General features: G+C 34.9%; 1 protein-coding gene across 1 annotated transcript; it reads right to left on the bottom strand.

Moving 5' to 3' along the window:
* Window positions 1-28,525: 28,525 nt before the first annotated feature.
* On the bottom strand, window positions 28,526-62,078 carry LOC129220722 (eukaryotic translation initiation factor 3 subunit E-like). The gene is given in 13 exon segments (XM_054855151.1): window positions 28,526-29,795; window positions 32,235-32,369; window positions 33,786-33,888; window positions 45,142-45,353; window positions 46,539-46,656; window positions 50,602-50,726; window positions 51,482-51,514; window positions 51,516-51,593; window positions 51,595-51,609; window positions 51,970-52,074; window positions 52,281-52,308; window positions 54,479-54,596; window positions 61,953-62,078. Coding segments are annotated over 13 exon segments (1,164 nt in total). The 5' UTR covers window positions 62,017-62,078; the 3' UTR covers window positions 28,526-29,765.
* Between the last annotated feature and the right edge of the window lie 10,011 nt (window positions 62,079-72,089).

The raw sequence follows: 72,089 nt of genomic DNA, 5'->3' as shown, positions 1-72,089 counted from the left end.
CTTGTTCTACAAATTAAGAATATTTAAGATTTCTTTACTTTTCTTGGAAATAGAGGATGGGTAATACTCTTAAAATTCTTTTCATGAAAGAACATGCGCATTTGTGTAGTCGATAACCAAATACCGGAATTCTCTGTCAAAGGCTTGCATTTAATAATAATAAAAAAAAATCTTATAGACAACACCCCGCGTACGAAAAGGCGTTTACCAAGATCAATCGGTGTCGGAAACGCTTCCATCGCATCATGTCACATGACACAGGCTCTTTTGTGAGCCAACGCCTTCGATTGTTCCTGCTGCTCTCCATAGGGATGTAGAGACACACGCATCGCTTGGGGCACGGCATCCTCGAGACGTGTCATGGCACGCCTCGTCCAGGATCACTCGAGGAGAAAAAGCGCTCTTTTGGAGGCGGAAGAGATGCCACAGGTCTGAATACGAATTGCGAATTTCGCGGATTATGTATTACGAAGTCTTGGCCGAAAGAGAAGTCTCCCCGTCGGAGATGAAGAATTAGACCCACATCGGGGCGTATGATCTTAAATTGTGGGTCATTCTCCATGTCAAATCATAACAGAAAAAGTCTATTTACCCCCCCCCCCCCTCAGCATCTTGCATTTTCATGAAATATCTTTGAATTAGTGAAACAGGTCAGGAAAGTGAAAAATCTGCAGTTGGTCACGCCTGAGTTCATAAGTTTTTTTTTTATTATTAAATTTTTGACATATTGGCTCGAATGAGATCAATTTATTTTCATATGAAATCATTCGAATCGTCATACTTTATCTTCTAATTGAGGTTGCATGCTTACCTCCCTGGGATGGTAAAATGCAATACCAGCAAACTCTTCGTTTTTCTTCTTTTTTCTTGTGCATTTTTGTCATCTACATTACTTTAGCTAGGGGAAGAATTACCTCGTGCGCCAGTTCAAATAACGTGTTTATGTGTGTGCCCTTAAAATTCCAAACAGTCAAGAACTTGAAAATCATAAAAACTTACTCTACATTTTAGTGCTTGCATTCAAAGATTTATTACATTTTCGTGATTGAAAATTAAACGTTTTCTTCTGAATACCGCAAGGTTTTGGCAGTTCAAGAATTTTTTGTTCAAAGAAAATTTCTAAACACAATAAAAACCTAACCGAATAATACTGATAACTTTCTGTAGTGTGCAAATCGTACTCTGCGCATTATTTTTTGTTCATTATGAAATCCCTATTGAATAGCTAGTAGAATAGTTGAGAGGAACCTAATACAAAGCAATGCGCAGAAACATACATGCACCTTTGCATGCGTAATGACTATGTGCCCAATGCTTCTCTTTAATATATATTTTTGCAGCAGCTTTGCTTCATTGAATATTTTCTGGAAAACTCCCAACACTCTTATACTGCACGATTAAATGGCAATTTATCTTTCTCCCTGATACAATGTTCCTTTCCTTATCTTATTTCGATAAGAAAAATAAGTTGGCGAAGTATAAAATGTTAGATAACTAGTAACATTTGAAGATAGTAGCTTCAAGAGGTTATTGGATCATAGTTCATTTGGCAAACTCTTAATATGAAATTTTAATTCCCTCTTTTCAAAAATTGGATCCAAAGAAGTCAAGAACCAAAAATTTTAACAGTAGCTTTAATTCTAAAAATGTTATGGAACTTATATTACAAATTCAGATGCAAAAGTAGAGGGGGGGGGGGAATTTGCAATAGTGGATTAGGATTAAAAATATTAAAACTGCTTAACCTTTTCTAAAAAGAATATTTATTTTGTATCTATACCTACTAGCTATACAAGAAGAAAAGAGCAAAAGGAGTCAAATACATAAGTGTTGAAAACTTCTATTTCAATTGGAAAACTATGATTAATACTATATTATATTTCACAGGAACATTGTGTCAATAACAGGCCCGTCCTTTAGGGGGCAAACCCCTTTCCCGTCTTTGTTGTTTTCGATAAAATTTGCACCTTTACCCCTCTCTCCCTTTAAAGAAAAAAAAAAAAAAAAAAACGAAATGACGAGCCTGATTCCCATCGCTTCTGATATTTTTGACCGACTTCAAAAAGGAGGCGGTTATCAGTTCATACCGTATTTATGTTTTTTTTTTTTGTTTGTCCACTCATAGCGTCTCACCTAGTGAACCGATTTTGATGATTCTTTTTTTAATGGATAGAGGATGGCTTAACTTAGGTCCCATTACTTTGTTTGACCATATTTGTTCTTTAGATAAAAAGTTATGGGCAAAAAACAGTAAATTTCCCTATTAAATGATTAAAATCATATTGTAGCGAAGTTCGCTCTTTTCATCCGTGGATAACGGTGGCTCAGTGGTAGAATTCTCGTCTCCCACACGAGCAACCCGGGTTCAAGTCCCGACTAGGACAAAGTGAATTTTACTAAAATTTCGTTTCTACTGTTTCCCTTACTTTCTCGAATGTTCTATTAATTTCTGTATCTTTTCAAGTCTGGAAAGTTCCAGCACTTTTTCAAGTTGTATATAAGGAGATGTAACGTTCATTCGTGGTTCTGAATAAAGATCTCGAGTTGAGACTAACGAGTATTCGCTTCATTTGGCTTTCACATTGTCTTCGCTATCTTCATCTACGCGACAATATGAAACTCATTGTTATAAAAGTTTGGTGCCATATAACTAACATTAATAGTAATTGTAATGATAATTTTGAATAAAGGCTTTTCTAAAGCAATACAGTGATATAGAGCCGCACTTCTTACTAGGTAACTTCTTACTTTTACTGAAATATCTACATTTACACTAAAAAGAATGAAATAAAAAAAATTTTGAAAAAAAAATAGAACCGACTTCAAAATTGCTCTAAAAAGTGAAAAATAATTTTATTCTTTAAACACCATCGATAATACTTTTAAACATAATTTTTGAAGTTGGCGCAAAAGCAAAAAGTAAAATCCATTGTAACCATGCTTCGTTCACATTTTTATCAAAAAATCATCCAAACTTAGGAACGAAACATTTAAATCGTTACTCAAATATGCTGTCATCAATGCGTAATGCATGTGGTAGTGAAGAAACTGGACGTGGTTAAATTTATACTTGTAGTTGAGTTATGGCTGTGAATGATTTTATCGATCGTTTTTGCGCCAACTTCAAAAATTATGTTTAAAAGTATTATCGATGGTGTTTAAAGAATAAAATTATTTTTCACTTTTTAGAGCAATTTTGAAGTCGGTTCTATTTTTTTTTTTTTTTCAAAATTTTTTTTATTACTAAGAACTAAGCCATAAAAACAAGTATCTTTACATTTTCACAGCTTTCCATTGAGTCGTCGTAAAGTAGTATGGCGCTATATGGCTAATGGCTATATGTATTCCTTGTGCGATTGGATTTAGTAGGATATTTTATTACAATTGCCATCCTGCAACCATCGTATGGCACAGAAGCCGTCGATCGTTGGAATAAAAGCGTCGGGGAAAGTCTAGCGCTGGGACGAAGAGAATCTCCTTTGAAAGAATCCTCCTTTGTTGTAGTCTTTTTGATTCAGATCAGGAGCCCAAGCAACATCTTTGCCCAGGTCCCACAGGTTGGAACCGTAGGCCATGGTGGCCTGAATCGTTGAACTTGTAAATGAAGAGTCACGGGTTCGATGCTTGCCGGTTAAAGATGCTTCGTGTACGCTAGTGGTGACTGGTGTACGTTGAAACTGTAGTGGGGAAAAACTCTTCCAAGCTCCCATTCCGAAATGAATACTTCTGGAAGTGCTGGATCAGGGTTTGCACGGCTCCTGGTCTGTATAAAAAGCTGTCTTCTGGGGGCTGCATCGAATTGGTTAAACCCAGGATCAAAAAGGGACGTCTTTACCTTCTTCGCTTTACCGACCAAATTTTGCCAAAAGCTGCATTTTATCCCTAAAATGCAGCTTTTATTTCGAACAATTGCCCCAGACTTGCGAAAATTGCACTTTGATTATGACCCCCCCCCCCCTTCCGATAATGACCCCTCCAAAACCAGAAGCTGTATCCAACCTTTATTAAGCCACGTGATAAGGTACGGAAAACTTTGGTACGGTGTGGTATACAAGGGCGTGCACAAGGAGGAGGGGGGGAGGGAAAGGACATCTATTGGCTCGAGCCTGAAGAGGGCCCCAGATTTTTAAAATGAGGGATGAACTTTATCTAGGGACGTAGTGATAAACAATACGAAGGGGACCCGTAAAAGTCATTTGTGACGAGCCCCAAAATTTCTGTGCACTCCCCTGGTTGTGTAGGTAGGATGGTAGGAACTGCATAAGACATGAATAAATATAGCGAAACGACGTAAATAACGTTTCCAAATAAATAATAAAATGAAACAGAATGCGCACATCAATCTTCAAAAACCCCATTAAAAAATAACGTTTGTTGCTTGAAATGTACACATGTACCTTAGAAGGTTAAACTAACCTAAACTGTAGCTCCAACTAAATGACCTTAAATAACGATGTGGGGGGAGGGGGTGGGGGCAGAAAAATTATTAATAAATCAACAGACAATAAAATGTGAGAAAAACGTAACAGAAAAGAAAGAAAAAAACTGGATGTGGAAAAAGGTCTTCTGAAGAAAAAAAATCATCCACGACGCTGAAAGACTTATTGTCTGCAATAAATGAAAAACGGAAACAAAAAGAATCCATCAGTAAGATGCGCCAAGATATATCGTCTTTGGAAAAATAAATAAATAAATAAATAAATAAAATAAAACATCCCGTAATTCGCTGTCTACCAACCACAGAGAAACGTTAAGCTTTGCCAAAGGAAAGCAACAAGCATTCTTGATTGTTCTTTAATGCGTGTGTTTGTCTGTACAACTAACTTATTGAAGTGAATAAATAGCCGAAGAAAAGGGGATGTGTGGAATAAAAAAATAATTTTGGTACTAGAAATTCGGAGAAAAGTTAGGTGTGTAGAAAATTTAAAAAGAAAGAAAAGCAATGTGTTTCATTTTGGGAAAACATTTTTATTATCGCTTTTCAAAAATGATTTGGTCCTAATCGAAACCCGTTTCATCTTTATTTGCTCTGTGCGGCGCATAGATGTAATGAAGGGAAGACGCGTTGTGTAATCTCGGGCAATCGGCATGTCATCCTGGGAATCATGAAATTTCCTCTGAAGGGAGAGAAGAAAAGAGAGAAAAACAGAAAAAAGAGCGCGCGGCTACCTTTTCTCGGAGAAAAGCAAACCGAAAACGGCGCCCCCGCGCGCTCCTGCGCCGCTACCTGGCCGTGAACCCCCTCCGAGACCTTGGGATCGGTCGCCTCCCAGCATTCGGCGCGAAAAAGGAATCGAAAGAGTGGAGGAGAGGGAGAATTAAAGCCCGCTGACGTTTGCTCTCGGCTGGAGATTCAGTGGCGCGTTTAATGGACAGCGCGCGCCAAAGACAGGGGCGTTTTCGGACAATAAATGTCCCGTTTGCAAAAACGGGGGTTTAAGTACTTCGCAGCGATTGTTCTCAATCGCTAAGTGGAAAGAAAAAACAGTGAAACCTACCCAGAGCGACCACTTGCTGTGTCACTCAAAAGGGATCGTCATGGTAGATGGTTTGGCCTACATGGGCCCCTCATTTAATACAGGACCCCTTGCTAGATCGGGTCCTTCCCACTCTTGTCGATAGGTAAGACAAATAATCCTCCCCCCCCTTTTTTGCATGTGGGGTCCCTTTACAGTCCGACCCCCATTACTGTGGTACCTCTAGCCGCCACCCATGTTAAGGGCCACGGAATCAGTCGTTTTGCCTCTGATGGATAAATCTGAACGATGCATGTGATTTCAAAACTAAAAAAGCATATAGGTATTCGACTTGTCTTTCTCCGATTGGTCTGGGTCACGATTGGGAATCTTTTCTTTTTTTCCTCGCTGAGATAAATTATTAGTTAAGGCTAAGAATATTGCTATAGTTTCCCTTAAGGCATGAAAATACTTTATGGCACTTTTTAGAGAAGTGAAATTTATTTTAGAGGCGTGAAAGATACGAAAACAGTAAAAACCCCAATAATGATCGAGTCCATTATAAAAATAACTTTTTAAAGGATGATGTGGAAGGGGTGGCGGGAAAGAAAAGATGTGTACTCTCTTATTTTTTTGAATTTCGGAATGTTTGGCATTTTTAATTCAAAACAAATAAATCATAATAAAACATTCAAATGTAATGCACTCGACGTTCGTTGTAGTGACCAGGGCTGCGGAGTCGGAAGGAAAATGGCCGACTCCGACTCCTGCATTTTGAAACGCCCGACTCCAACTCCGACTCCGACTCCGGATTTTTGAAAAAAAGAAATTTAATTGTATTTTTTCAACTCTCTCTCTCCCTTCAGGGGAAAGGGGGAAACCTCTAAACAGAGATTGAAATATTAATTCCTTTTCATGAAAATTTCGCATTTTGTTTTTTATTGTAAACCCAAGACGCATACAACGTTAGAAATTCAATTTAAAAATCAAATTTTTCAATAGTTACGATTAAAAAAGTGAGATGACTTAAAAATCACTTTTAAAAGATTTGAAAAGGATTATCTGTAATTTGCCCCCTTTTAATGTTTAACAAATAGATATTGATCAAATCGTGTGCTTTCAATTTTTGAAAGCTGTAACTTAAGAGAAAAGAAGCTTTTTTTCTAAATCCAAGTTCTTGAGAGGGGGTGGTTTGCCCCGGGTGACACCCATCTGGTAGATGACACCCAAAGTTAATTTCAGAGTTTATAAAAAATATAAATATTTTAATTCTGAAAATTTTCACGAATATATTTTAAATTATATTTCATCAATAAAATTTCAACGAAAATAGGGCACATATACGTCAGGAGCTAATTTTACACAAAATGCGGCGGCATACAAATTTATACGAATAGCATTTACTATATCTATATTTCCTCTTCGCTAAATTTTTAATTTAAATTTTATTGGCTGCTTTAGAATTAATCTTAATATGAAAATTTTAAGATTAACTGCAATTGGTAGTCAGTTTTTAAAAAATGCAAGGGGAGTCAGTGAAAAGGAAAGAAAAAAAGAAGGTCGGAGTCGGCATGTTTTCTAACGACTCCGACTCCTTAACCCCAAAATCAGTCCGACTCCGACTCTTCGACTCCGACTCCACAGTCCTGGTAGTGACTCCTGTTGTCCAAAAAAAAAAATCGGTCGCTATAACGCAAATGTACAAAGATATTATGTTTTTTTGTCACAGTCGGATATACTAAACTAACTTTTCCAAGCTGAGCATCATTTAAAAAAGAAAATCAAGAAATAAATGAAACAATAAATAACATTGTGATGCGTGAAAAAAAAATAATATTTGTTTGATAACATTGAGTCAAATAGCTGTTTCGTGTTAAATTTGGCTTACTTAACGCAAATAAATAAACTTAATTCTTATAACACGTACAATTTTAAAGTTATGATGAATGTCATTTCCATAAATGAATTAAGACTGAAAATTTCAAATTAAACCCAGACACGTTAATTTGCCTATTTTGAATTTCAATAATAATACCACAAACTTAAAATGTATATTGTGATCAAAAGTAACGCGCAGGTTTCTGTCAGTGGCGTAGCCAGAATTTCATTTTTGTGGGTGTCCGATTCAATTCAGGGGCGGACTAGATCCCCCAAGAGGGTGTCAACTTGACTCCCAAAAGACGCAAAAGTTCAAAGGAGCAAAAAAAAAAAAAAAAAAAAAAAAAAAAAAAAAAAAAACGAGTTCAAGGGCGAAGAAAAAAAAATTGAGGGCAAAATGAAGGCGCACAGGTGGTTTGAGGGGCCACTGGCCCGTGTGTCAGTGGGACACTCCGCCCCTGGTCCAATTGTATACGAAACGAAAGAAAAACCTATCCCTATTGTACATGCCTTCAAATCCAATTTTGCTTAAAATCATTTGAAAAACTAATAGGTCGTACATACACTCCTGTTTGTAAAAATTGCAACACCACGAATCACTTACGCGAGTGAACTGAAAATTGCAGGAAATGATAAGTAGGGCATGATATGCAAATGATTAGAATTTGCAGACCGGTAGCGCGTGCGTATGCTGAGCAGCGCCCTCTGAACGGCGGATCGAACCGAATATAAAGAGACGGCTGTAGCGAGGCGTGTATGATTATCGGTGGTTATATGCTAGAGTAAACGTTAACTGAATCTTTACTATGCCTCTTCGACGAAAGAAAGCGAAATTTGAGCAAATTTCGGAGTTTGAACGGGCCAGAATCGTCGGCCTTCGGGAAGCTGGATTGTCTTAGCGTGCAGTAGCCGCTCGTGTGCAGCGTAACAGCAGCACAATCATGCGTGTTTAGAAGCAGTGGACGGACGAGGGTGGGACAGCTCGGAAATCCGGGAGTAGACCCCGAAATGTGACGTCAGCTCGCGATGACAGACACCTGGTGCTATGGCGCTGACGAACCGCACAACTTCTTCTAGAAAATTGGCAGCACAGTGGTCAACAGCTACAGGTGTTTCATTGTGTGCTTCATCAGTTCGGAGACGTCTGCTGCAGCGTGGGCTGCGCGCAAGGATTCCTTTATATAGGATTCCTCTCACGCAAAACCATCGCCGCCTGCGGCTACAATGGACCAATGTGCATAGGAACTGGCGTGCTGATTGGCAGCAGGTCGTCTTTTCTGACGAATCCCGCTTCAATTTGTGGCACCATGATGGCCGAATTCGTGTCAAGCGCTAAGCTGGTGGACGGCACATTCCGGAGTGTATTATCGAACGCCGCAGTGGACGAACAACCGGAGTTATGGTCTGGGATGCCATAGCATATCATGGACGATCACAATTGCTACGAATTGTGGGCAATTTGAACAGTACCCGATACATAAACGAAGTTTTACAGCCAAAAGCTATTCCTTTCCTGGAAGGATTGCCAGGGGCTGTATTCCAGCAGGATAATGCCCGTCCACATGTCGCCAGGAGTGTCAAATCCTTCCTTGATTCGCAGCAGGTACAGCTTCTTCCTTGGCCTGCATATTCCCCGGATATGTCACCGATTGAACATGTGTGGGATTTCGTTGGGCGGCGTCTCGCTCGTGATCCTCGTCCTGTTGCTTCGACAGACGAACTTTGGTTGCGCATACAAACAATACGGAATACTCTTCCGCAGGCAGATATTCAAACTTTGTTTCACTCCATGCCGAGTCGTGTAACAGCTCTTATTGCGGCGCGTGGTGGCCACACAAAATACTAATTTCTATCTCTTTTTATTGTTTGTTTGGTTTGAAAATGTAATCATTCATTTGTACCATTACCACTCAACTGTGTATTAAATTTTATTCAACTATGATGCTTCCTTCATGGTGTTGCAATTTTCACAAACAGGAGTGTATTTCTGATTTGACTTTGAAATTGCTTCTTAACAAGAACTACATTGAAAGTGTATTTTATCGTAAGATCAATTATACGTTAACAAGAACTACATTGAAAGTGTATTTTATCGTAACATTACGTTTTTAATGAAAAAAGGAGGAGATTGCATGTTTTCAAATTATTTCAGCACTATTTGTTTCAAATATTACCAGTCTAATACTGATTGTGAGTGTGACACGTGATAGTGCAACAAAGGAAAAACACTTGGTGATTCTCACTCGGATGGGGCGCAAATTTTAAATACAATTAAAATTTGCGTCATATAATTTTGACTAGCTTTCTACTCAATTACATCTAATCCAATCCGCTAGGAAAACATATTCTTTCTTAAAGGGTCTGTGAGGGTCAATAACTTGGCAAGTGTTCTACATTTTGTAAGCACTGAAATTCTCAATAAATGACTGAATTCAGAAAAACAATCAACAAAACGAAACGATTTTACTTACACCTATTCAAGTATAATAGATATTTCCACCAACTTTTCGTCGCCAGAATTCTCACTAGGATGTTTAATAAAAGCAACAAAATTTGACCTATATACAAAGTAAATTGAACTCAATCTAAAATTTTTTGATTTGATTTCATGTTATAAGTTAAAGATTCCATTACGCCCTCTTGTGGAATGCTTTTAATTAAGAAAAAACGAAGCTAGGTTTAAAAACGAAGAAACAATAGCGAATGCGAAGCAATCCAATTTCCTTCCGTCATTCATTTGATATTTCTGATTTTTATATTGAAAAACTAATTTCTTAGTAATCAGTTGTTAATTTAACGAAATCCTACGAGAAACAATAGTTTGTTAAGGTGGTTGAGTTATTGTTAAAAGCGCTTTGTCATAATGAAACAGCAAACATAAAGCAAAATGACTGGATCGAGAACAGAACTCCCCGAGCGTTTTCAACTCTCTAGAACTCATGTCAAAAAAAAAAAAAAAAAAACTCTCGCGAGAGAATTTTTCTCACACCTCCAATTATTTTTCTCAAAAAATGTTTTTTAGTTCACATTTTTCATTTACTATTCATTCCAAGCACTAAGTGTTACGCAAAAGAATTTGATGAATTATAAAAAAAAAAAAAAAAAAGAAAAGGTTTCTCCTCTGCTTGGTATGTCTCGGGCGACAACTTATGTGTGTGTGTGGGGGGGGGGGGGGGGATTTACCCTATTTTTGTGATTTACAATTTTTGTGTGTGTGATACAAGCTGCTATTGTAATATATAACATTGTTCCAGTTTCATATTAGTAGTGATAATATGGTAGTAGCAGGGGTGCCCACCTGGGGGGGGGGGGGGGGGTCATAGCACAGTTTGCGCCATTGAAATTTTAAGGGTGGGGGTAATTTGAGGGGTAATTTTTATTGGGGGGGGCTCTTGCTTTTTTAGAGTCTGCGTGATATTTAGGGGGTGCGTCCTTGCTCTAAGTGGAGGAGGGGCACAATGGTAGTAGTGAAATTTCAAACTGGGGTAGACTGGTTGCCTGTTTATTACCGGCAAATGTGTTTGTGACGAGCCCTAAAACTTCTGTACGCAGCCTGACGTTAGGGCTCATTTATTATTTTTTTTCTTATTAAAATCTTAAAATGTTTGTGCCATCTTAGATGGCATGAAAAGTGTCTGTGTCTGGTGGTAGGGGGTGGGGAGGTACCCCATCGTGCCCCCCAAACAAATTCAGTGGCAGATTTACAGATTTGGGAGCTCGTCGCAATGCATTTTTGGGGGCCCTTTGCCATGTAGAGAAGCATGTAAAACATTTATGTGCATTTTTGAGTTCCCTTCGGTTATCATATCGCCACGTAGGCCACTGGCAATTACGCCAATTGCGGCACGAAGAATCCGCCATTGGACAACTTTGTAATTATATATATGCTTTCCCACACAGTACGCCGGTACCTGTCGGTCTCGGAGTCGACAAGGAGAACGTGGTGGCCTGATCAGTAAGGCGTCGGACACAGAACCGAAGGGTCTCGGGTTCGATGGCAGCCGATCGAAGATCCTCCGTGTTCGTTAATGGTGACTGGGACACGTTAAATATGTCGTGGTCACAATGTTCACTAAGTGAATCTATACTTCTAGGTGGACCAGGAGTTGACCGACTTGAGAGGTCTGGTTCAACAAATTAGAGCTGTCTTCACCACGGCCCCATCCAACCGATAAAACCACAAATAGTGAAAGATACGGAGACCCTGGAGTGTGATATGATACCTGTAGACAATTGCCTCATAACTTCTATTCCAATTCCGATGGTGTAGTTTTCAGTACATGTCAACCATGTCTAGATCCCCGATTGTTGGAAAAGAAAGTTTACTTGTATGTTTACTGACGAGTCTGTTTCTCGGTACTTATCAGAAATAGTGACCAGATGTGAAACTTCTGGCGCATACTGTGCTATTAAACGTTTTAGGGAATGGCTGTCTTAAGGAGTCTCAATCTTGCAGTGGAGTGTATGTGTGTGGGGGGGGGGGGCATGCTCCGTTGCGTAAAAGGGAGCGCCCCATTGCTTTTGTAGGCGAATAGGTCCTTGTGAAACAGTGGCGGCGATTCGGGGTGGCAACCGCCCCCTCCCACTTTTTAAGGTTTATTTATTTATTTTATTTTCCAATTTATAAACCAAAACTAAAAATTATAAAAAACCAGAAAAGGTCAGAATTTTCACAACATAATTTTTTCTTTTACTCTGTATATCTGTTTATGAAACATTATTTAACGCTTTTACTTTATAATAAATTTTTAGTTATTGTACAGTAACTAGAGGATCCGACAGACGTTGTTCTGATCAAACTTTGTTTATTAAAAAGTTAAAAAAAAATCAATAAACTATCAAGTGTTTAAACCGTTCTGTTAAAAAAAATAAGTAAAAAAAATGTTTTAAGCTGCTTTGGTGTCAGAATCCGTACATTTATTACAACTTGATTTATCTAATGCCCACTGAGCAGTTGTTTTATTAACTATTTTGTCCCTTGTACTTGATGGTTTGTTCCTTCAGCCATACTCAAAGGATAAAAAGCGTCCTCAGTTATTAAGTGTAAAAAACTAACTACCCATCTAGAACAAATGGGAAATCCCGCTGTAACATCCCCAAATGAAAAAGAATAAAACAATCGAAAGGCTATCGTTTAGAAAAATTATGAAGGTAAAAACAGTTCTATGAATAAGCGAAAATCACCCATCCCTCCCTCCCGATGTATAATAAACACATTCTTCAACTAAAATGACTAAACACTCTTTAAAAACGAAAAACAATTCTTTGCTATTTGAAATATTTCGCCGAACAAACAAAAAATACAATAAATTACATTAACAGTAGCTTTAAAATGTAAACAAATGATCACGCAACTCTATTGTTTATAGCCAAAGTCGCCAAGCCACCACGTTACTGTAAGCCAGCCGATCAGTGAGCGAAGCCAACTCCGACCGATTGGTGGTCCGATCTTTTGAACGAAAACTTTTTAAATTTCATCTATTGCCTAATTTGTTCTTTCCGCCAATGATAAAGATCTTCCACTGCACTGATCTTTCGTGCACAGAACTATCCTGTTGTAATTTATCTGGACGAAAATAAAATTGGTTTCGTCTTCAAATTCCATCATCTTTCCCTTTAATAATGTACTGATTAGTTAGATAATCCTTAAAGTATTCTTGACATTGATGCCAAAACTCCGATGGATTTGAGCCGAGAAACAAATGTTGCTAGGTTCGGTACTTTCTGATCATTTGGTTAAGAAAACCTAAAGCACCGATCCGGTCACATGGTTCAACAACGACGACAAAACACACGTTTTGCGTGAACCTTCCAGTACTTTACTTTAAAATGTATCACGGGAACTAAAATCCTTGTTTTCAAGTGAAATGAAGGCTTCACTCTCTCTCTCTTTACGTTTTATCTATTCTCAATTGACATATCACAGAAGGAAATTTCATTGCAAAAAGCAGAGCTGGCTTTCTTATTGTCCTTTGGCAACGGGTTAAATATTTATTTCAATTCTCGCTCAACAATAGGTTAAAATAAATATTATATTTGGGAGCTGATATAACCATCCAATGTTTAAATTAATTAATTAACAAAAACGTTTCCGATTCGAGCCATCGCGTTTCAAAACCATGCTTGCCACAACTTAATTACACACAAAAAATTTGGTCAAAATCGGTCCAGTCGTTTAAAAGCCTTATGGTGACAAACGTCCGCACAGAAGATTTTTATATATTAAGATTACTAACTTACTGTTTAGCTATTAGTAAATCAATTGTTTTACTTAAACAAGCCATAATTGTTTAATAAAATTATTACCAAGTGTTTGTGACACCTCAAAATTCTTCGGGGTGGATAATATTAGTGTAATTCATGTCGAAGTGTTTTTCTTCTGGAAAAGTTATTGTATACAAAATTCATCAAAATCTTAAGAAAAACGGGAGTTAAGTTGTTTGACTTTCATCAATGGTCACTTATCTGCTTCAATATTCTCCTAACCAATATTTGTACTTTTTTTTTTTCTTTTTTCATATTTTGAAGCCGCAAAAAGTCTCCTGGCTTTTAGTTGTCTCTTTTTTCGCACCCCTCCCCCACATCTATAAGCCCTAATCGCTGCCACTGGAAACAGGTACTGCATAAATGTAACCTGATTCACATACGTAAGCAGTTTAATTCGAGAAAAAGGTTTTATATGTAGTACATTCAGTAGCAGATACAAGGGGAAGGTCATGGACATCATGACCCCCCTAAACCGTCGACAACAGTATGGGTCCACATTGTGCTCAAACACTTAACGCATAAAATGTAAACGATTACAGTATCTTTACAAATCTTCGATTATTTTTGAAAGTAAGCATTTGAAATACTACTTTGTTTTATTACTTATGAAATTAATTTGCAACGTTTATCCCACTTAGGTGCTTTATTCCTGACCAATTTGGTGTTCAGAAATTTTTCAGGCTAAAAACCGTAGGTTCGTTTATGGGGGGGGGGGGGGGGGGGGGGTCTCATTCTTTAGCATGCCGCCCCCCCCCCCCCCCAAAAATGGTTTTCTGTATCCGCCCCTAAGTATATTATGGTAACTGTAAAAGTCCAAAATTTGAGAACTGTCGATTGAATCCGGTGAATATCAACGTTCACAATTCACATACCAAAGATACCGGCTAAAAGTCAACTACTTCCGGTGAAAGTCCACATTCTCCAACTTCGTTCGTTCACAGCAATTCATTATATCGTTAACGCAGGAGATAGTATTAAAGGCGGAGGGGGTGCGACGTAGAAACTTTCTCCTCCCCCCCCCCGGTTAAATGACATAGTTTCGACACCACCGATGGTCGTAGCCCCGGTGTTAATTAAACGAGAATTCCGAATCATTTATAATTCCCACATTGTGAAGTATCTTTCGTCGCCTCACAGAAAGCGAGAGTGATTGCGCAAGAGTGTGCCGCCGCAGACGATGACGAGGGGTCGTTGTCTTCGAATTTGGGATGGCGCTCATCCAAGAGGGAGGGTTGCCCCGGCCGCGTGGTTGCGTCATCCGCGAATAGTTCCTTCCTTCCGCCTTTGGACGCTACGTCACCAGATCTAGAAATAGCCCGCAGGGAAGGGGAGGCCGCCCCTTGGCATCGCTACCGGGGTTGTGTAGATAGCTGTCGCTGAATCCTGTGAAAAGTTTGTCACGACATTGCCATAACGATAGTCAGTAGTACCACGGCTGCCGAATTTATTACGTGACCCTTGCAGGCAGGGGCGCCCCGAAACTGGATGTGTGGGAAACGGGAAATTCTCAATTTACTCAACGAATATTGCACGATAAAATGTATGTACTATATTATACATACACATACCTATATATAGTGAGCCGAGACATTAGGCAGGGGCGCCCCGAACTTAAATTTTTTGGAAGAGCGGAAATTCTCAATTTGCCGAAAGAAAAATACTGGTATGCACACATAAATATATCTAATGTAAAGGAACATTCGGGCGTTTAAAAACTGCAATTATGTTTCCAAATTTTCTGAATCGTCAGACAAAATTTGCCGAATGAAGATTTTTTTTGGAAGGTGGTCCCAGTGACCTCCCATCCGGGCGCCCCTGACCTTAGGTGCTATTCACAAATGATGTTACACTTTTCTTCAACATGTTAAACACCCTCTCTCCTTTGTCACAAAGTATCACACTTCCATTTTTCCCCCACCCCTTATCATATGTCCTCCCCCCTCAAAGCATGACATCATTTGTAGACGACTCGTTAGGTATCGTTAAAAACGATTCTAAAAAATAATAATTACAAGATTACCTCCAAATTTTCCGAACCGTCAGTAAAAATTTACGAAACAATAAAATACTTTGAGAGAATCATCGGGGGACTCCTGCTCCCTTGCCAGTGCGCTCTTCACCTCCTATTTTTGGAAATTGAAAAATAAATATGTTTTTATCATATATGATTCATTCCTGGACCTATTGCGGCTGTCAGTGATGCACCCACGGAACGGGAAAGCAGTGGCGGATCCACAGGGGGGGGGGGGGGATTGGAGCGATCGCCCCCCCCAACAGACTTCGTGTTTTTTTTTTTACTATTAGGTTGCATACCAAAATAAATCGTTTTTGTTTGAACACTTTCTGAAGAATAATCTAATTTTTTTCAAATTCAAAATTTATACATTAAATTTTTTTTATTTATGCTTAAAATTTAAATGATAAATGTTAAAAATTGAAAGCGTATTTCCTTCTCAGCGTTTGTTTTATATCGTTCGAAGGTGTAATCATTCCTGCATATTTATAACTGGTGCCATACATACGTTTTATTTTTGCTCCAAGGGGGGGGGGGGGGGTATTACATATTCCCTTAATTTGCGGTTTTTTAGTTGATTGATATGAAAATACGGGTTTTTTTTCTCCTTCATCTATTTGATAAATTTAATTATTTTATATATAAATGTGAGTTGATGAAGTCAGTAGCATTGCTACGGTGGCGCGGATGGGTTTGCCCCAGGTGGCACCTGAAATTGATCTTCAACTTTTTTTTGAAAAATTTAAATGCTTCAATTCTAAAAAAAATTCCCCAACATTTCAATTTATATTAAAAATTATTTTGCAGGGCGGGGCTAAGCCGGGTGACACCCCCTAGAGTGTGACACTAAAATGAATATGAGAAATTTCGATGTTTCAATTCTGAATTTTATTTCCAACATGAAAAAAAAAATATATTTTTTCTATCAAACATATTGGTCTCACTAGAAGGGCATTTGAGGCGGCTGGTACTCATATGGAGTGGGGCGGGGGGGGGCGGAGACACCCAAAACGCATGTAAGAGTTCCGGAAAAATGTAAATACTAACAGAAATTCGCATATGTTTTATAATCTCTCAAATGCATTGGTATCAATACGAGGGAAACGTTTATTTCGGATGATATCCCTCTCGGGGGGGGGGGGACACAATTTCGTTTTGTTTATGAATATTGTATGAACTTCGTTTCTTTCATCGAACATTGAATAAGGTTTTTTTTCGCCTTCGGTTGATGGGGAGGGGTGATAGCCCAGATTACCACCCCGGTTGACATCCAAGTTTGCTACGCCACTGATTAAGTGTAATTTAACAATGCTGTAACAGAATATGGTTTTTTAACAGATCAATTTTTTTTAATTGTTAAAAGATCTTTTCTGTCTCTTGTATTTCGCATTTCCTAGTAAAATCTTATTCAAACAAAAGTAAACTACACTTAAAACGTTTTATTTTGATCCTAAATTTATTTTAATACTGGTTAAATAGTGGAAAATTATGTTTTGTATAACGAAAATTAACCGCTTTATTTGCTTCTGGTTCTATCATAAAAGCAATTTTTGTTACAAGATTTATTTCGATATATCTTTATTTAAACTTTTGTTTCGCGTTTTTTACTGCCGCTATTTGTAGTTATAGTGAACTTTGGTAGTTGCTTGTTTTCATTTTTTCTGCAATCATTAGACATTATTTTTATTAACCGACTTCAAAAAGGAGGCGGTTATCAATTCATACCGTATGTATGTTTTTTTTTTTTTGTTTGTCCACTCATAGCGTCTCACCTAGTGAACCGATTTTGATGATTCTTTTTTTAATGGATAGGGGATGGCTCAACTTAGGTCCCATTATTTTGTTTGACCATATTAATTCTTTAGAAAAAAAGTTATGGGCAAAAAACAGTAAATTTTATGCACTTTCCCTATTAAATGATTAAAATGATATTGTAGCGAAGTTCGCACTTTTCATCCGTGGATAACGGTGGCTCAGTGGCAGAATTCTCGCCTCCCACACGAGCGACCCGGGTTCAAATCCCGATTAGAACAAAGTGAATTTTACTAAAATTTCGTTTCTACTGTTTCCCGTATTTTCTCGAATCTTCTATTAATTTCTGTATCTTTCCAAGTCTGGAAAGTTCCAGCACTTTCTCAAGTTGTATATAATGAGATGTAACGTTCATTCGTGGCTCTGAATAAAGATCTCGAGTTGAGACTAACGAGTATTCGCTTCATTTGGCTTTCACATTGTATTCGCTATCCTCATCTATGCGACAATATGAAAACTCATTGTTATAAAAGTTTGGTGCCATATAACGGTAACATTAATAGTAATTGTAATGATAATGTTGAATGAAGGCTTCTCTGAAGCAAGCATCAAATTTCTTCAAGGGATATTTCGATAATGGGGAATCTGGCGCTGTCGTCTCATTTTTGACGTAAATAATTTATTTTAGTAACCCTGCTGATTTATAGTAACCTTATGTGAATTATCAAAATCTTCCCTTTCTTCAGTGCTATTGCTCCATAGTAGGGGTAAACCTAACCTGGAAGCGAGGTGATGCAGTGATTAGGATCTGCTTAGCCTTCACAATGCTACCATTAGGTTTGACTCAACTACTCTGTAGTATTTTTATCGTTATCATCTATGCCGATAACAGATGATCGGGGCTAAATAAGAAAATACAGGATTGCATCATGATCAACTTAGATGCTGTGGAATGTAAATTAGTTAGGAAAAACGTAATACTTAAATGGTTATAATTAAATTAAGTACGCATGATTTCCAGAGAGGAACAAAGATAAGTTTTTAGTGCCAATCGCTTAAAGTTTGACGCGTGTCAATAGTTTTTTTTTTTAGTATGGAGGCATTTTTAAGAAAAAAATGTGAAGTTTCGTCATGGTGACTTCTTATTATTTCTGAAATACCTACATTTACACTAAAAAGAATGAAATAAAAACAATTTTGAAAAAAAAAATAGAACCGACTTCAAAATTGCTCTAAAAAGTGAAAAATAATTTTATTCTTTAAACACCATCGATAATGCTTTTAAACATAATTTTTGAAGTTGGCGCAAAAACAAAACGTAAAATCCAGTGTACCATGTTTCGTTCATATTTTTTTCAGAAAAGCATCCAAAATTACGAACGAAACATTTATCACGTTATTCAAATATGCTGTCATCAATGCATAATGTATGTGATAGTGAAGAAACTGGTCCTGGTTAAATTTATAGTTGTATTTGAATTATGGCTGTGAATGATTTTATCTGTCGTTTTTGCTCCAACTTCAAAAATTATGTTTAAAAGCATTATCGATGGTGTTTAAAGAATAAAATTATTTTTCACTTTTTAGAGCAATTTTGAAGTCGGTTCTATTTTTTTTTTTTCAAAATTGTTTTATTCAAAAATGTATCACCGAGATTCATAGAAATGCCTCATAAATCCATGTCATATCGATCTCTGAAAATCCCACGTTACATTAGAATGGTATTTTTTTTCATTCCATAATAGGATGAGAGAAAATATATAAAAAATGGCGATATAAGGGAATGTATTTCCTTTATTTGTAAGACTCAATTTAAAAGCTCATGAATGATCTTCGCAACGAAATAGCTTTTGTGCGTCCGATACTTTTGAGCGCATGTAAGAACGGATGGGATGGAATCATAGGCGGCTCGTGGGGTCAACTGCCCCTCCTTTTCAAAAACAAAGGGGCACTGCCTCTCCGTTTTTCTAACTTCAAAGTTATAGATCGACTGGAAAATGCTGGTGCTGATCGATTCACGTGTTTAAAGAAAGAAGAATTGACTTAATAAGGGTACTTTAAATGTTTGTCACGTTTTTTGATGAAGATTAAATTGGAGCTTTGAATCGAAAGAAGGAAGTCTACTGTTGATATTTGTCTCGAGATTTCAGGTCGTGTCCCTAGGTTTTTTTTTTTTTGAGACGATCATTTAACCAACAACAAAAATACCATAGCCCAATTTTATAAAATTTAAAATAAAATAATAAATAAATAAATAAAGGCGCTGCCCACATCCCCCCTCCCGTGACTTCTCTGACCCCCCCCGCCCCCAAATTTTTTATGGACCAATCGCCCATGGATAAAATCGCCCCCCCCCCCCAAAACAGGCCTCTGGATCCGCCACTGCGGGAGAGGCTTAAGGCCCCTCTAGAAGCCAGAAGGAATTAAGAAGGGGCTCAAAACCCACTGGACGAGACCAACGTGCTTTGGCCTTTTAATTTCGAAAATTTACCAGAGAAAACCCCCGAGCCCCTTCTCCTGCCTAATATCACCAAGAAAAACTTGAAATTACATTTCTAGGACTTCAGTTTCCGGAGGGGAACTACTTACCTACTCATTCTTCCCTAACTTGACCAAACGTAGCCTAAAACAGGTTTTCAAGGCTGCAATATCAAGTTATTTCTAGGGGGAACCTCCACCTCCCACTATTGTCTAACGTCGCCAAACACAGCTTTAAAAAGTGTTTTCAGGAGGGAGAGCCATTGAATCTCCCATCCCCACACCTAAGTTAATATTAAAAATGTCGAAAACGTTTTGGAGAGAGCCCCAATCCTATTCCACCAACGTCAGTAAATATAGCCTAAAAGTCCCTTTTTTTCGCCTTCAATTTCGAAAAGTTTTTAAAGGAGGACAATCAGCCTAAAATTGTGTTTTTAAAACTTCAGTATAAAAGATTGCCGGGGAAAATCCCCCCCCCCCCATTAAAGAGCGTGTTTTGCAATTAAAAAAAAATAAATAAATAAAAATAAAAACCTGTGACCCTCTTTCCCCAATTAACTCTAATTTGAATTCAAATTATGTTTTTCGCAATCACGAGTTGCGACGATTAGGCGAGTGTGTATGAGCATGCGTGTGTAGGACATGGACGCCATCAACCAGCAGAAGTGGATTCCGGAGGACAGTGCTCAGGACCAGAACAGCCGTGCCGCCGCCGGTGGGCGGTGGTGCTGCTGGTCCAAGCTGAAAAAGGAGCCACAACGTCAAGGACTGTCAAATGAGAACAATAAGCAATCGTGATTGCTCAAAAAATCCGCTTGAGGGTCCATTACCCAAATTCTTTCCCTAACTTTAATACCAAAAGAAAGCCTCAACTTGCTTCATTAAAATTTTAAACTTAAACAATTTAACAAAATACAGTTTCAATCTCGAATTTCAACCCGGAAAAATTTCCGGGGGAAGGCCTTGGAAGGAAAGCATCATCACAGATAATTTGCAAATTTCGTTTTTAGAAATTTCGGTGAGAAAGCCCCATATTCGTTCATCACACAGATTACGAAAATTGAACTTTAATTTTAAAAAAGATTTCAGGAGAGAACCTTGAACATCCCGCTCCCTCTTTCCTCTATCGCTACCAAACAAAGTTGCGTTTTAAGAATTTAATGCTGAAAAATTCTCGGGAGGAGAGCCATTGGGTCCCAAACGGCAGCAAAGATGGTCTACAATTCCTTGTTATTACTGAAGATTTCCATTTTGACACCTTTTGGCCCCCTACTGTCACCAAACATAGCGCAACAGAGTAGTAAGCATCAAAAATGAGTAGAATTCAATGCTCATACCGGATGCAAAGAGATCGCATTTTTCAAAATGAAGAAATCGAAAGCATAAAAACGGAAAATAAAATAATTTATTAAAGTGCCGGAATTCGGGAAAATCTAATGTCCAACTGAAACGGGTTGTTCCGGACAGAAAACAAATGTCATCGTTTTGGGAAAATTCGTTCGAAAACGAAATCGAAACACTCTCTAAAAAGACGATTTTAAGCAGTTATAGAGCGATATAAAAACTAGGGACTCCATCCCCTGCTCGTTTACACTCCCTAACTCCCCAAGGTTGGTTCGCAAGAAGGTTAAATCGTTCGCTAGGAAGAATTTGTTTAAAATACGTTTTACGTTTAGAATAAATGAGAATCCTGCTCGCCCCTTCCATAGGATATAGTTAAGTAAAAGCACTCATGATAATTAGAACAATATGAAAATCCTGTTTTCACTCGAAGAAATACGCATTAGAAGAAGAACGAAATGAAAATCCCCTCCTTCCCCGAAGAAAATCAATTTTATTAAAATAGGCATTACAATGCCAACCAAATCCTCGAGACACTCCCAGGAGAAAAGAGAAATCTACTAAAATACACACTAGCATTCAAGACACAATAAAAGTCTCTCTCAACTAGAAGAAATATAAGTCAATTAAAACTCACATCGCAATATGCAATTAAAAAAAGAAAATGCTTCCTTGAAAAAAAAAAAAAAAAAAAAAGGATTATAATTCGGAAAAAAAATAGAAAACCCCCGTTAAAATAATGATATGGACAGTCCATAAATCCCCTATTCCGTACTATTGCTCTTGAATATAGCAGTACGGCCGTAAGTAACGTTTATTAACTTGTTTTTGAATTCAAAGTCTCATAGTTCAATAACATTTGAACTAAGTAAGCCTAGGTTTTCCATTAAATCAGAAACAGTAATATAGTTCCTGCTCCAAATTAACTTTGATACTTGGAACAAACTAAATTTCCGAATGATATAAAACATTTTCACTCCCACTCTCAAGGAACTTAATTGAAATTTAGTTAAAAAATTAATTTAAAAAAAAAACCTAGTTCGAAATTTAAAAAATGCGCTTCGAATTGCATACCTCCGGACTAATTTTGTACCGAAATTCAAGAATGTGGGTGCAAACGTAAAATGGCCGATGGTTGAAAATTCGAGGTCACCTAATGCGCCCAGTAACATTTTGCTTTGTAGCGCAGTGCTTAAATCAAGTTCTAAGATTATCGCTAAAATTAGAACGGGTACATTTGCTATTCTAAGGCATTGAGAAACCTGGAGCAAATTTCACCTCGAGCAGAAAAAAAAAAAGACTCTTGAATGAAAAAAAAAAAAAACACTAAAAGTTCAAAATGATAAGAATATTTTTTTCTTTTTTTAAAAAAGAAAGGGGGGAAAAACTCACCGGGAAAAAAATAGCTAAGTTTAAAATTGTATAACCAACATTTCAAGGCTTTTTCAAGGTTCAGCTTTGGAGCATTTAATTAACTTCATAAACAAAGGCCAGTTATATGTACATATATTTTTTAACTATGCAATTTATCAAGGCTTTTTTTTTTTTTGAATTATACAAAATAATTCTTTATTAGGTTATTTCCCGATTGATAGAAATCCGGGATATTCATATTCGATGAGGGAGTTTGGGAAAAGGCAAAAAGCATCAAAATTCAAGGAGTCGCCCGAAACGAATCGAGAGAACTATGCAACACTATAGGGGTTTTGCTACATGCTTCCCAATCAGAATCAGACAAAAAATGATTCTTTCAATTTTAAAGCAGCAAATACTCGCATTCTGTTATCCCATCAAAATCAGCAGTCCAATTGTGATAAATAAGCTGAGGTTAAGTAGCCAAACTTAGTATGTTTCATGAACAGAAGGTGAAAGGGGGGCACTTAACACAGACAGCAGGAATGCCGCGAAGCACCCACTAAATCAGATTAAAAACTCTCTACCCACGCCCCCAAATAGCAATTTGCTCCATGAACATTCTCCCTCCGTGGCACCTCCTCAATGGTCTAAGGGCACCTCCATAAGGGGCGATTGTGGACTCATTTAAAATTTTCTGAAGACAGTGTGATTCTTTCGGAATATATGGGGAAGTTCGAAACCCCGTAAAAACTCTTTAAATATGCAAACAAAAATTATTTTTAAAAATTTAAAAAAAAAAAAAAACCCTACATTAAAAAGTTTTTTTTTTTTTCAGAAAATAATTATTCAGTTTTAGAATGTGTTGTCAACTCAAAATTTTCGGATCATAAACATCCCTGCACCTCGAATACATTTGTACACCAATATAGTTTTAGTATTACATGGGGGAGGGACTTACGCCCCCACTTTTTATACCACTGGGTAACGAAGTGCATTTTAGTTGCACTACTAATTTATTAGTTGTCACCGAAAAACGAGTTGCCATGTCTAATATAAGGAAAAAAAAAAAACTAAATTATCAGAATTTCAGAGAAGGAATGGGACGGAAAGTAAAATCATCCAAACTCCTTCCATCTCAAAAGCAAAAACTGCATCAAAAATGTTGAGCAATCGATACGGCACGAGACGCGTCTCCCCTGCTCACGAGGGGAGACCTTGAAAACGATTTCGCGCGAAAATCCGACGAGAAAGGATGGGGGAAGAAACTGAAGCCGCCCCAGCACACAGGCACCGTAATCCCCCCCCCCCCCCCTCCGGGATCTACTTACCAAATTTCATACTGGGCGACCATCTCAAAGTGGGTCGCTGCGCATGATCTCGAAAGGGTGCAGGTGAAGGGAGAGGTGGGAGCGCGCAGACGATTCGTCTGCCAGCGCCACCGCTACTGCGCTTGCTAGGTCAATGGCCCAGTTTTTGAGACGTACTCTGACGAGACAATAGGGAGCTAGGGCGGCGCACCGGGCGCAAGTGGTGCTGGGGAAAGGGTATTTTTAATTCCCTTGAAGTGAATATTCTCGACTGCACAGTCAGTGTAGACATGTCTCCAACATTTTTTTCCCGTAAGATATTGTAAGCGTTTCCAAAAAATTATATCCACCAAGAGGAAAAGCGAAGAATCATTCGAAAGGTATATTTCTGAAACTTAGGGCTAGAAATTCCTTAATGATAGCATTTTAAACCTGGATTTATTAATTACGAGTCCTACTGCATAAAAAACGATTTAAAAGTTCTTACTCTATCCCTCCTTTTTGGCCCGTCATTTCAAAAATTTCCAGAGGAGGGGGGGGGGGGGGGGGGGGGTCGAGGCAAAGATTTTGTATTCAATACATTTTATAGGAGAAACACAATATACATTAAAAAATGCACAATCACATTATGTTTCTAAATTCCAGTGGCCTAAATGACGGGCCTGCCCTCCCCCTTTAAGGTCTCCAATGCACAGAAATTTGTCTGAAATATATCTGTTTACAGGGGGGGGGGGGGTTAACTCTTAAATTTTTGCTTTTACACCAATAACTATTAGCAACTGGCGCTGCAGGAATGTCCCTCCTCCTCTACAGAGCTATAGCATCCCACTTAAATGTCAAGGAGAATCCTTAAGAATGAGAGCCGAGCACCTCAAAAATAAAAATTAACCCACTAAAAATTTCAATGGAGCAATTTGCTCCGTCCTGTGCACATTCTTTGGTTTTATTCTCAATTTGTGGTGGATAACAATGTCATTGCAGTCAATTAAAATTACATTTTTAAAATGATTTTATCAAGCTTACTTTTCAGCCCCTGCATGGGGGATTGTTGTAATGACCAACACCCCTCCCCAATCAAGTATGTCACAGGGTCTTTGTTGTTGTCCCATGTTGAAGACTGATTGAAAATTTAATTTCTGCTGTAGTAGCAGCTACATCCTATACCAGGAGTGACCAACCTTTTTGGGAAAAGTGCCACATTCTTGAGAAAATAAATTCTGTGTGCGCCACTTTCCATTTACTTTCAACATACAGAACATAAAAAAGTGAAAAAAAAAAAAGTTATGGGCTGATTATGAGATTTTAACTCAAAAAGTCCCCCCCCCCATAAGAATGAGTAATGGCAAAACTCAGTACAGGAACAGCTTACTGATTTAGAACTCTAACAAAATACAAGCTCTAATTCTAACTTGCGTTTTGCTAGAGCTAGTTCTAGTGTGGCATGGCAGAGTTCCACTGCTCATACTCAGCTGGACCGCATGGTATTAAGAGTGATTTTGTCATGGTTCCCTTCCACTAAACGGCGCTTTTGTCAGTTTCACTAATAGTACTTTTGCCACAGTTCTGCTGCACTAGTAATTTTGGAGATATATCAAGAAAAATCGTCATGATTTTTGAAATGACTGAAACTGTGGCAAAATCATACTTCCATGATGTTCACCCATTCCGAATACTTAGGCATAAGCAGTGATGTTCCCATCAAGTTTTCTGAGGGTATACTCCTAGTAATCAGCTATGCACAATATGTGTATACGATCATATGTATAATATGTTATAATAAGAAAAGTTTTGAAACTTTAGGGCATTCGCTACATGTCTAAAAAAATGTTTGAGAGTATACAGCATTTATGGAGTACACCTATGGGAACAACACTGGGCGTAAGTGCTACTACCAGACAGCTTATTCTAAAAAATTCTTAATCTTAAATTTACGATACAAAGTGTAATAGTACAATTTAAGAAAGGAAGATGCACTGTTCGAGTGTCCCAAAAAGATGCATACCCTCTTGAAATGCTTATAACTGCCTTAATTTTCTCCGTTTATCAAGTGTCATGGCTTTGAAAAATAGCAAACGTCAGACTTAACTTTGAGTAAAGAAAATTCACTCATTAGGGCAACTGAAAAACTGAAAACATGAGAGAAGTACCAAAACAGTTTAGAACAGAGTTACGAGGTGTACCAACTAAACTCACATTTTTTCCTTGGTGAATACATTTAAGGATGAAGGAACAGTTCAGAAGGTCTAACCATTTCCGATGATTAAGATCAGCCACAGACACACAGAAGAAAGAAAGGTCACTGAAATGCCCAAAGTCCCGGAAATTCTGTCCAGCAAGCAGCACATGAGACAGTACAGCATCTGTCACATTTTGAACCATGCCAAATGGAAAAGTTTTATGCCTAGACTTAAACAAACTCCTAATGAAGATGATCATGGCTAGAGAGTTGAATTTTGAGAGTGGTATCATGCAAAATGTGTGTAGAAATATAAACTTCCATGCATCCCCCCTACATACAATCTCTGGATTTGATTCCGATGTTTTTTTTTTCTGCGAGGGCATGGCAGACACAATGCTTACATCATAACACTTTCTACAGTTGAGTTGAGAGCAGCCATTGAGAAGGAATATGCCCCAAAACTTAACTGAAGTGATTTGAAATGTTTTGGATTTTATTTGTCAGCATTATCAGCTGTGCCTGTACCACAACATCCTACAATTGGAACTCTTTCGTTAAATGACTAGTTTCTACAGTGGTTCAATTAATTTTTATCTTTGAAACTTTTTTTATCACAATAATTGTTTGTGTTGTAGTCATTCAAATTTTCAGCTTCCGAATACAAATCATGAGGATCTAGGTCCTTCAAAAAAGTGCTCCAGCAAAACCAACAGCTATGTTAAGGCTAAGGTTGCGAAAATTTTATAACACTGGAGGCTTGAAATTTTGGGAGATTAAAGTACTTTTGGGTGTGAATACATTCAAGTATTTTTGCGAATTTGAGCCCAATTAATTTTTGTGTAGCACACATGTTAACTCTTGATGAACTGCAGTGGGTAAAGTTTTTCCTGCCTAATTCTACTTTTAAAATACAGTAAAACCTTTCATCAAGAGACACTAAGGGGACCGAAAATTTTGTCCCTTAAATAAAGGTGTCTCTTCTTCAGAGGTATATGAAATTACGCAAGCAGTAGATATTGATTCAGTATAATTTAGTAATAAACATAAACTATTAACATTTAAGATAACATGCTGAAATGATTAATGGATACTGAATAAAATTCAAAATTATTTAAATTTCAGTTCTAAAGTTTTGCAAGATACACATGAATGGGGTGGTTTCCTTCAGTCAAAAGTACTACTTTTAGTCATTGAAATGGATAGAATGAGAAAAAAAAAATAGCATGGACCCAGAAAATACTTTCATTTTACCAACAGTTATTTTTTAATTATTTTTTTAAAATGTCAGATTCTTCAAACAAGGCGTGGTCTTTATGACGTCACAAATGTTGCACTATGGCGCATCTGTTTATCGCGTTTCCACGTTATGATAATCAAGAAGCGAATTAAAGAGTGTGCTCTCGCTTGCTATCAACCATATTGTTGCCAATACACGTGAGTAAAGATGCGAATTAAATATTTTGCTCTGTGAATGGCAACACAGAATGGCATTTCATCATTTGTGATGTCATCAGCAAGAAATATAAACAATGAAAGCACACCAATTTAAGTATTTTTTAAAAAAATATTAAACTTAAACAAATTTTTTAAAAAATAGATCCTATGTTTTTAAGCATGTTCTTTCAGAAAAAATACTTTTAAAATTTTGGAGACGACCCCATTGTTTTGAAGTAATTTCTTACATGAACTTATTTGCTATCATGCAATTTAAAATTCAATACAATATAAATTTCAATCAGTATTCCTATTTCAAGTTTTTTTACACAAAGCTGTTCATGGGTCGTTGACTACACATCGGCTGTTAGCCTACTTAGATAAATTGCTGAGAGGGAAAAGGAACAGTTATGTAAATTTTAGCATGACTTTTTACAATACATCATATTAAACTTTCACAAGTCGAATTTTACTCTCAAATTCCAGTGAATTCAATACCTTGTTTGCATTTATACAATAATTTTTGTAAGTTTTCCATGTAACTGTCGTTTAAATAGAATGTCCCTTATTCAGAGGCAAACACATGGAGCTTTCAATTTAAAGGGACTGGGACCAGAGAAAATGTCACTTAAATAGAGGCTTCCCTTCTTTGGAGGTGTCCTTTAAATTAGGTACTACTGTACTTGTTTCTAATGTGCTACAGTTGCTGAAAATAAATATTGATTTTGTAGAAAATATTGTCATCCAAATTGATCATCAAAATCCTTCACATGAAAAATAGTTCGTTTTCAATGTGCTGTAGCTCAAGTGTGTCACCTTGCATCTTTTCACTAGCACCAGTACAAAGAACAGATTTTTCCCTATAAAATAGGTTTTTTTTAAGCGGTGTTCTTTCAAAATGAGGATGAAAAAAAAAAGTACTGTCAGTTGTTCACGAGAAAATCCTATTCTTTACTGTATAACAGATGGTGATTAAAATGCCAAATTATGTTGCACTCAAATTAAAAACAAAAGTTATTATAATAGTTAAAGTGTTATAAAAATATTTACATCCAATTTACAAACACTGGTATAATTCAGCTTGACATAAAAAGTGTTGCGCCAAACAGTAAATAAAAAAATTAAATAAAGGAAAACTCATTTCATGTTCATATTAAAAACACAGTTTGTGTTATGAAATAAAATTATAGAAAAAACTCTTAACAATAAAGCCTGGTAGCATCGTAGAGTAAAGAAATATACATAGAGAGGCCATCTCTATGGTAAAAAAAATGAAATTGAAGCCGGAATTATGGGATACAGCGGTGTAATGATGGGCGGGGTTATGATAACATGATCGCTTCGCGAGAATAGTTTTTACCAATCTCGCAAAGGGACCGTATAAAGTAGCTGGCGGATTGGTTTGCAATTTAATTCATATTTCAATGCAATTTCAAAAACATGCTTCATAAACTTGCAACAATATCTAAGTTTAAATAACCAACCAATTGAGATTCAGTAATGGAGTGTTTTGAATTAAGATGTACCTCAAGAAACTAAGGATCTTGGGATACAGCGGTGCAATTTCTGGCTTCAATTTCTTATTATAGCGGGGCCTCTCTATGTCATTTCTTTACTCTATGGGTGGCATTGAACTTTAATACATAGAAAATTAAAACACCTGCTAAAGTTACATAAACAATGTCCATTTTCTTCAGTTGGTGTAGCAATTATTTCTTGATTTGTTTCTTTTTATTTACACTTAACATTTTAAACGAAAGTTGATATTTTAATACTTCCAAGGAGCAAGTTACAAAATATGGGCTTCTTAATATGACAGTCTTGCTATATTCCAGTTAATTAAAAATGATTGCATTTTTTTTAAAGTTTAGAATCATCAAATTTATTTTATTTACCTCTGTTACCACTTTTTTCCTTGCACAAAAATCACATTGCGCTTTGAAACCAATAGTAAATAATCAGATATTAAAAATTCCAAGAAACCCTATGCAGTAACAAAAATACAGGAAAATTGTGGTCGGAGAAGTCTTAAATACTTATTATGTTTTATCATATTGACCATATTTTCTTCAAAACAATCTGCATACGTACATCTCAAAATACTTATGTTTTACTAATTCCCAGATGATTTGAAACATATTATTTTTTTTATGGCATTTCTTCATTTAAATCAAATATATTTAGTCAGCAAGCAAATCACATTTTTGACGAATTTTATCATGTTCAGAATTTATACAGACAGAATGATTTTATTTTTTAAATAAAATATTCTACAATATGTTAAAGTCTCTGAGTGTGTTTTGTTAAAATTCCTGTGCAGCCCAATATGGAACCTAAAAGAAAAATGAAATAAAATAAATAAGTTGCCTTCTTTGAAAATCTGACATTGTCTTCACTAATTTTAAATATAAATTTGTCAGTGAGTGAGTGCAATGCCCTAACAACTCTTTCAATTACAGCCATGAAATTTGGCACGTACTTAAGATTATATACAAACAATTAGATACAAATAGAAACAAATGTCAATAGCAATTATGTGCACTAACTTCTAATATAATTATCTAAATTATGAAAAGTTTTGTTAAAAAGTTACATTCATCAAAAAACTAAAAATGATGCATCCATAAGACTCTAATTTAGTCATATTTGTGAAACATATACTAAAAATGTAAGCATTTTTGGTTTATGTAAAGGAAGAATGCTCAAAAATACAGTGAAATCCTGCTACGATGAACTTAAAGATACCGCAAATTTTGTTTCTTGTAACAAAATTGGGAATTTTGTTGTAATGAAATTCAAGTAATGTCATGGAAATTAAATCAAGACTAAAAATTAATTTCCTTGAAACAGATTTTTCTCTGTATTAGTATTTACTGTACGGGGACGCTCAGTAATTACATAAGGATAATTTTGGCAGTTTTTGACCCCCCTCCCCCATGTAAGAATTTTCAAACCTCCCCTCATTCTTATGTAAGATTCCATCTCGTTTTTTAAAACAATAAAATAAGTAATCTTACATCACTAGAGAATCATTATTAAATTCACTATTATAAAATTAAACTTTTTTGTGAAAATAAATATTTACAAAAAAGTTGGAATCTAGACTGAATGTTTTCTTGACATTTTCTTTGTACATGATATGAATCTTTCATTATATTTTACAATGTTCATTCTTTGTAAAACAACTAAAAGACAGCTCATCTTAAAATGTTCTTTACCTTTCAGACGCAAATGAAATATGATCCCTGTTAAACCACTTGAACGTGCAATTTCTAATGTAAAATATTGACTTGGAAAATATTACATAAGAATAGGTTTTACCCCCTCCCCATGGTAAGGGTATGTAGATTTTCCCAACCCCCCTCCCCCTTGGGACTCTTACATAATTAATGAATGACCCCTAACCAGATTTCACTGTATTTTCAAATTTTATTGAAAGAGAAATTGAATGATGTTTTCTCATTGTAGTTAATTATCTCTCAGTTAAAATTTTTATTTGATTTTGTTTTCATTTTAATGGAAATATTTTCACTCAAACTATTTATGAACATGCATTCTTCAGAATTTCATCTACTCTGACAAACTAAATGAGTTTGTGTTATAATATATACAGGGTGTCCTGAAAAAGACTGACTGTTTTCAAAAATTTATAACGGTAAAATGGTTAATGATAAAATTTTTTTTTTTGCAGAAAATTCAGATGGTAGGCCGTAAATTTCGTCCCCAGAGTTCCAAATTTTAGTTCAAATATTTTTCAATAGAAGGCACTGCAGATAAGCCTCTAAGCCAAAAAATAATTATTGGAATTTACCGATTTTCTCTCCGATTGCAATATGTGGTGTCAGCCATTGGCAGGCATTTTGAAAATATTGTGTAACTTTGTTTGTTTAAAACCTTTTTTCGAAAAACTATGATGTAATTTTCTGTGTTACTTTGATTTATGGTCTTACAATCTGCAACGCCATCTATAAGAAAATTCTTTGGAGCTAAAATTTGGAACTTTGGGGGACGAAACTTTCAACCCACCACATGAATGTTCTGAAAGAAATATTTTTTATTATTAACCATTTTCCTGTTATAAATATTTGAAAACAGTCAGTCTTTTTCAGGACACCCTGTATGTGTGGCACTTTGACTTGATCTGTGAGGAGTCGATTAAAACGTAATTAGCGGATATGATTTTGTAAAAAAGAACCAACAGTTAGCAATTAATAACAAAACATAACATATATTAGAATAAATACATAAAAAAGCGAAGGAAAGGCTTATTTTTAATAAAATATTCCTTATCTTAAAACATAAATACAAATCATCTCTAAGAATAAAAAATATGTTTGCAAAACTTTGTGCAACCCTCTCCAGGAATTGAAATAAAAAAAATAGCAAAAAATCAAAAGAGACAATTACAGTCAGTTTTCTAGAAGATATTTAAATAAAAAATCAAAAAATATTTTTAGATTTCTCTAGCATTAGCAATACGCAAACAATTATGCATGATTTGCAAAGCAAACTGATGCCCTTTTTTTTCAAGTTATCAACTACCAACATTTTAAAATTATGCTAAATACATTTAAATATATTGGTGTGCTGCAGGAAGGAATCTCCTCTATTAACAGTAAGTAATAAATTTTTCAATATTTAATGCACACATTATATAAATATACTCAACCACACATAAGAACAATCTTATTCAATAGTTGCAATATTTTTTTTTCTGGAAAATATTGTAAAACAGACTAATAAGTAACAGAGGCAAATGAAGTAACACATACTCTTTCTGGATGATTGGCAGCCACTTTCTTTTCTACACTTGTAGCTAATAGTTGAGCTCTAAAGGATAGCACTTTTGTCTTTTCAATGAGCTGTTGGTAGGGAGACAGTTTCTTGGTACCCATCACAACATGACCCTAAAAATAATCCAGGTTAAATGTTTGCTTTGGTAAAAGGGTTTTCAGACTTAAAGTTGATAACAAGAAAATGTAATCAGTTAGGATAATGATTATGTGCACAGAAAGAAGATTACAATTATGATTATAATCTTTTGCCAACAAAGTAATTTAGTAATTACTATAACCAGCTACAACTACAGTAGGTAAATATTTAAATGATTACAATTAAGATCGGCCAATTACAATCACATATTTGCAACTCTTTACAGTTGACACGTGATTTTACAAACCTCTGATTTAAGAACACTCACGATTTTATGAACTGCTTGCATACCCCCCCCCCCCCAAAGAAATCTCCCATTTAAATAATGTAATTTTTCATTATTTTTAATGAACTTGATAAAAGTTCAAAGTAGCATTTTACTATATATTCCAGCGCAAGGACAGGAAATCTAAGAAAAGAAGATAATCCCTTTCATTTTAATTGAAATTTGTAACTTTCAGTGCCTAACCTTTATTATTATTATAAAGAAATAAATTAGTTTAAAAGAGTATATCAGACATTTATATTAAGATTTGAAGTTCTAGATGTGTTTCTTATTTGGCGAATATCAAAAAATAAAATATCTATTACCATTAACAGAATTTGTCATGGAAATATGCATACTATAACGCAGTACCTTTCTTGATGCATTTCGATTTTATGAAAGGTGGTCCTGAGGAGTTTGTAAAACCTAGTGTCAACCCCCCCCCCCTCCCCACAAAATGTACCGAAAAGTAAAAACTTGGATCAACCCCTGAATACCAAAGATCAGCAGTAATCTAATAAAAAACCACATCTTTGTTTCATTCTTCAGTTAGAATAGATATGAAAAAATAGAATGGTTATTTAAAACACAAAACAAACACATAAAATATTTACGTTAAAAGAATTAAAGAACTGGAAACTCTAATTTCCTAGGTTATTTTTTCATTCTGACAAGTCATTTACGGGATTCAGGAGGGTGCAATTTATCATCTGACAAATTTTGCGGTAGTTCTACAACAAGTATCAATTAAAGTAACTTAAATGTCAAAATTAGGATGAATCATATTCTTTGAAGTATAGCTGCTGAAACAGTGACAATCTGTAAAGATCATCAGACATATTCGATATCATGAACACCATATTTAGCATCAATATTTTTAGTCGATGATTTTTTTTTTGAAATTTTTGTTTGTTTTGGTTGTTACTAAGTGTCCGCAAATTACACCATTCTGGGAAATAGATGTCCCTGTATGTAACTTTCCATTGCACAACTTGAAAAACACCAACCATGCAATAAATACAATTATAAAAATTGAACTTATTAGTTGAATACATTGATTTTGATTTAAGGGGCATGAGCTTATAAAATTCTTTAACATAATTGTCTTTCAATTTTTTAAACATACTAGCTGAGAATCAATCTTTGCATCCAAACGAGCATTTCGAATAAGATTTACAATCCATTTTTCAGCATCTTCTGGGTTCATATTCAGTTTCTCAGCCAACATTCTAAAAAATGAAGAACAAGTAAAATTTTCAAGCAAAGTTGGTAGTAAAAGGTAAATACAGATGCATTTAAGTGCAAGTTTAATACTACAATACTCAAAAACATACATGTAAATAATTTGAATTACTTAAATAAGTAAATACAATAAAGTATTAAAAAAAAAAAACAGTAAGACTGGCGTCAAACAAATAACGCAAATCAACACTTTTAACCAGGGGATTTCAACACTTTTGATTCAGGGATCGCGCTAAGGATTTCAAATCGTTCGCCAGTAAATTCGCCAAATTTTTAAAGTGTTAGCCAAATTTAAAAAGTTTTAGTCAAAGACTAACTTTTACTCATTTTAAATTTGTCATTTTGTATTTTTGTCTGCAGAAATATTTAATCAGAAAGTGAAATATAACTTAATTTTTGACAATTTTTTGAGGATAAGGGCAGGGGTATATTCAGGAATTTTTGCCCGTTTTTAGGAATTTGGTGAGAAAAAAATGCAAATTAAGTAGTTTTTCCACAAATCATATGTAATTTTTCAAAGGCAAAAATGGCTAAAAACAACTTCAAGTGATATTTATCATTCTTTAATAAATTTGAGAGTAGAAATAAAAGCTTTTAACGAAGACTGCATTCCTATTGTTACAAATCCTGTAAATAGTAATTATTGTAGTAACGTAACCTGTAAATAGTTTCCCGTAATGAATATACAACCCCTTAACATATGGCTAAAGTATACAACCCCCTATTCTTTTTATTTTCATTGATAAAATTTGATGAAGCAGAAAGAATGTTGTAGAAAATTCTTGGATGTTTATAAAAGCCGTTAGCGATGGATAAACAGTTAGTTTCGATTCAGATTTCGAACGGAGAGCATTTTGCTCTGTTTATAATAGCGAGGCATTTCGCTGTGTTGTTTTCGTATTTGGAAGTAAATACGTGTGTAAACGTTGAGTTTACGGTGTTGTGTGATAATTGCTTAATTGCTGATGAATAATTTAGCAGTTGTTGAAGATCTTTCCTGTACATAGTGTAAATAAATTTCCTGTGTTTTTATCAAGAACTGTGTCTTCATTTCAAGAAAGTGGAAGTCGCACCGAATCCGTTACAATTTGGCGCCCAACGTGGGGCTTCTTCTGGACTTTCTTGGAGTAAGTGTGACTTTGGACATTTTTTTCATAAAGACTGTTTGAATTTATAGACTTTGTTTTTATGGTGATTACTCGCGCAATGGATGACCAATTAAAACAACTTCTGGAAGCAATTAATGCTGTGAAAAGTGACTTGACCGAAAGTTTGGCGGCTAATCAAGAACAATTAAAAAATGATATGGCAGCTAATCAAGAACAATTAAAAAATGATATGGCGGCTAATCAAAACCAATTGAAAAGTGATTTAACGGTGCTGAAAAATGACCTAGTTTCTAACCAAGAGGAAATTAAAAACGATCTTACTTCGGTAAAGACTGTGATGGAAAATAAATTTAATGAGATAGAGCATCGAGTTGATACTATTGAAGGAAAGTTTGAGGCAGTTGAAGGCCGATTCATCGCAGTGGAAAATAAAATCGAAGAGAAATTTGAAGAAAAATTAAGTTCCGTTGAAGGCCGATGCAATGCTGTAGAAAATAAACTGGAAGAAGAAGATAGAAAATTTCATCAACTTAAAGAAGACATCTTTAAAGACCTGGAAAGGAGATTGGCGACCGCGGAAAGCAGTTCTGTACAGTTTGGCGCTCCCACATCGGTTGCTCGACCGTCCATTAAACTTGCCACATTTGATGGGAAAACTTCGTGGCAGGTTTACAAAACTCAATTCATGATAGTGGCGGAAGCGAACGGGTGGGACTCTGCTACCAAGGCCTGCCATCTTGCAGCATCCCTGAGAGGTGACGCAGCGGACATTCTTCAGACCCTTCCGGACAGCCAGCGCCTTGATTTCGCCGCCCTCACATCTGCGTTGGAGCTTCGCTTCGGTGAGAAGTGCCAGAAAGATTTCAGCCGACTCCAGTTGAAGTCCCGTTTCCAGAAAACCGGGGAAACCCTGCAAGAGCTTGCGGCGGACATCGAGAGACTGTCTCATCTTGCTTTTTACGACTGCCCTGCGGATGTTCGAGATCCGGAAATCCAGAAAGCTCTACGGATGGCGGATGTCAAAGACCTGAATTCTGCTGTTGTGTATGCGATGAGATAGGAGGCCGCCCAAGAAGTAACCCGTGTGGATCGCCATCTAATCCGGACTCAGGAAGCTGATGAGTCTGATTCCAGGTCGTCCCATCTCGCTGAACTTGAGAGACAACTCGGTGACTTGACAAGACATCTCTGAGCAGCATAACAGCCCAAAAGAAACAAGAGCAGAAGTGCTGGAAATGCGGTAGTGAAGGACACCTGCGAAGGAGTTGTCCGGCTCGCCAAGCTACGCGAGGGAAGGAAATCACCACCACTAGAGCTCTGCAGATTTCCTCTTCTAGTAGTGGCAGTGATGGACTTTTCATTTACGCACATGTAAATGGGAACCCCTGCAGACTGATTGTTGACACTGGAGCCAATGTGACAATCATTAGGACAGATGTGGCTCGTGAATTTGGATTGAAACTGCTGTGGACATCGCCACGCGTAAGTCTCCAGACTGTGACAGGTGACAAGATCGAGATTGACGGTAAAGTGGACTTGGAAATAGTGTTTGGGAATGCCACCTACCATCATACGGCATTCGTCGCTAATATCACGGACCCCTTCATTCTCGGATTGGACTTTTTGAAGAAATATGACTTCACTCTCGACTTCAAGACTAATGAGCTGCACTCGATGAGAGAAGACATAGCCGTTTTCCCCGCAGAAAGTGATGTAAAATCCGCTCATCAAATAATAGCCCAAACAGATTTATCGATTCCCTCAAGGTCAGAATCATTAATACCTGGCTCCCTTGAAGAAAGCAATAGTTTTCGATTTGGACTCATTGAATACCCCAACTTAAGCAATAGCCCAAAAGGAGTGCTGGTAGCATCTATGCTGGTGGACCTTTCTAAGGATGTAATTCCTGTGAGAGTCGCCAACGTGAGTGAAAGGCCAAGGAATATCCGAAAAGGTGAAGTGTTGGCAACTTGTACTCCAGTAAACTGCATCATTAGAAGAATCAATTCCCCTGATACTGTGTCTTCTGAGTCCTTGACGTCGAAGTTAATTGGGAGTGCGCCATTATCGAAAGATCAAAGAACTGCTGCGGAACAATTGGTGGACGACTTCAAGCATCTGTTTTCATCTACATTGGAGGATGTTGGCCGTACGAATTTAACGCAGCATAGGATTTACACTGGAGAACACCTCCCTATTAAACAGCATCCAAGACGACTACCGTTCACCAAGAAGGAAGAGGTTGAGACCCTCCTGAAAGAGATGAAGGAGAATGATGTAATCGAACCTTCATCCAGTCCCTGGGCTTCTCCCATCGTCTTAGTCCGAAAGAAAGATGGCTCCACCAGATTTTGTGTCGATTACCGACGGCTGAATGAAATCACCAAGAAAGACAGTTACCCTCTTCCACGGATAGACGACACCTTGGACACTCTTTCCGGACACAAGTGGTTTTCGACCCTGGACTTGAAGAGCGGCTACTGGCAGGTTGAGATACACCCTGATGACCGAGAGAAGACAGCATTTACAACCGGACAAGGCTTATGGCAGTTTAAAGTGATGCCCTTCGGCCTATGCAATGCACCAGCTACGTTCGAGCGTCTTATGGAGACAGTGTTAAGAGGACTTTTCTACGAATCCTGTCTGGTCTACTTAGACGATATCATCATCGTGGGACGCAGTTTCGAAGAACATCTGGCAAATCTTAGGAAGGTGCTGCAAAAGCTTAAGGAAGCCAATCTGAAGTTAAGTCCGTCCAAATGTAATTTGTTCCGCCGGGAAGTGAACTATCTTGGTCACATCATCTCTTCTGAGGGTGTGCAAACCGATCCAGAGAAGGTATCTGCGGTCAAGTGTTGGAGTCGTCCCGAAAACATCCATCAGCTGCGAAGTTTCCTGGGGCGTACTACAGGAAGTTTGTAAAGGGTTTTTCCAACATTGCACGACCTTTGCATAAGCTGACGGAGAGCAAGCAAAAGTTTGAATGGTCCAAGGAATGCGAAGATGCATTTCTACGACTGAAGGAGGCTTTAACATCAACGCCTATCCTCAGCCTGAAAAATCCTTCATCCTGGTCATTGATGCGAGCAACGAGGGCATCGGAGCTGTTTTATCCCAAGAAATTGACGGAAATGAACATGTCATCGCTTACTGGAGCAAATGCTTATCAAAGTCGGAGCGAAATTACTGCGTCACCAGAAAGGAGTTACTGGCCATAGTGAAAGCTGTAGAACACTTCCATCATTACCTCTACGGCCGAAAATTTCTGCTTCGGACAGATCATGCCTCATTAACTTGGCTTTTGAACTTCAAAAATCCGGAAGGCCAGATAGCCAGGTGGATACAGCGGCTCCAGGAATATGACATGGAGATCAAGCACCGAAAAGGGTTGTCTCACGCAGGGTTCATACCCTTTAGGCAGAAAAAAATTCAAGCACTTTTCAAGTACTTTTCAAGGTAAAAAATTTTGTTTTCAAGGCAATATCATAAATTTGTACTAAAAATATTGTATGCAGATTTCATTTACTACAAACACATAGAAATAAGGCAATAATACAAAAAAAGTATAGGAAAACAAAATTGCTTTTTCTACAACGAGAGACGCTTTGATGAAAGATCTACTGCGTTGAAAGTTTTTCTGAAAATGTTTGAAAAGTTTGATCATAAAGAGAAGCAGATACTAAGAGGTTTAATTTTGAGGTTTTTCAAAGGTTGCAGCAGTCAGAGGTTTGTATATTTTCTAGAATCAGCAAATTAATACTTTTTAAAAAAAACCTTTCATTGGTGCTTTTAACTTTTATAGGAAGAAACTAAAATACCCAAGTTCAATGGCATTGCCAGAGAGGAGTTTTTGAAGTCACTCCCCCCCCCCCCCCCGGTTTCAACATTTATTTCCAATATCTATACAGTGGTTTATTACAATATAAGGGCCGTTAGGACAAAAACACTACCCAGAAAGTTATTTCAGTTTGCACTATTAAGTTCTAAAAATATTAGGTTTGCAAATCATTTATAAGTATGCAAATCAATTATTCGTATGTATTTATTAGCTGTTCAGCCAATAAGGCATTTCAACTGTCCTCGAGTAAATTAGGAAGTAAGAAAAGTTTATGAAAGTCCACAGTCCAGTCTCTACACCTCAAAATATACAAAAGCAGCTTAAGCAGTGATAAATACTCTGAATGCAAACTTGAGCCTATTCAGCTTTCATTGATTAACTTGCAATAGACAATAAATGTGCAAGTTCAGATTTATAGAGCCATATTTCGAAATTGAAAAGATTCACAAGAAGTTGACATATATTATGACAAAAGTAGTTTTATTTTGGGAAAAAATGGGTTATTGTTGAAATTTGAATTTAAATTTAGAAAGGCAATAATATTCAGGTGTAATTGTGATTTGTGAGTTCATAAAAAATTACCTGAAAGTTTCAAAGAGCAAAATGGGGCAAGGGGGGGGGGGGAATAATTTTTAAAACTAAGACCCCTATTACTTGAATATACATATGTACAACAATAACTTTTGCTATGCATACAATTCATAAAATAGTTTATTAAGTCAAAATATTCTGCATTGAAATACCATGTCCAGTGCCTGTTGATAACCAGCAACAGGCACTGGGACTAGCTAGGCTGGTACTGGTCAATTTATTAGATCCAAATGAAGATGAATGACCCTCCTTAAGCTATCTACCCCTTTGCTGATTAAAGCCTCTTTCAGTAAGCTCCAAGTACCCACCACCTTAATAAAGTAGTAATTTTGAACATTTGAGGAAAAGGGGAAAATTGGAGATATAGGGAGGTAAAAGCATAAAAACGAACACTACTGGATTTCAAGTGAATAATCATAACACAACCACCCCTGTTATACACCTTATTTATTTTAGCAGACATAAAAAAATGATGTACTTATAAATAAAATTATATAAATCAACTTTATATTTAAAAAACAAACTTTAAGTTAATTTGTTAGGTGCTCAACTGCTGAAATTTAAATTTTTTAAAAAAAAATCTGTTATGACCAAAAATTAGGTAAAGATAATCATTCAAAATTGCAAAAATAAATAAGCAAATAATTAAACAAGACCAAGGTAATAAATCCTTTAACTCTTTAGTTATTAAAATAAAAAATAAAATAAGCTAATCTGATGTAGCAGTGTCAAATAACTACTAATTACCAAAAATATAAAAATATTTACAAAATGCAAAAGGATTGAAATCTCAAACAAGGGAAGCAAATTTTCGCGAATTAAGTTTAATGTTGTCATGTTTCCCATAAAATAAACTTATATTTTACTGAAATTAAACATAAAATATGCTAATCTACGGTAGCAAATATGAAAATAACATCCGATTAGTGAATATATTTAAATATTTGCAAGATGCAAAAAGATTGAAATTTCAAACACGAGAAGCAATTTTTCGCAAAGTCTGAGTTCGTTCGACGTGGCATGTTTCCCATGAAATAAATTCATTTGTTTTTTATTAAAATTAAACAAAAAATATACTAATCTAAGGTAGCATATGCGAAACTAACATTTGATTAGTCAAAATATTTAAATATTTGCAGGATGCAAATAGATTGAAATTTCAAACACAAGAGCAATTTTCCGCGAAACCCGAGTAAGTTCAATGTTGTCATGGTTTCCAAATTAATTTCTTTGTTAATTAATGAAATTAAACAAAAAATAAACTAATCTAAGGTACCATATGTCAAAATATCTTTCGGTTGTAAAAAACATCAAAATATTTACAAGATGCAAAAGGATTGAAATCCCAAACACGGAAGTAATTTTTCGCGATGTTGCATACTGAACACATGTTCAGAAAATTGCATTGGTGAAATACTTTTTTAAAACTTCTAAGCACAATTCGTTGATTTTTGAGAGAATTTAAGCACTAAGAAACTTTTTCAAGGTTTTAAAACTTTTTCAAGGTTTTCAAGCACTTGAAAATGAACTTTTTTTTTTCAAGCACTTTTCAAGGTTTTTCAAGGGCGTACGAACCCTGTCACGGCAATGCAGACGCTTTATCAAGGAGACCCTGTCCTGACTACTGCAATTATTGTTCCCGAATCGAGAAACAGTATGGAACGACTAGCCCTACTGCCTATCAGGTGACAGTGACTCCAACTTCATCAGAACCTGATCCATGGAGTGATGACCAAGTTCGAAAAGATCAACTTGAAGACCCCGACATAAAACCAATTTTGGAGTTCATGGAAAGTGACAGTCGACGCCCTAGCTGGCAGGACGTTTCCTCCTTCACTCCTGCAACAAAAAGATACTGGGCTTTATGGAACTCCCTCCATTTACGGAACGGCGTACTGTACCGAAAATGGGAATCTGATGACGGCAAAACGTCTAGGTGGCAGTTACTACTTCCCCGATCAAGGATTTCAGATGTTCTGAAAGAAATACATAGTAGTGCGACTGGAGGACATTTTGGTGTCTTGAAAACCCTCAATAAAGTTCGGGAGCGCTTCTTCTGGAGCAAGGCGAAGGATGACGTGGAGAAGTGGTGCCATTCTTGTGACGCCTGTTCTGCTCGTAAAGGACCGAAGAAAAGAAGCAGAGGGAAGCTACATCTGTACAACGTTGGAGCTTCTTTCGAACGAATTGGGATCGACATCCTGGGTCCTCTACCAAGAACTGCTGATGGGAACAAATACATTCTTGTTTCCATCGACTACTTCACCAAATGGCCGGAAGCATATCCCATTCCAGATCAAGAAGCTACTACCGTAGCAGAGACTCTAGTCCAGCATTGGATCTCGAGATACGGAACACCTTTGCAGATTCATTCCGATCAAGGGAGGAATTTCATCTCTGCTGTGTTTAAGGGCCTATGTCAAATTCTCGGAATTGAGAAAACTAGGACAACACCACTACACCCACAATCGGACGGCATGGTGGAGAGATTTAACCGCACAATCCTGAATAATCTCTCACTTATGGTCTCCAGAAATCAACAGGATTGGGACAAGAAGCTACCTTTGTTCCTGCTGGCCTACCGCAGTGCTGTCCACGAGACTACCGGATATGCCCCATCTCAGATGCTCTTCGGACGAGAGCTTCGGCTACCTTGTGATCTCGTCTTCGGTCGTCCTCCGGATGCGCCTTCATCGCCTGAGGAGTACATCCAGGATCTCCAGGCCCGGTTGGAAGACGTTCATAACTTCGCACGTGAGCGAATCAACATCGCGGCGGAGAAGGTGAAGACCCGATATGACACAAGGTCTACTGGACATAAATTCAACGAAGGCGACAAGGTTTGGTTATGGAATCCCATCCGACGGAAAGGTCTGTCACCCAAATTGCAGTCGCATTGGGATGGACCCTACAAAGTCCTTAACCGACTAAATGACGTCGTAGTGAGGATCCAAAAATCACCTAATGCAAAACCTAGGGTTGTACATTATGATCGGTTAGCCCCATACTATGGCCATAGTTCATGAGTATTACGTAAACAACCATGGTTGATAACATAAAAGTTGTAGATAATTTTTTTGCTTTTAATGTTTAGTAATATTTCTTGTTATTATTGTGTTTCCTATGCATTATTGGTTATTATTTAATGTGTGTATTTGTGAACATGTGATAGAAGTTTGGCACCTTTCTGGGGATTGTACTGCCCGGGACGTGCAGTCCTTAGGAAGGGGGCAATGTTACAAATCCTGTAAATAGTAATTATTGTAGTAACGTAACCTGTAAATAGTTTCCCGTAATGAATATACAACCCCTTAACATATGGCTAAAGTATACAACCCCCTATTCTTTTTATTTTCATTGATAAAATTTGATAACGGTCTACGCATTTCTCGAAGCAGAAAGAATGTTGTGGAAAATTCTTGGATGTTTATAAAAGCCGTTAGCGATGGATAAACAGTTAGTTTCGATTCAGATTTCGAACGGAGAGCATTTTGCTCTGTTTATAGCGAGGCATTTCGCTGTGTTGTTTTCGTATTTGGAAGTAAATACGTGTGTAAACGTTGAGTTTACGGTGTTGTGTGATAATTGCTTAATTGCTGATGAATAATTTAGCAGTTGTTGAAGATCTTTCCTGTACATAGTGTAAATAAATTTCCTGTGTTTTTATCAAGAACTGTGTCTTCATTTCAAGAAAGTGGAAGTCGCACCGAATCCGTTACACTATCTTATTCCGATGTTTCAGACATCGAACACAATAAAACAAACGAGCCATTCAACAAGGCATCCGCCAACACTCTACTCGGTAGCCACGCTACGCACTTGATATCCAATCAGCGAGAGGCGTAAGTACAGTGACGGAAAGAGGCGAGAGACAAACGTCATCCTTTCTCCGACCTCCGATCCGGTGGACGGTAACGCTCCAATCCGATGCTAACGCGCATTTCAATCTGCTCGGAGTGTTCCGAGGATAAAACAACTTGCAGTGATTGCTAGTCTGGGAGTTTTGTGAAAGGTTCGTTTATAGGGGTCGGAATTTTGTGAAGGGTCCGGTTTTAGGGGTCGGAATTTTGTGAAGGGTCCGGTTTTAGGGGTCCAAATTTTGTGAACGGACTTAATTTTTTTCTAGATTGACTTCTGAAGGGAGATTTTTTCCCCCTCTGTATATATTTTAGAGAATTTTCTGTTAGCCAATTAATTTGCCAAATTCGAATCTTGTTCGTATCGATTTAATCATATTTGGCGCATTGGCGAATGCTTAACGCAGTCCCTGGATTCAATGGAAAGGAAAGAATCCTGCATCTAACAGAAAAATTGTATATGCATCAAAAGATGTTGAAAAATAATGGTTCGAATGCTTTTTGCTCATCTCATCAAGTCGCTGATGATGGAAGGTGGGAAAAATATACCCAGCTCATAAGCAAAAATTGCAGCAAAAATATTTAGTGAATTAATTCTCTATCACCCAAGTCAATTTCATTTAAAGCAGAATAAGGTCATTATTTTTTTGAAAATTGCAAAATGCATACGGATTCTAACCTCATGAACACAATCAACTTTGGCATTCATAACCAGACGATTTAAAGGCGTACTTTGGAGATGAAATAAAATGATCTAATCGGCCATGCATAATTTTTACATACTCAATATATTTTTTCGACAAAGTTGTTGCTATTTTCTGTAACACTTAGTTTAAAATTTAAAACAGATTTTAAACCCACATTATTGTATTTCATCTACTGATAAGAAACACAATGAATCATTTTATCCCTCTCACCACCAACTTGCGGTTTTGGACAGTGGTTTGGTTTTTCCCTAAGCCCGCCAGCTTATTTTACAGGGTTCATACACTTGTGGTTAAAACAAATTCCCTGATTTTTCCCGGTTGTTTTTTTTAGAAAATTCCAGGTTACTCAATTTATTCAAAATTAAGTTTAAATTACAATATTTTCAAAATAATTAAAATTGTTTAAAGTAGCAATGCTAAAGAACTGAAACTTTCCCCATTAGATTAAAAAAAAATATTTGAAATTTTGTCTTTCTTCTCTCAAAATTTAAGTTTATTATTTTTTTAATGTTTTGTTCAAAATTGTTTTCATTTGTTTACTACTTGTTGAAAACAAAGTACTTTCAACTTATTTTAGCATTTCTTCGATACCACATGTTATGCATAATATTAGAGTTTTGCTATAATCGGGCAGCAATCTTTTAGCATCCGGGGGATGCTAAAAGGATCTCTCAGGGAGAATAATTATTTGTATAGTATACTTGAAAAAAAAAAAAAAAAAAGAAAGAAAGAAAGAAACAAATGTTCAACACACAGAGATGAAATTGTACTAATAAGAGGAACAGTTCACACATAACTATGCACCATTATCGGATAAAAAGTTGACAAAGATATAGAGAAACTTTTACTTACCAAAACAAAATTGAAAAATATGTACTTTTAATCTAAAAATAGGATACTATTGCTAATAACTGGTGTTTTTAATGTGTAGAGGGAAAAAAAACTGAAGAAAATTCATAATTAAAAAAAATTCAAAACAAAATGAATCTTGTGAATTTTTATGTGTAAACTAAAATTTGGAGAAATTACACAGACGTTTAAGCTTAAATTGTAACTATTAGATTGAATCTTTTATGCCAAAAAAAAAAAAAAATCTTACGATGGATTACAATTAAAAAAGTTTTCAAAATATACTTACTTAATAGACAGACATTGATGTATACAGCAAAAGGTTTCAAATATAACCAAACGTGCATTTTCAATAAAAGCATCTAAACAAGAAACTAAGAAAAAATCATGTGCTAAAACTTCTTCACATTCTCTAAGCTTTTTTTGGGCTCCATCAAAATCAAAATTCACATACAAACACTCTACAAACTCAGTAATAGGATCTCGATATTGGTAAGACTCCTATGAGAAAAAAGAAAAACAAGAGTCATTTTAGTAACTCTTTAAAAAAAAAGCATTCAAGTAAAATGAATAAGTTCATAACACTATGTCTCAATACCTGTTTTATTTAATTGTAAGGATAGTGATAATAGTGGTGCTATTTTAACGAAGTTTGACAGGGTTCATACTAAATTATCAAAGCCAAAAATAAGCACAAAAACTGTAAGCACTTTTATAAAAATATTGAGAACTCAAAATGAAAATGCATAACAAGGTGCAAGATGAAATTCTACAGCGAAAATATGTACCTTTTGCACAAAATACCTACAACATGGTAGCTAACAATTTTTCTTAGGGTAAAAAAGAAGCAACACTCAGAGTGTAATTTCTATGAAAAGATAAGTTTTCAATTTATTTTTACAAATAAATGGTGCAAATTCTGTTTATTATGTAAAAATTCATACACAATTGTGAAGAAATTCAGAAGTTGAACTCCCATAGTAATCAACCCCTACTGTATCAAATACATTTTAGAGATTACAGCTAATATTTCAGCTTATTATAAGTAAAGAGCAATGGCACAGCTATCAACTTTTGAAACAACTGAAAGATTTACAGAGTTCAAAGAAATTATAATTTTAAACTTTTAGAGTTTAATATTGGCATGTTTCCAAAAAGAAGATTTTAGATACACGCAGTAAAAAAATAAATAAACAAAAAAATAAAAACTCTAAGTATAAAATATGCTTTTTAAATTTTTATGAAAATTATAGCTTAAAAGTACATTAAAAATGTTTCACAAAGAAAAATATTAGTAAGAAAGAAGAGGTTTCTAGAAAAATAATTTATTAAAAAAACATAGGAGACTGTACAGCGGTTGCAAAGTGGAAGGGTTTGAACTTCCTAGAACAATATGCAAAAATAGGAAATATGAAGGGGAAAAAAAAAACTGCACAGAAAACAAGTAAAACTCTTTGCAGTTAAACCATGTTGTCACTAAACTGTCTTAATATCAATCCCAATAAAGTCAGGTAAAAAGTTTAGTGTATGCATAGTATGAAAAAAAAAAAAAAAAAAAAAACTCATTAAACAATGTTGTAGTTACCCTAAACATTGAACATTCTGAGCTGTAAAAATGGAGTCATTTTGTACCATAATTCCATACCCACATCATGTTGGAAATAACTAATTTTTAGGCACACTTACTTGTTGGATAACTTTCACTAGTTCTTTCATCACAGACGGTCTTTGCTTGTTTGTAATTACAGCAGTTGTCAAATACCTTAAGATGTGAGGACAAATTGTTTGAATAGCGTTCAAATACCTAAAAAAAAAGAAGTGAAACATCAATTAAAATAAAAGAAACAAAAACTGATTAAATTTAAGATTATGTGACACAATTCTATGTATTTATAACACTGATTGATTTTTCAGGTTAGACGACTTTAAACATAAAATATATTTAATATATATATACAAGAACTTTAAACATTAAAATAAGGGATAAAATAAAAATTAGTCAAAAAATTTGCTGAGGTACTTCCCAATTCACTGTTTAAATACTTAATCAACAATAGAAGCACATTTCCCAAAAACAATTCATGCTAAATAATTTTATTATTGGGATTTTTCTGTCTCAAAAACTCTATAATTATGGAAACTTCATAAGGCCGCACAAGATAGTACAGGCAATAAAGTGTCCATGAATTTAAGTTGTTATACTAATTTTGTGACAAATCTTTAGAGCAAGCCATGATAAAATTTAAAATTATCTGTGAACTCAAATAGTTACTTAAAAATTTGGCAAAAAATACTGTGTTCCTTCCAAGGCTTAGATCATAGATAACAGCGAAAATAGGGAAGTTTTCGATTTTTCAATTTTACTTTTATATGATAGAGTAACATGTATGAACATCATAGGTGAAAAAATTTTTGCGATACGATAAGTAGTTTTTTTTAAATTAATTTTTAAAGTTCAAGCGCTTGTGATGTCAAATGGCATAGGAAGTGACGTCATGCGCTCTTCCGATAGGGGAGAAACGCTAGCGAACCGGTTCCCATGTCTATGGGAGAAACCGAAGGACGTGCATTCGACTTCGAAGAAGCGTAAAAGGCTTATCTCCTCGCATTTAACTCCTAGCGTTTCTGGAACATTAAACCTCTCATCCTCTCGGAAATATTCGAATATCATCATTGATATTACTTGATGAAGATTATTTAGATTGTGCTTTAATGAATCCGGCTTCCATAGTGTGTTCAAAAGGATTATTGAATTTCTAAAAAATAAAAATATCAGCGCGCTCAAAATGTCCCTAGCAAAAACAAGGGATCTTCGGCGGAAGGCTGCCCATTAGTGCCCTATGACGTAAGCTCGTGACATTTCAGAAGAGTGCACTTTTGCGTGTGGATTTTTAAAAATTCATTAAAAATCAATCACGGTGTTTTAAAATTCGGAGATAGTGAATTTTTTATTTTTGAGGGGAAATTAACAATATCCAATAGCCAAAATATGAACATTTAATTGGTTGCAACTTCCCTATTCAAAGTTGAAAGCGAGTTCAGTACCACAATGCAACCAGCATACTTCTTTTTCTCAGTTATATTTACATCTGTTTCCAGTATTATTAATGAACCTCGAAACTGGTGACCAACATTAGTCGCTCACAAGAAAACACATAAGTTTGTTTAAAAGTATCAAAATGGTCTGCAAACTTTGAAAGTGTTCTTGTGAAACGGCGTCCACAAATTCGTCTATATCACCCTGGGCACTTAGTTTAGCACTTAAGGGCAGCCTCTTTAGAACTAAATAGGCATAATGATACATTTTTACATTTCACTGAAGGATAGGTGAAGTTGCACTTCATCTTTATTTAGTTTAAAATTATTTTTATGTTTTTCTGTCTTTTAATATAGCGTTATCATACACCAAACAAAAAAAAAACTTTATTCTCTTGTTGTTTTCCCCAGTCTCTAATTTTGTTCCCATCTTCATCAGTTTCATCTAACTGTTTGCTGAAAAATTTGCACTTCCTCATGACTCATACTGAAACTTAAAAAATATTGTTTTGATTTTCAACAAAGCTACAACTGAGTTTATAATAAAATTATTTTATATTTGAATTTTAAATTTAATCTCTTTATCACACGGTTAGGGAGAAAAAAAATTTAAGCACTTTTTAAGTGTAAAAAAATGTTTTTCACGGTACTACCCTAAATTCGCACTATAAATATTATATGCAGATTTCATTTAATGCTAACATATAAATAAAAGAAAGTAATATAAAAAGTATACGAAAACAAACTGCTTTTTCTACAAGAGACACTTTGATAAAAGATTTACTGTATTGAAAGTTTTCCTAAAAATGTCTGAAATGCTTAATCACAAAGAGAAGCAGATCAACTTAGATTTAAAAAAAACTCCATGATTGCAAGACAATGAGTGCTTTGAACTTTTATGCGGATGGGGTGGGGGTGGGGGACTGATTCCCCTCTTTAGCAGGCATCATGACAATGAAAAAAATGTACAAAAATTCACCTTTATAAAATTTTACATTTCAACTTTGTTTTAAATACAAAAACTAAGTTAAAATGTTATGCACTCAATTGTTTACATTTAATATCCCCCTCCCCTATAAGAAACAGTAATAACCGAAAATAAGCTAATAATAATTAAACTTAAGTTAGCAAGTTAAGGTTGCAAAACTAGAAATTTGAATTAAAAAAAAAATAATAATAATTTTTAGTTATTTAAATAAAAATTAAAACGAGTTAATATAATGTAGCATGTCAAAACCACTTCAAATTGCCGAAAATATAAAAATATTTATTAGGTACAAAACGACTGAAAGCTCAGATAAGCAAATTTTTACGAACCAAGTTCAATTTTGGCATACTTTCCATAAAATAAATTTATTCATTTCTACTAAATTAAACACAAAACATGCTAATCTTAGGTAGCATTTGGGAAAATAACATTTGATTGGGCAAAATATTTTAATATTTTCATATGCAAAAAGATTGAAATTTCAAACTCTAAAACCCATTTTCCGCAAAGTCCAAGTAAGTTCAATGTTGCCATGATTCCCAGAATAATTACTTCGTTAATTATTGAAATTAAGTGAAAAATAGGTTAATCTAAAGTAGTATATGTCAAAATAACTTCCCATTGTCATAAACATCAAAATATTTACAAGATGCAAAAGGATTGAAATTTCAAACGCGAGAAGCAGTTTTCTGCAAAGTAAAAGTAAGTTCAATGTTGTCATGGTTTCCAAACTAGTTCCTTCGTCAGTTATTGAAATTAAACGAAAATAAGCTAATCTAAGGTAGCACATGTCAAAATAACTTCCGATTGTAAAAAACATCAAAATATTTACAAGATGCAAAAGGATTAAAACCTCAAACACGAAAGCAATTTTTCGCCATACTGTATATCGAACCATGTTCAGAAAATTGAACTGATGAAATATTTTTAAAAGAATTACAAGCAATCTAAAGTATGCTTTAGATTGCTTGTAATGAAAGAATCAAAAAATAAAGAAACTTTTCATACTTTTTCAAGGCTTTCAAGCACTTGGGAAAAAAACTTTATATTTTTCAGGAACTTTTCAAGGTTTTTCAAGGGCGTAAAATTTAGGAACATATGCGCCTGTAAAAAAAATGGCGCATGCGCCATGAGATTACTTCCAAATTTATTTGCAAAAGAGGTGGTTCATAGCAGCGTTACTATTACAGTCAACGCACAACACAACAGTCTCAAGAGCTTGGGATCCAATGAAAACTTTGAGATGAATATTCAAGTTATCGAGATCCGAGATCGGAAAGTTCATTCGTTATTGCAAACGTGAGGCTGCAATTCCGAGAAATATCGGTAGCACCCTGCTCCGCGATTCGACTTCATAACTCTTCCCCCAAACCTCTTTTTTATGGATTTCCATGCTGCAGCGGTTGAAGGAGTAATGACGTCAATCTGAAGTGAAATAATACGGGAAAGTCAGGTTAAGGCGCCGCGGCAGCGTGTTTGGGTGTACAGTATCTTTGAACACAATGGAAACTTCTAAAATCTGATTTTTAAGTAAAAACAACATAAAAGCAGACTAATCGGACCAAAATGTTAAAAAGCGGTCTAAAGCGGACTTAACTTTAAAAAACAGACTTTGGCGGAAAAAGCGGACCATTTGGGAGCCCTGCAGACTGTTTTTATGCCATTTTAAAACAGACAGATTAAGTATTAAAAGATAATTCAAGAACTGATTTCATTTAAACTCACTGTTGTTGGAATAAAAACATGTCGATGATGAGGTCTTGTCCTTTAGCATGATTGAAGAATACAAAAAGACTCCAGTGGATTAACCATGTGCGCTGTTGGAGAGCAATTAAAGCAGACCCAAAAGGCTACAATTTAAACAAAAATATTCATTATTAAACTGAGAAAACTGCTTACAATTTAAAATTCCATTTGTTAAGAGAATAAAAACACAATGCAAATGATTTAAATCATTAATAGAAGTAACTGTTTTATAGAGGCCATTTTTTTAAAAATGATCAGCCAATCTTAAGACACTACCCTAAAAAGCGGGTGTGAAGAAATATATTGGCAAATGAAGTAAGCTGCAACATAGCATTCATATTTAAAAACATAGCAAAAAAGGAAACTTAATAGTGCTTCAGCCATCAATTCTTCTAAAAAGTAAGCATATACATTTTTTTCCGATCAAAATCAAAAACATCCCCACAGTGAATAAAAGAACAAGGACTTGGTTGGAGGGGGAAATCAAGGTCATTACAACAGAATTTCAATAGCCTCATGCAATGTTTACAAGATCTACATTTTCACTATTAAATTTCATTGTAACACATTTTCTGCATTAAAATGTATATTTTAACTGCTTTTATATATTCTTAAGTACACTCAAACTTGTTATTATCTAAGCTTTTGCTTATCCAAAATAGGACCAGTCTTAACAGGTTTGAATAACCTGAGCTCCAATGTCAATTGCTGTATTCCCCAACAATTCAAAGAAATTTCTTCTGGATGAACGTGTCAACTCCAACAGTCAATTTATAGAAGTAACGAGAGGAATTCGACAGGATAAATAAATGTAGATGATCATTACACAATGTATTTAAGAAATAGTCAATTTACTTACATTACTGTCGATATATTCTTTTAATCGGTTAAAAATCATCCAGTGCTGTATCCCAGTTTTGCATCAATATTTCAGCAGCTAATTTCCCCCACATTCCATTTAAGTAATTTTTTATCAGTTGATGGAACCTGCATAAAATAAAAAAACATTAGAAAAATATGTGATATGAGCTTTTATTGTTAAAAACTGTTGCAGATAGATAATACAAATGTTTGAAAAATTAAGATAATAGAATCAATTAAATTTTAAGTTTAAATCAATTTTATAAATTAAATTTTTTCAACATAAATAAATATTTAATAACCAAAAAAACTAAAACCTAGAATTAAATGCATACAATGTACAGTTCAGTTAACTCTAATAAATAAATCACAATCATTCAATTATTGCAGATAGTTTCAATTAACTTTTATGCTCTCTTTTTTACCTCTGAAATCTTTCTAGAATTAATTGTATTAACATTATTGCCAAAGCCAAAAGTTACTTACCAATAAACGATACAGGTACAAGTATTCTGTTGCAGATAAGTAGTTACCACATTCATACTGACTTTTCGCAAATACATATACATTGTCCATACAATTAACATCAAACTATAAAAAATATATAAATTTTTTAAAAACATTTGATCTAAAAAAAAGGAATTTTGTTTTTGGAAACAATGTTCATTTTTTTTTTATATACATATATCACAACTTAAATAAATACAAAAAAATGGAGATGCTATTTAGAACTTCACTGCTAGTTATAAAGGAAGATTTGAAACTTTTGAAATCTACTTACAGCATAGTTTTTTCACTAAGAACTCCAGCAGCATTCTTCCATCCCTTTGGAAGATAAATAAAGTAACAAAAGTAGAAAAAAAAATCTAATACATTTGAATATATAAATGTTTTGTCATAAAAAGTGATGCATGCATACAAACATAGAGCACGTAAAGAGATTTCAAAAGAGAGATTTCTTCTTAAAGGAGTAAGTTTGTCAAAAAAAGAATAACTGCAATTAGCTTTAAGATAAATTATTACAAAAAAAAAAAAAAAAAAAAAAAAAGGCACAGGTGCCAATCAGAATTTTTCCTTTTTTGTTATGTTTTCAATTAAGCAATGAATCATTGCATATTCCTACTTCATTTTAACATTTTACTAGACCAACAGCTACAGAGCAAACAACTTGGCTTTAAACTCCCTTTTTCATCATTTCTTCTGCCAAGTTCAAGGCCGAATAACGCAATGGCATCAGTTTATGCACTGTTTCGCGAGGATGAACATCAAAGCTCTTCAAAACTTATTTTCAGGCAGTTAAGCCATAATTTACATATAATTAAACATTGAAATATACATTTACAGTTTAAAGTTTTGTTGCAAATGCTATTAATGATTATGCAAATAAAAAAAAAAAAAAAAAAATGATTTCTATGGTTATATATGAAGAAAAAATCTTATCCAATGGACTTTCATCTTTGAAAAGCTATTTGAATGACTTTTATGGAGAGAGAGGAATTATCTCTCTTTCTAAATGAAATATGGAAAGTGTTTATTGCCCTTTAAAGAAAAAAAAAAAAAATCTAGCTCAAGGCAAGAGTCAGAATATTTTCTTAGGCATTCCTACCCGAAATACCATATGCAGATTTCATTTAATTTAACCATATAAATAATAGGCAGCAAATACAGTTATGGTATAGAATTCATTTTTAGCTAGATAAGTGAATATTTTAAAGGGGGGGAGGAAAAAAAATAGAAGAGATGGTTTTAAAAGTCATAAAATTTTATTCTTAAGGCCATAACACACATACATAACAATATGAGTTTAAAATAAAACTTTTAAAACACATTTCCAAACCATCAATCTTTTTCTGTTAAAAAAACCCCCAGGAAAATGGATTTTTTATATCAAGAGAAAATATCAATGCACCACACAAAAAGTTTCTGTAAAATGTCAGAGAAGGAAGTCAAAAGCAGCAGGTTACATGTAGTTATATTTGATATTCAAGGCACATTTCCAAGAATCAACAAGTTTTAATTAAAAATGAAATGTACATTGAAATATGCTCAAAGTTTTGCAAAAAATAAACATCCAAATTTATTTACAAGAGTTTCAGTCTTTTCCATTTCCTCAACTACTATATCATATCAATGAATCCATCACAAGGGCAGCCAGAATTTATCTTTGGGGACAGACAGACGGATGAAGGTGAGGCGAGCATTAATGATTCCTTAAACGTGCATCTGAGCCAGCATAATCAGTTTGACAAAATACAGGTTGATAAAATAAAAACTTTTTCTTATTAATGTCTTAAGACTTACATAATTTTTCTTATAGTTATCTGCAAAAATCGTGAACAACTAATTTAGTGTAAAAGTCAGCAAAAATTCAATAACATTTGATTCTTAACAACTAGCAATCAAATCGATTTATGATAATAACAAAAATAAAAAAGCATTAATGCACCATTGGGAGGAGGTGGGGCAGGTAGATTTGCTTTGAACAAGCTTTATTTGACAGAGCTTTTGATGTAGAGTATGTCCAAACACAAGGAGTTTTTTCCCCCCCAAAAAAATAAAAAATGTTTAGTTTTCAAAGAAAATTTGGTTTCCTCTGAAATAACTACCCACAATCCATATTGGCTAGCCTCTCCAGAAAGGGGTCAATGGGCTGCTAAAACTTGTTTAAAGGAACAATCAAACTGCAACAAGAAACAAGTCGAAAAAACTTCATACATAATCTGTTGTAAAATAAGAAACAACGTCAAAAAGCACAAATTGAAGATTACCGCAGACATGGGCTTTGGCATGAAAAGGAATGCCCCTTTTCAATGCAACAGAAATGAGCCTATGGATGAAAAAGACATCCGACAAAAGAATTTGTTGTACCTGTTGCACCATTATGACCAAAAGTCCCTTCATAATCACAAGAATTTACAGGACTTAATTCACATTACAACTTCTGGAGTTGGCTACAATCTCTATACTGGTGGAGGGGGGAAAAATAAATCTGTACCTAGTTTGTTCAATTTGCTTAGCCACTGTATCTAACTGAAAAACTTGTCTTATATTGTCTGTTTCTTCTTGATATATTCTTAATTCGTTGACAACTTTTCCTCTCTTTTCAAGCAAATCTAAAAGATGATAAAGAATACATTAAAGTAATATGTAATACTGAAAAGGATTCATTCTATTGCATTAAATTTCTATAATTTTGACATATTACATTGGATTTTTTATTGATTTACATAATTAGAACTTTGTTACTTTTCAAATATCCTTTTTTTTTTTAAATACAAGCCGTGTTATATAAATGAAGGCCACTTTTTTTTGGATCTTAATTCTATCATTGGAATTTAGATTTGATACATTTAGAGTTTCTGTGATTTTTTTTTTTTTCTGTAGAAGTAAAGATACAAGTTATAAAGCAAATATTTCAGTCTAATACCGTTTAATCACAAAACTTATTCGCATATTAGTTGCACGTCAGTTTTTTAAGAAAAATTTCATCTTTTTAAACTACGATCAACTAGACTTCCTTTCTTGACACAGTTATGCAGGGTTCATACTCACAACTTTGAAAATCAAAACTAAGGAGTTTTGCAGGAATTTCATTTTATTTTTTAAGGACTAGTTTCTTATTTAAAGATGGCATTTACTGCTTCTTACACAATCAATAAAACTTGTTTTTTTTCTTTTGTTAACAATAAGTTTTAACTTTTGTTTCTTTTTGTTCTTCCCCCTACTTTAACTTTACTGCTCCTTCTATTCCCTTTGCTACGCTAATTTTCGAACAAACCACTTTTCTCAATAGCTGATTTCAGTCATTGGTTTGCTAATTCTAATAGAGAATCCGGAGACGCTTGATTGGGTTTCTTATCCGTGCAATTACCATTGCCTTGTCTTTTGAGTTGTTCAGTTGATATTGTTTTAACATTTGATTTATTTCTCTCTCTGCTGTTTTTTTTTTTCTAAATCATCTTTCTAACTTTACATTTTTCTTCAAAGTCCATTCTATCAACTTTCCGAGTTCCTCCAGATAATTTTTTATATGGCTTGTGTGCCCATATGCCATTTTTTTTATACTTCCTTCGTTATTTTTTACATCTCTTTCACATTGGTATTTTCCCAAAGAGTCTCTTCTAATTTGTCTTCATTGAGCATCCTCTCAGACACTTTGGGACTAAAAATGAGCAGCCAATTTTTTTTCTGTTTTAATTGCGCACTTCCCACTACCATATAACATAATTCGTCTAATAAGGGTTTTGTATTAACAGTGACGAGTTAAGATTTAGTTGCCTTTTTAAACCAAAGTAGCACCAACTCATCATCGAAATTCAAATAAAAATTTGTTAGTTATTGAAATAAAACCAAAATAAGTTAATCTAAGGTAGCATACAATCAAACTTATGAATGATTGTCAAAAAATATAAAAAATATTTTACAAAGATGCAAAAGGATTGAAATATCAAATACCGGACAAATAATCTGCAACCTATAAGTTAAATGTTCGCATGCTTCCAAAAATTTATTTATTATAATTCATAAAAAATAAAAACATAAAATTAAGTTAATAAAAGATAGCATATGTCAAATGTTTCCGATTGTCAAAAACATTAAAAGGTTTACAAGATACAAAAGGATAGAAATCTAAAACAACTGCAGTATTTTTCTTGACACACGTTTTGAGCACATCGTACTCATCGCTCTTTTCTCGTTTTTTTCTATTAATATCACAAAAATATAAAAAAAAAAATCGTCTAAAATTGTAAAAAGTTCGCCAATTTTTGAAAAAATAGTCACTTTTGATCAAAAAGTCGCCATAGTCGCCTACGGTCAGAAATAGTCGTCTTTTTAGTTGCCAGTGGTAACCCTAGATTTGAGCCCCAACAATCTTTTTTCAACAGCAGAAATTAGAAAAAAACAGCATCAAATCCTCTACTTTTTAACCTTCTTGTTAGTTCCCTGCTAGATACTGAAACAAAGTTGCTGAGGGGCTTCAGCTTTTAAACAAAATATTGTAAAAAGTGTTAAACCAAATTAGGCCTTCTTAAATATTTTTAAGAACTTTTTAAAATTTCTTATTTTGACCCTGAGTGATTTTAAGGGCCTATATAAACTCTGGCAATTTAGTACTTGGCCACTTATTGCCAAAGTAACAATTAGGCTTTGCTCCTGTCTCTCCCCAGCATATTGTTAAGTTTAATTGAAATAATAGTAGGACAATAAAGGAAAATAAAAAATGTACCAAAAAAATGTTTTTAAAAATCATAAATAGATTTTCAATTGATTCATGACTTGAAACAGCCATTTTTTTTTTTAAAATTTTCAGATAAACCAGAATTAAAAGCAGTTTTCTGGGGCATCAGGCCAAGGTCTAGTTAAATGGTGTTGATTATAGTACAGTACGACAGTCCAGTGGCGGATCCAGTCGATTGTTTTGGGAGGGGCCATCCGAAATTTTTGAACAAACTCCCCAAGGCCGAATTTAGCTCCCTAGGCAAATTTTGAAATCTGTCGCCCCCTCCCCCTCTAAAAGAGGCAAAATTTCCTTGACTCAAAAAAAAACGTAAAAAAAGTGTTCCCCACATTCAAACTGTCAAAACTTATGAAGAAATAATGGCGTTTCATATTCTGAGGCGCCCCGATGAAATGATCAGTGACCTAAAAAAAATCTTTCTTCGGCAAATTTTTGCTCACGATTCGGCAAATACCATGATTGAAAAACATTTGACTTTCATAAGATGTGTGAAAGTAATCATTATTAAATTACAAGAAAAAATTGTATCTGTGGAAAAATGAAAAGAATGCTAATTATTTTACTTTCAAGAATAACGATTTTAATTAAAAAAATGTACTTTTATAATAGCAAATTTACCGCCCCTGAAAAGTTTACCGCCCTAGGGCAGCTGTCTACTCTGCCTATTGGGAAATTGGGTCCTGATAACTCCCCAGAAAATCTTAGTAAAGTGAAGTTTTAAAAACTCAATTTTTCGGGGTATTGAGGACATAAGGTGAGGGGGTAGATTTAGGAATTTCCCTCGAGAATGTTTCAAAATTTAAATTTCCGAGTAATTTTTGAAAATTAGGAAACTAAAAACGCATTTTGTCTATTTTTGATGATGTACGGAGAAAGGTCAGGTTTCGGGCGCTGGCCCCAAAATACTTTTTGAAAATATTCTGTCTCATGTCAAATACATTGAGAAGTTAGAAGAGGAGGGGTGCTCTTCTAGCTCTTAAGCTGTCCAACCTAAAAATGCACCTTTAGGTAATGTTTGCTTACATTTAAGGAAGTATGAAGGTGCTTAGAATCCTCCCTTCCTGGAAATATTTTGCCTTTGAGGCTCTAAAAAAATTCGATTTTTAACTATATTTATACATATTTTAGAAAAGGGATGGAAGATTTGCGAGCTCCTTCAAAAAAACCTCCTTTTAAAGCTATCATCACGATATAAACTAGGAAGGGAGGGGGGTCCTATCAAAAACTCGTTTGTAATTGAAGTCCTCAAAAAAATTCATTTAAGTTGCTTTTAAGCAAGTTAAGTGATAATTGCTGGATAAGCTAGTTTTCCGTTGACATTTTTTCCAAATAAAAGACTTAAAATGCAATATTTTGCTACATTTCAAGGCATTTGTGAAAGGGCATGGGAAAAGGGGGTTCTCCCTCCTAGTTTCGAAAATTAAAGCCATAAAAAACGAAAAAATTCAGGCTCTCTTTGGTCTTGTGAACAATAGGTATACTCTGAGAACCGCAGCATTTAGAGATCGTCAAAGTGTCTTTAGTTGGAGTCAAGAAATGATGTAAAAGATGGAGAAAAATTTTTGGTAATAAAAAGTTTTGTTTTGAGGGATAGAGATATAAGTTATCTCCCAATTAAGGCCTATACTTTCTTTTTCAGTAAAATACATGTGTTACAATTAGTTACCTTTGCATAATATTTTTTTTTCTTTTTTTTTTCCCTTAAAAAAAATTCCTACAATCACAAGGCTTTGGGAGGGGCCATGGCCCCCCTCTAGATCCGCCCCTGCCACAGTCAACAGTATCGCAGTGGAAAGAAAATGAAGAAATATCTAGATCTTTAAATATTTCAGTTTTATATTACAATAAGGATCATATTACTGCACAATTTTTTACAAATAACATGAGATTTATCCAGACAAGTGATCCAAACAGGATGAAAAATACTGAAATGTCATGGCTGTGTGAGCTAACACAACACTGTTAATATATTGCACTACACCTGAAAACTCTCCTACACATTTTTATATCTATATAGCAGACTACTTTAATTGGATGCATGAAAGTAACTGGAACATGTTGAATTTAGCTTTCAATGCCCCTTCTTTTTTTTCTGCACACAATATTTTGGTCTCTCAAAAAATACTGAATTGAATAAAAATACTAAAAAAATCACATGTCTGTTTATGGGCAATTCCATGGAAAATAGGACATGATAGGTGATTTGTTTTTCTTTGTACTACGAGGCGTATTTTTAAAGTAAGTTCCGTTTTGATATAAAAAAAGAACGAGTACAGATAGAGCAAAGAAATTTATTGCACAAAAAATCTACCATCCTTACGCTATTTTTTTGACATTGCTCCCGCGATTTTCCAAACATTTGTCATAGCGTGGTACAGGTTTTTGTATAACCTATTTCATAGAAAAATTGCCGCCTGTGTAGTCAGCCAAGGGATAACATGTTCTCTGAGCTCATTATTGCTGTTGTGCCACAGACCACCTTGGAAAGACTTTAGATGTCGAAACAAATGAAAAGATGCTGCGAGCGAGGTGAGGGGCAGACCAGAGGATGTTCAAAAACGCCCCAGCCAAAGCCCTGTAAGAGTCCTCATGGTTGACTAAACAGGCGGTAACTTTGTACGAATAGGTATACAACAAAACCCTGTACCACGCTATGACAAATGCTTGGAAAATCACGGGAGCAATGTCGAAAAATAGCGTAAGGGTGGTAAATTTTTTGTGCACTAAATTACTTAGCTCTATCTGTACTCGTTCCTTTTTTTATATAAAAAACGGAACTTACTTTAAAAACACGCCTCGTACATGGGATGTGTTATACATCATTTTTTTAGCAAAAAGTCCCAAAGAAAAATAAACTGGAAACATTTTAAATATTCGGATGCTATATTTTTTCATAAAAATGGTGAACAAAATATCATTTCTTTGTATCAAAAGTGAAGATATTTCAAATCAAATTTCAAAATTAAAATTTATAACACACTTTTATTTGTTTTGTTAGGATTTTATTTTTTACAGTATAATTAGGTATTTCTCTATTGGTTACCATTAAAAAATATTTATTCAAAATGTATATTTAAAAAAATATATATATATTTTTTAATTTTCTGTTTGAAATGTAACAAGACTGCTGAGCAATAAATATTTCTCCAAAATCAAAACTACTGATATAAATATGCTGTTTACTTGCATGAAAACTAATAGCCCATAAAAAAAAATTGATTTTGTACAAAATATTAATACTTATTTAAAATTTAAATTTGTAACAACAGTAACCGTTATTTTTTTTGTAACAAGAGTAACCACAAGCATTTAAATTAATTGATTACATTTGCTACTTTTTTCTAGCTTTTATTAACTACAACGACAGCAAGATGCTAGAAAATCTCAATAAAACATCTTAACTCATATTCTGTATATTAACAACTATATACTCAGTATTAGTTAAGATCAGAATAACACATCTCTAACAAATTATAAACACATGTTCTTGCAGATCATAATAATTCTCATCATATGTTCCATATGCATTCTACATTAAGTTTCTACAAGTCATTAAGTCCACAAGACAGCAAGCTAAACAAGATGCAGTAAAATCCCTCTAATGCGGACACTAACAGGACAAATTTTTTTTGTCCGCAATAGAGAGGTGTCCGCAGGACAAGGGTTTAATAATGTTATTTGCATTGGAACTGGTGAATTAAAAATTGTCTGCATTCGAGGGGTGTCCGCCTGTTGAGGGGTGTCCGTTAGGAGGGGTTTTTACTGTATTTGGTATGTCACTCATACAAATTGATTTTTCCGAAAACTACAAGTGTATATTTCAGGACGAAATTCAAGCTGCGCACTAGGACCAGTCACAAATTAGCCTTTTTTACATCAGCTCTTTATTATGAATGGCAATATACATCCACTAGTCCTAGTGTCAGATGACTTGACACATAGTAAAGAAACTGTGATTGCCTATGTGGACTTTATCTTGGAAAAACTTCCAAGCCATATTGAAGTTGTAGATGTGTGGTCTGATGAGCCTGCATCTCAATTCAAAAACCAGCATGTGATGTCCTCTTAAAACATTTTTTCTTACAAACATATTATTGCATGGAACTTTTTCCCCACATCACATGGCAAAGGGCCCAGTAGGTGGCATAGGAGCTGCTGCAAAAACAAGGTGTTTTTTACTTAACACTAAAAAATCGACGTTATATGATACGCAATGCTTCGGATTTTATCAAAGCAAGTCTGTCAACAAAAAATTGACATAATAAACTTGGAGCCCAAACAAATTACTGAAAGGAAAAAACCCTTTTAGACTTAAAATCAATTTTTGCTGATAGTTTTTCCGATAATGGGGGATAAAAAAAAAAGCACTATTTTTTCAGTAGTGAATGGAAAACCTGAGGGCCGAATAGTGACCTCCCTCATTATGATCTAAAGGCAAAAGAAGATGATGATTACAAGATCAGAGAATGGGTATTGGCTGATTATGAAAACAAATTTTTCCCAGGTGAAATAACCAGCTAAGTCAAAAGACTCATACTCTGTAAATGTGATAATTCCAGCAGGGAACAACTGGAAATGGCCTAAAGTCTCTGACAAAATTCTTTACAAAAGGGAGAAAATTGTAAAAAAAAACTAAGTTATCCCACTGTTGTTAATTCAAGGAAATCATTTTTTGTTTCCAAGCAATTAAATAAATATGCCAGTAAAAGCATATTATTTGTACTTATAATGCTTTAAAACTACTAATCACATTTTATAATGTATGGGTAACAAGAGTAACCAATAATTTGTAACAAGAGTAACCGAGAATTTTTTCTACTAGTAAATTTTAAATAAAAATTTAAATGTTTGAAATGGCTGTCATTTAATAAATAATCCTTCCTCTCTTGAAAAAGCAATAAAATTTCATAATTTTTGTTATATAGTTTAGATAAAAAAAAAATATTTTCATAAAACATTATAAAACTTCATGTCCTTTTTTAGGTAACAAGAGTAACCATACTTCAGATGAATCATTCAAAAAAATCGAAAATATTTAATCATGTTTTTCTTGTATAGAAAGGAAAAGCAGGCCCCTTTTCTTTATTATGTTGCAAAAAAGTTGATGATTTTTACGTAAAGGATCTTAAAAATTAATGTAAAACTAAAAATATGCCATTATAAATGTAACAAGAGTAACTGTGGAATTGCCCTTATCACAATTTTTTTTTCTTGTAGCAATGACACTCACCTTCTGGTATATCCTCGCCTCTTTCATATAGAAGTTTATGAATATCAATAGCATAATCAATCATTTTTGTATTTTTTTACCATTTCAAATTTCCCTTTCAAAATTTCTCTTTTCATCATACACCTGAAATAAGTTAAAAATTAAGACATCAGATAAAGTTTAAAATACTTCATTATGTTCTCAATGCTGTTGTTATACATGAGTCTTTGACCTGTAAGGAGTCATAAAAACTATGAAATATGAAAATTTTAGAAATGAATGTATTAAGGGGCTAAAATTATTTTATCCTCACTCCCCATGATCAAGTGAGTAGTAGGGGGTAGGGGCTGCCACATTTTACTGAGAGAAAATGCATAGAATGATTTTATTCCCTTGAGCTATTATACCCTGACATAAGAGTCAAAAAAGAAAGATGAGTAGAAGTTATTTTTCTCTGGAAAAAAAAAAAAAAATGTAGACCTTGAAGACTGAAAAAAGAATTTTAAGACTTTTTTCCCCAAAAATACAAGAACAAAATAAATTTTTCACAGGGGTAACACAATGATTGGAGAAATTAAAATATATATATATATATAGTATATTATATAATATATATATTATATATATATATATAATATATATTATATATATATATATATATACTATATATATATATATATATATATATAAAATTAAGCAAACAGAATTACAAATATTAAACAAATTATAAATAACAAATGATGATAAAAAAGGAAAAAATGCAAACAGCTATTAAGTAGGAATAGAAAAAAGAGTGAATCCAGAGCTCATCAGCCGTGGAGGATTCATTAATTATGGTCAAAAGACCAAAATTTTAACTATAAACTAGAAGCTTAAAGCATTCTCTTCTAGTTTATAGTTAAAATTTTGGTCTTTTGACCATAATTAATGAATCCTCCACGGCTGATGAGCTCTGGATTCACTCTTTTTCTATTCCTACTTAATAGCTGTTTGCATTTTTCCTTTTTATCATCATTTGTTATTTATAATTTGTTTAATATTTGTAATTCTGTTTGCTTAATTTTATATTTACTTGGCTTTTTAGTTTTGCTGCGTTGCGCATCTATGGGCTCCTTGGTGTGGTCTTTTCAATATTTTTCACTTTTATTATCATTTTTTATATATATAGTATATATATATATATATATATAAATACAGGGGTCCTGGCCAGAGGATATTTGGGTCCGTTAATGGAACCTTCACAAAAATCCGATCAACCCAAAACGGACCTTTCACAAAATCCCGATCAAACAAAACGGACCCTTTCACAAAATCCCGATCAAACAAAACGGACCCTTCACAAAATTCTGATAAACAAGGTCGGATCTGTCAAATTGTTTATTGAAAGAGCAAATCTGAAAGCAAAATAACGCATATTTCTGTGTATAAAACCGATAATTTTTGGAACCTTTTTTTTAAGTCAAATTAGAGGGATCAGCTTATACAAAATCGGCTAATTTTGAAGAAAAAAAAAATCGGCAGCGGTGTTTTTGTAAACTTTTCTGAAAAGGCATTGGTAAGCACTTTTCTCCGCTCAATGATTTAATAAACAATAATAATATACTATCTGCGAAATGAACTTAGAACTACAAAGGGATAGTAAGGGCAGAGCCGCCGTTTGGGGGGGGGACACCGGACCTATAGTACCGGGGCCCGGAGCTCTGGGGGGGGCCCGTAAAGTAATGAAACAGTTTTTCCAATAATAATGTTAATAATTTTCTCGAAAAAAAATTAAGCTTTTGTTCATGAAGCGCTAAGCTGAAATCAACCTGACCACTGGAATTTTGCAACGCAAACTTTTCTTCTCCCGCTACAAAAACTCGTTAAGTCAATTTTTCCGCGCGATCAGCGTTGCCTAGGAATCTACCTTGGCTAGCTGCACGCTGTTTGTCCACTCGGCACATGTTGATGCGACCAATGGTCGCGACATCGCGACGGGTAGGCGGATAGCGGCCTGGGAAACCACTGCTTCCAAGAACCCACAAGACAATGCAAGCCAGCGTTTTAGCAATGCGCTGTCGGTTACAATGCAATCTGCAAGGAGAGTCGGTTCGAAATCTCATTTTCCTTGCGATTCGTGAAAGACGTAGTATTTCGAATGTGCTTTGATTTTGTTTTCACGGTAATCTACGATCTCGCTTGACGCGTGTTTTTAATTTACGTGTTAGAGAAAGTTTTACTGCAGGTCTTGGTCAAAATGTCCTACAAACACAAATCAGGGGCTGAAAAAGAAAAGGCTCCGAGCTGAAAAAGAAAAAAAAAAAGTGCTATTGGCAGGCAAGAGATTACTAATTTTTTTTCAATCCTCTGCTTGTTTTTCTGTTCAAACCGTTATTTTTCTGGAACAACTGAACTGGAATCAAATCAACCAACTACTTCAGCGTTTGAAATAACTGAAGAAAATTCTCTGGGCTCCGAAATTAATGAAAGTAGAGGAGAAAATGTAAATCAGCTGGATTTAACTAATAATGCAAATCTGAACGATCCTGAAGTGCAACCAGTATTTTCTGAAACAACTGAAACTGGAATCAAATGAATCAATTACATCAGCGATTGAAATAACTCAAGAAGATTCTCTAGGCTCCAAATTTGATGAAAATAGAAGTGAAAATATAAGTCAACTGGATTTCAACTAGCAATGCAAATCTGAGTGATCCTGCAGAATGGCCGGGACTTTATAAATGATACTCTTCCGCTCAGAAATAATAAAAATTGGAGCTCCAAATTTTAATAAACTGTCTGCAGTTAAGTTTCCACGAGACCTAAACAAAGCAACAGTTTCAAAAGAAGCTTCTATACAGCAAAAGCTCAAACCAAAGAGAAGAAATTGCAGCGAGACAGGCTTGTATGGAGTTCTATGAATCAAGCACTTTACTGTTTCCCCTGCTTTTTTATTTAAAAACTCCATTTCTAGTAAAGGCAATAGCAGTCTTGCGAAGAAAAGTGGTTTTTCACCAGCTCAAGTGCCTTGGAAAAAATGTTATTCTCGATTTTCCCTCACATGAAGAAAGTGCAGGACATAAGAATTGCTATGTTTCGTGGAAATCTTTGGAGCAGTCTCTGGCTGGGAAGGGGTATTGACAGCAACATCCAAACTCTGATAATGTGCCAGACAGAAAGATGGAAAAGCAATTCTTAAAAGAATAATTGATGTTACACTTCATCTCGCTTCTCGAGGTCTCCCTTTCAGAGGAGATAATTCCCACATAGGGCATGTGAGCAACGGAAACTTTTTAGGATGTTTAGAATTGATAAGCCATTATGATGAAATAACTAGAGATCATCTGAACAAAATTAAACTTGAACAGGAACGTGGGGGAAAAGCAAAAAAACATACGCATTATCTGTCATGGCAGAGCCAAAATGAATTTTATTTCCTTATGTGGTGATCAGGTTTTGAAATTAATTCTTGCAGAACGTGAAAAGGCAATTTATTATGCTATCATAGCTGATGCACAACACCAGATGTAAGTCATCAAGAACAGAATGTATTGATATTAAGGTATCTTTCTTTCTCATCAGATAAGAATTTGTTTGAAATTCAGGAGAGATTTATTGAATTTCTGAATTTCTCAAAAAAAAAACGGGATTTGATATTGCTCAGGAATTGTTGAATTGCCTTAAAAAGCATGCGATTCCATTAGAGGATTGCAGGGGACAAGTATTCGGACAATGGGTCGAATATGAAGGGCGCTGTGAAAGGAGTCAAGAGCCGAATTCTAAACGAAAAACCCACTTGCTCTATTTTCACCTTGTGGGGCCCACTCGTTAAATTTAACTGGAGTAAATGCTGCAAAGATGTGTCCTCAAATAATGACATTCTTTGGTTCTGTGCAAGCATTATTTGTACTCTTTGCAGCCAGTCCTTCCAGATGGTCCATTCTTTTAGAAGAGATACCAATTTTCTCTCATGGCATTATCAGAAACCGCGCTGGAGTTCTCGCATTGACGCTGTTCGACCCATCTCCTTTGCACCGTCCAGGATTATTGAAAGCTCTCGATCGTTTGTGTGATGAACTACAATTAACCGAGAAGGCCTTCAGTGAAGCTCGAGCATTAAGAAAATACTTTAGCTCTTTTGAGAGCATGCTTATGTCAGCTTTCTGGTTAAAAGTGCTGTCATGTATTGACGAACGAAACGTGATTATCCAAACACGTGGAATTTCCCTGGATGTGGAACTGAACCTTCTAAATGATATCCATAAAGATCTCCAAAAGTTAAGGGATGGTTGGCCTGCAATTTTTCAAGAAACAAAATTGGTTTCTGAAGCCATGGACTTGGAGATCGAATTTTCAAATTCAAAAAAACGAACAAAAAAGAGAAAATTATTTTTTGACGAAGGAGCAGAAGTTGAAGAAGAAGCAATGCATCAAAGTACTGAACTCTTACCCGGTGAATATAAATTTCGAACAGAAGTAATTTTTACAGTTTTGGACTTTATTATAATTGATATAAATACTCGTTTTGAAGAAATGAAAGAAATTTGTTCTCTATTTAAACCAATACTGAAATATATGTCCTTAGATGATGAAGAAGTGCAAAAGCTGTCTGCATGCTTGTCATCAAAGTATGCAATCGACTTAAATAGTCAACTTGGAAATGAGATTATTCACATTAGAAACATTCATTCGTCAGTGTTTAATGAAGTAACTGAACTTTCTCCCCTAGTGCTTTTGAATGAGATTTACAACAGAAAGCTTCAAACAATATTTCCTAACAAATGTATTGCCCTTCGCATATTCTGCACTCTCCCCTTGACTGTCGCCCAAGCTGAAAGGGCATTTAGTAAATTAGGAAATCGAATTAAAACATGGACTAGATCAGCAATTGGACAAGACAGACTAAATTCGCTAGCTATTCTTGGCATTGAGCACCAGTTGGCAGCACAAGTGGATTTTAATTCAGTCATACACGAGTTTGCGACAAAAAAAGTACGTAGGGTGAGAATATGTTAGTGAATGTTACAGACAAAAAAAAAAAAAAAACCACTAAATGTCCATTCTGTAATCCAGACAGGTATATCTATATTCGTTAGAAGTTAAAGTTATGGAAACGTATGTAAGTTAATTTAAATATAAATTTAAAATCTCATGTTCGGAGAGATTATATGTATATGTTATTTTCGATTATTAATTTATATTTACTCTAGAAACTCAATACTTTCTCCTGACTGTGGATTATCTAAGTCAAATGTAATATGTATGTGTGGTAATAAATTCAGCATTTATTTCAATGATATTTCGACTTATAATATCATTACGGTACCATTGTTCGGCTTTAATTTTTACGTCTAGAGCTTTTTATTTCGTAATTCGGATTTTTTTTTCCCTTCGTTCATCCGGCTTCGCCTTACTGAACATTCATAATTCACAATCATGTAACTTCACTTATCTCAAACATGACAAATTATCCAATTTTTACCGCATGAAGTTACTGTATTTGAAAACATATTTTATAAAAGATGATTAAATTTTAAATTAACATTAAATTAAAAAAAAAAACTATCGGCAACTAAACAATTGAACATCACATATGAATGCAATTTTAAACTACTCATTTTGAAGTTAATAAGTGTGTGAGTGAAATGAAATGAAGCGCGACAGTTAAAAAAAGGAATGGGGGTGCGGGGGTCATGGGGGGGGGGCCCGGAATGAAAATTGGTACCGGGCCCCATTGCTGGTAGCGGCGGCCCTGCTTGTAGCGCGCTACTTCCAACCACTGCACTGAGACTCTTACGAAGCGAATCACATCGGAATTTAATTAGTAGAAACGTTCATAAAACACAAACCAGTCAAAGAAACAATAATGAGTTTGAAAGGTGTGATTAAAACAATTCCACAGGCGAAATGAAGTGTTAGGTTTTACCTCAATCGCATCTCCGTGATTCAAAAGATCTTCTCTTGCTACACCAATTAGCACTATCCTCGAATTAGGGTCTGCTCTTGAGTTGTGGTGTTTCTGAAAGTGCCCTTTTGATTTTCGTCTTTGCATTTCTTCTTGGACGGCATCTCCAATTATTTTACTGACACCTACATTCATTCCGTTCGTTAATATCCACATTTCCGTTGTATTGGTTGCCTATAAAAATAGAGAAAATTTGAAGCTCTGAATCGGGTCTTGGAACTATTTGGAAGATAGGATGTAAAGGAAATATTGTCCGTTTTCCACGAGAAGGTACTTGACTTCGCTTTCGTCACGTGGTATTTGATGATTCCATTTTGCTGCTTTCGGCAGAAGGCATATTCGAATCATAGCATTATGTCTTAAAAGCAGCAGTTTTTAAAATGTAAGAATAACGAAAGAAGCAACAGAAAAATGAAGCAAGTGATGTTAAGGACACTTTTTTTTTTTTTACACGTTAAAATGAAAACCAAAGTTAAGGTTGCCTGGTTGTCTCATTTACAAGCGCGGGATATATTTATCGATCACCCCCGCGTAAAATGTAATATTGAACATTGCGTTCGAGAAGGCGGGGCGAAATGCCTTCTCGTGGAAAACGGACAATAGCTTTTTTTAACTTTTCTTTTCAAACTTTTAGGTCAGTAACATTGAAGTTATTTTTTTCTCTGAATAAATTTTCAATTGAAGCTGTAATTAAGTAATTACTGTGAAAATCATGTTCGAATAAAAAGAAAAACTAACTCCTGCATTTTAGTTCCTATTAGCCTGTGTCTCACCAGTACATATTCATTTCGTAGTATTTTAGATGATAAATTTAAATAGCATTGGAAATTTTATTACAGAACTGAAAATAAAATACGAACACCGATTTGATAGTTACAAAAAATCCTTTCTTTACTTTATAAAAAACTAGTGGTACCCACACGGCTTTGCCCGTAGTAGAAAATAAAAAGGTCATTTGGTTCGCCTGTATATTTACAAATAATATGTGATGAATTTATCGCCAATTGGCTACGTGCATTCGCTCTCCCATTCCACGTCATGATAATTTCGAAATTTACTCGTCCATCTTATAATAATTTTGCTCCAGAAAATGTTCTTAAAATTGAAATACAAAAAGAACAAAATCGAATTTTCGAAAAATCGCTTCGAAGTGCACACCCTCATGCTACAAACTAACTTTATGTCAAATTTCATGCAAATCGGCCGAACGGTCTAGGCGTCATGTGCGTTACAGACATCCTACAGACATCCAGACAGAGAGACTTTCCGCTTTATTATTAGTAAAGATAAAGAAAGATAAAGATAAAGATAAATATTTTGACATTCTTATACGAATTCTCTTGTTATAAAATTCAGGCTAAACTTCACTACAGTATTAGAAAATTATTATGGTTTTCAAAGATTGTTTAAATGTCGCTGATGTTTGAAAATATTTACAAAGTTTCTGTAGATATCGCCTACTTTCAATACAAATTTCTGCATAAAATGTGCAAATAAGGTATGTTTATCGATATTTATAAATAATAGCTACAATGTTTACACAGCCTCTTCATGCAACCCATGTAAATGCTTAATACAATAAATAAATTAGGGGAATGTGGGGCAAAGTGAAAAAGTGAAATATTTACTATGATTAGCGTCAGCTATCCGGTAATAACTTAACAATATAGTAACACATGTATTGTATTCCAGTCAGGTAAGATATATCTCTGAAGATCAAAGCACATTATAATACAAGAAAATTTCAAAATTTGATATTCATATTGTGTTGTAAGTCAAAAATTACTTCTGTTATTATAGAATGACAAAACTCTTGTTACACAGACGTTCCACGTATAACACGTTACCTCTACAACACGGTTTCGATATTACACGGTACCAAATTTGCGATTATTATAACATGGTTTCGATATTACATGGTGCAAAACTTTAATTCATAACTACACGGTTTTGATGTAACACGAATTTTAAAAGAAGGAATTTAATTTTTGTTCAATACACTGTTAAAAATGCATGATAACAACTGTAATAAGTTTTTACTTTGTTTTTATGAAACTTTTACGAAAAATTGTCTGTCTTGGACTCAAAAGTTTAGTTTCCCCTTAAAGCACTAACTTTTAACATTTAATTACATACTTGATTTTTCTCATCAGTGTTCTAAAAGCAAAAAGGTGAATATTATTTTGTTTCCAATGGATTGTAAGAAAATAGCATTAGGATTAAACGTAAGCTAAATTTGGCAAATCTTTACTAATAATAAAGCAGAAAGTCTCTCTGTCCGGAGGATGTCTGGATGTCTGTAGGATATCTGAAGGATGTCTGTAGGATGTCTGTGACGCGCATAGCGCCTAAACCGTTCGGCCGATTTTCATGAAATTTAGCACAAAGTTAGTATGTAGCATGGGGGTGTGCACCTCGAAGCGATTTTTCGAAAATTCGATGTGGCTCTTTTTTTATTCCAATTTTAAGAAAAAAACTATCATAAATTACGAAATTATCCTAACGTGGAACCGTAACATGGGCACAAGCCAATTGGCGAGATACGAAATTATCATAACGTGGGGGTGTGCACCTCGAAGCGATTTTTCGAAAATTCGATGTGGTTCTTTTTTTATTCCAATTTTAAGAAAAAAACTATCATAAATTACGAAATTATCCTAACGTGGAACCGTAACATGGGCACAAGCCAATTGGCGAGATACGAAATTATCATAACGTGGAACTGTAACGTCGGTACAAGCCAATTGGCGAGAAAATTCACCATACATTATTTGTAAATATACAAGCGAACCAAAAGACCTTTAATTTTTCTATTACGGGCGAAGCCGTGCGGGTGCCACTAGTAATAAATAAAAATGCAGTCGAAACAAAATATGAAATAAAATAAATTGAATGATTCTATTTATTTTATTTTAAATTTAGTTTTGTTATTGTTGCTCAGACGAACTTTATTGCTACAGAAAAACTCACGTCAGATTTTTTTTTTTCTTATACAATGCGTTTTGTTCTTAGTACAGAAAGAAAAGCGGATCAAGTTTTTTCTTGTTGTGCATAAGAGTTCAATTTGAGGTATCTCTACATAGTATAAAATGAAGTCTCCAAAAAGCGTCTGTGTGTTTGAACTCGCAAAACTCGAGAACTACCCGGCCGATTGCGCTGAAATTTTCACAATTTGTTCCTTTCAGTCCTGAAAAGGTTTGCAGACCAGTTCGAATAAAATTCGATGAATAGTTCTTTTTTTTATACCAATTTACGTCCAATTTTTGCATAAATTCTCAAGTATGGGGGTGAAAAATTACTTGCACATATTAATATTACATATCATTAGAAAGGGTAGAATGTTCTGCGTTCTACGCAGTTTGTTTCAATGCTCTAATAGTATTACGGCGGGAGTTATTTGCGTTTTTAGCTCGAATTTTTTAAGGCTTCGCTGCAATTTAGGCACTGCTTCCTTCATTAAATAAATCAATAAAAATTGAAGGAATTGTCCCACAGCTTTCTTTTTGACGCCTTTAGAAAAAGCGACCTTTTTTACTCCAGATCTAACTCGACCTATGGTCGGAAAAATAAGGTTTTATCTCGAAAGGAAAAAAGTTACAAGCCTTTTTAAATCAAGCTTAAGAAATCTCGATTCCATTCAAATTGTGAATCATTTTCTTTCAAATTTTAATTCCTTAAACTTATTTTATTTTGTGTTTCCATGGTTACGTATTTTAAATCCATCTTTCTGGATTTCATTTCTTAAAAGTATTTTAATATCTGTCGTCATTGTTTGGAAGGGAAATCATGATGATTTTTTTATTTATTTTTTACTCCTGATTGTTGAATGACTTGACACAATTTTTATTTTCAAGGTAGACCTGGCAAAGCCGGGCATAGCAGCTAGTGTAAAATAATTTAGTTTTATCGTTTTAACAACTCTTACTTTTAAATCAGTGGGTCTTTGTATGCTCTGGCTGCCAGTTTTCGTTTTTATGTATTATTGAGCCGAAATTTCAGCTATTATAAAATTTGCACCTTATGACTCGGTTTCGATATAACGCGTACACATTCCTTGATTTATATTATTTCAAGTTCTTGTACAACACGGGTTCGATATAACACGGAACACGGTTTCGATATAACACGGTTCACATTGACATGATTTATGATATGCACATGATTAATTAGGTTAAAAATGAGTAAAAAAAAACATTTATAAAGAAAGTCTCGTA

Source organism: Uloborus diversus, chromosome 4 (genome assembly GCF_026930045.1).
Source record: "Uloborus diversus isolate 005 chromosome 4, Udiv.v.3.1, whole genome shotgun sequence".
NCBI lineage: Eukaryota > Metazoa > Arthropoda > Arachnida > Araneae > Uloboridae > Uloborus > Uloborus diversus.
The sequence above is the reverse complement of the archived record's forward strand: the minus strand, read 5'-3'. Positions and strand labels throughout refer to the sequence as shown.